Below are 71,054 nucleotides of genomic sequence, written 5' to 3' on the forward strand. Positions count from 1 at the left end.
TATGGGCCTTATAGCCTATAAGCTACAGAGCAAAATCCAATGCACAAGGCATTTTCTAAGACCAATAAACATAACCCAGGCCCACTCATGGGATGTCCATTTAATTAAGCTCAAGCACAATCTAAGAAAGAAGAAACATTATCTTTTTTCCTTCTATAGAATGAGTGATTTGGACTGTAACCTTGGTAAGTCCTAGAATTAAATAAAAAAGGAATGGATTTTTTCAATCAAATTCCAAAAACTGTTTGGCTTGGAGAATCTGAACCCATGATTTTTTCAGTCATATTCCTGTTCTAATAGCTTCAGTTTTCCCTACAATGATAGATGGCATCACAATTGGTTTAGAGCTTACTATAATAGAGTAGCCCAGGTGCTATCTAACAATAAAGCCCAAAGCACCATTAAGATTTTCTTTGTTGAATGATGCATCAAAACCGGGGGAGGAGTCCAATCAGCCTGAAGTTTGGGATGTAAACGGATCAGCCTGATATTCCCTGGTCGAATACGGATACCTCTAAATGGATTCAGATGCGGATCGGATTCGGATTTTCGACCATCCGTTTACATCTCTGTCTTGTGTAACCTAGACCTTCCTCCCCCTAGAGGATACAATTCACTCTCAATCCATGTCTCTTAGATCATGATTCTTTTTTCATCATATTCTAGAACTTATTGAATCTTCAAAAACCCTCAAAATCATTATTTACTTAATTTTTTATTATTAAGTATTTGGATTTTTTTCGGACGCATTTTAATCGGAGTATTCGGATTTTTTTTCCGGATATCTCTAAACGAATACGGATGTCCCTAAACGGATGCGGATTCCGATTCCGATTCAAATTTCGGTTATCCATTTACATCCCTACCTGAAGTGGGGGGTCAACCTTGGAGGAGAGGATGCACAACTCTGGGTGAGGTTCTCTTGAGATCTGCATAATTCCCTAAAAAGGAATATTGATAACAAATCAATCCATTGGAATGAGTAGGTTATCTAGAATGCATTAGTGGCACGTCCCTCCAAAGGAATGCAGTACAAGTACATGATCTACTGAAAATTGCACCAACTTCAATGGCAGAAATTCAAGCTTAAGAAAAAAGACTCTTTTCTCTCTTGATTCTCTAAGAGAATATTGTGTTGACAATAATTTTATTGCAACTCTAGGGTTTGAGCCAAACTTCTCTTAAATAAAAAAACCTTCAGTGTATAGTTAGTATTGTCGGTAGACATCAACCATTGGATATGATTGCATGAAATATATACGCAATAGTATGTGCCTCTCAGGTATGGGAAAAAAGTAACTATTGAAAATTTTCCTTGCAAATATAATGGCGATAAACCAAATCGGGAATTTCAAATGGATTAATGTTCAACACAATTAAGTGCCCACATTTATATTTCCTTGCTAATCCCTATTAGGCAAATATACAATGTGACAATCCTAGAACAAAATGTCCAAATTTGTCCATAGTTGTTAACTGGAATCAGTAAAAGTGGGCATCAAAATTATCACAACAAGCACATGAATATGAACATGTATTAATTAATTTAATAAATTTAAATTAGGTTGGATGGACACATACATCAAATGCAATTAGTCCAACAAGATGGAGGTTTCTAGGATAGAGGTGGGTTATGATAGAGCAGTTTCATGACGTTCAAGGTGAGTTACTATCTCTCAATTTAAAGAATGTTGTTACACTATGGTATGAGAACTCACGAGCTTGGGCCTCCAATGTCGTTGTAACTCCACCACTGATCTCAGTTGTCGATGCCATGAATATTGGTTGCCAATAGAGTGGCTCAGCCGTCAATGCCGTTAAAGTGATTCCCTATGGTTGTTCCCTTCAACCAGCTTTAGCATTAAATGAGCCTAACTCTATTCAAGTTGTTACACATTTAAATGCTCAAGGTGCGACCATCAGTTACACTACCACATTCTTTGCTACAATGGTTAATGTTCATCAATCTCAACAGTTGACCAGTGGTTACATGCCTTTAATTTCATCAGTTTCAACATCTCCTAGCAGAAATAAATTATCATAATTTCATCTATTTCATGCACTTAAGGATCATAATGGGGCTCATCAATCCCTACAAGTAAGGAGCAGTTACACTTCCGTTACAGGTGGCATTGAGTTTTTTCAATTGATTATGAATCATAATATCCTTCAATTTCTCAATAATCAAGCAACACCAACCATAATTGCACAAATGACCAATGGTATGTCAAATGCTATAGCATTACAACGACTCTCTATGAGTAACATCCCAATAGATATGGCCATTACAACACATTTGACATCTAATTTGGAATCATGTATTTTTCGTTTTTATTTCAAAGGAGGAAAATAGCGTGGCTAACTCCCTTCTCAAGAAGGCCTAGTTCTTGACATATGGAACTGTTTGGCCCACTTTCATCCAATGGTTTCATGAAGCTTGTAATTCAAAATCCATGTGTACTACACGTTCTTATGATCTTATCGAATTTGAACCAAATTGTCGAGACTATATACAAATCGAATACAAATGAATACAAAAACAAAATAAGAACCAAATAAAACCAAATAGATTTGATTCAATTTTGGTTTTGAGGTTATGAAAATTATTCGATTTCAATTTGTACATATTGTATCGTAAGCTAAATCCAAACCAAACCAAAAAACTAAAACTAAACCAATCGACACCCTTAGAGAAACCCACCCATTCTTTTCCACAGAGAGCATTTAGGAATCTTCCTAGTGACACAATTGGGATATGTCAAAACTATTTTTGGGCTTGGTGAGCTGGCCAACATTAATTCCTACCATTTTGGCATGTCAATTAATCATAATTAGTATATATATTTGAAATAGTTGGGACAACTTCACAATTAATTAGCTTTGACCTTATTTAAACTTCTTGCAAAACTATTTAAAGGACAAGCTTGAGGTAACCAAGAACTCAGCCAGCTTTGAAACCATTACACCCAAAGCTTCATCAATAATGTCTACCAATCAATAAAGATTTTTACCACCCTATTGTTGCTTGTTAATGAAAGTTTAATTTATAATATTAGGGTAAATTACACCCCGCACTTTACATTTCTCCCTCCAACACCCCCACAAACCCTCACAGACCCCTCCTGTAGACCTCTCTCTCTCTCTCTCTCTCTCTCTCTCTCTCTCTCTCTCTAGCACCACTTCCTCCCCCTCTCTCTTTGTCTCTTTACCCCTTCCCACCCTTTGCTCCCTACCACAACCCCATATATCCTCTAATCCCTCCCCACCCCCCCCCCACCCCCCGGAAAACCCCATATTAATCTCACTTGATTAATGTGTATCAGAATTTTTTCAGTGACCTAGTCTTATAATTATTTTAACCATATATTGGTGCACATATTTTGGTTGCACTACTAATTTTCTGATGGTTGGGATTTCTACGAAACTCGCATATACGAGCGTGACGAAAACATATTTTCTCATTGCCTCCCTATCTTTAAGGAGGAGAGAGAAAAGGGACGTCTCTTTAGAAAGAGCCTTGGTTAAGTGGGTTGATTCCAAAGGATCGTTAAGATGCCAAGGGTTTTATTATATATTTGTAACGAGGGTTTTTTCTTCTTTCTGTAAGCAATTTGATAGAGGTGTGAAGTAGGTATCTTATTTCACACGTAGGCAGTCATGACAAACCACGTAAATTCTTGTATGAATGTTTACTTGTGATTTTCATTTTTTTTTGCATCATTTTAAGTTCACCTTTTTCTACACCATGGATCATCAATGGAAGGTAGGATGAAGTTTGATTCCTTCCATGCATTTGGAAGAACTGGGGCTGATGAGATCTTCAACGCAGAAGCTAAAACAATGAGAGGCCACCATTTTACCCATTTTATTTATTTATTTATTTATTTATTTATGTCACTTTTTAGATATTTTACCATTTTGTATGCCTCATAAAAAACTGGAAATGCAAGAAAGATTTTTGGCTCCCCACAAGACAAGGAGAAATTATGGCAATAGAGTCAATGAGGAGAAAAGGCCCCACTTTCAACTTTCAACAGGTTTTTTCTTACTCCTTTCAATACCACTAGTGGGCCTAAGCCCATCCAGACTTTGTATGGGCCTTATATCCTATAAGCCACACAGCAAAATCCGACCCAGAAGGCACTTTCCAAGACCAATAAACATAACCAAGGCCCACTCATGGGATGCCCATTTAAGCTCAAGAACAAGCTAAGAAAGAAGAAACATTATCATTTTTCCTTCTATAGATTGAGAAATTTGGACTATGATCTTGGTAAGTCCAAGAACTAAATAAAAAAGGAATGGATTTTGTCAGTCAAATTCCAATTACTGTTTGGCTAAATTGGAAATATTCATGCCTAAGAAATCTTTTATCAGATTATGATGAATCCGTATCCTCGTCGGTTTCATAATCTTTCGTATTTTGTCGATATGTAAAAAAAGGCTGTGGTTTTTTACATTAATTTGTTCCAAAATTTATCCAAAAGAAAGAAATGATCAATTGAAAGATTATGTTCATTGTACCCTTTGCCAACCTAAGGCCAACTGGCACCATGTGTATCTCGGTGGATCCTTTTCAAGCGTGTTTATCACCGATTTCTCAACCAACCGTAAATGCACAGTAGAGGCGGAACCAGCTCCCCTCAGTATATAATCGTATTTGCGGCTGCAAGCATTGGCATCGATCGGTGTTGAGGAGTTTCTTCTCAAGTGTGCTGAAAAGGAGATAGAGGTATACAAAACTTCCCTTCAACTCCCATTCTTGTTGCTTATGGTACAACACAATTTTAGCATCTTTGTTCCATAGCTTTTAGTGCTTAAGATCTAATCATATTATTCCTTATAAGAATTTTGCGCCTTTTTTTTCTTCCCGTTGATGGGTACATATATGAATATTTGTATTACCGCATTATTATGGGATTCATCTCGTTGATTAATGGTTTATTGAGAATTTTTTTTTAACTCAAATCAAGATTTGCTTTGCTCAATTTCTTTGTTCTATTGTAGAGGGTTTTCTCCCCTTTGAGATTAGTCTCTTTGGCATGATTTTGTACCACTTAACCAATATGTAGAATGATCTGGGCCTCGGCGGCCATTGTTGGCCTGCCTTCGAATGGGTTGAGCTCCCTTGTGAGTCTGTGGGATATGGATCTTGGATTTCCATTTGAGGCTTGAGAATAGATGTGCCAAAACTGGGCTTTAACTACTAATGTCAAAAACAAATGGTCTAGTTCAACAAATTTAGTCTTGACCATGGCTTTTGGCAAGTCCCACCTGGCCCAGCCCATATGCACTCCCCATGAATTTGTCCTAAGAAACCTTGTTTGTTAACTAGTCTTTTTCCATTCTAATTCCTAGCATGAGTTTGCTTATACAATTTCTTCTCAGTGTTAAGTAAATCAAGGTCGTCGAGCCAGAAGAAGAAATGAAAAGGCCATTGGGGATCAATGAGCCCACCCCAAGGAACTCAAAGCATGCAGCGAACAAGAATGCTTCAAAATCGAATGCGTCAACCTCACAAAATGTTACCAAAAACGAACTTGCAAAGTTTCTCCCGAAGAACGGGTTGAGTGCATTAGTAGTAGATGATGCCTACATCGGCCGAATTTATCACAAGATACTTCTCACCAATCTTGGAGTCGAATGCCGGGATGTAAGCAATGGCCAAGATGCTGTGGCTCTGTGTCGTGAAGGGGCTTTTTTCCATCTTATCCTCATGGATATGGAGATGCCCATTATGAGTGGGCTGGAGGTAAACTTTATTCAAAACCCATGGCCCATTTTCTTTAATCCTCTCTATCCATCTGTCTATGGATCGAGTTTGGTCTATTTATATAATGGGCCTGGCCTACCTTGACATTGCTAACAAGGCCAGGCCCAATGAGAAAAATTTTACTTAGTGTATGACTATGAGATTGGGATTTAGATCCTCCACTGCCGAGCTGCCTGGCAGGACCGTGCTGCCCAGACATTGTGAGGCGCGCAATGACCGCCTTGCCCCCCACTCGGGCAAGGCGTTCGGGCAGGGGTAAGGCGGTCATTGCACACCTCGCCATGTCTAGGCAACACGATCCTACCGAGCAGCTCAGCATTAGAGGATCCAAATTGATGAGATTGGTTTGGTGTTGATGATGATAGGCAACGAGGATGCTGCGTGAGATCGGCATTCGTAGCATGATCATAGGGGTCACTGCCCACAATAAGGAATGGCAAGTTCGAGAATTTATAGATGTTGGTTTGGATGGCTATGAGGAGAAGCCATTGAGTTATGAGAAGCTTATCGATATCCTCCGTGATCTTGATGCCAGTCAATCTACCTAAAATGTTTTAATGACCTTGGGTGATTAGAAACTTATTAATGTTTTTAGTTGTTTCTTATCTTGGTTGCTTTCTTTCTTTGTGTTGCTCTTTCTTCACCATCATCATCATCTTCTTCTTCTTCTTATTCTTTTGGAAGTCCTTAGTATGTCATTGTCATAGTACCTTCATAAATAAAGCAATGTTTTTCTAGTGAAGTATATCCCTTATTGTTTCTCTAGGACATGAGGGTGTGCATAGCTAAGGCTAAAGGGTTGGTAATTTGCGATAACATGAAAGGGAAACTATGTTTTTGCAGCTAGGGCGTCGTTACTTTCTATTTTTGGATGTTGTAGGATGTGGTATGAGTGTTCATTTATATATGAGGAGGTAGTTTATCCTCCCACGGTCATTTTCACACCAAACTTGAATAAATGTTGCTAGTTCAATTAGCTTAGCCAACGAGAAGAACGACAAGTACAACTACACTAATAGATCCGCACGGTGATCTTTTTGTCATATTTTCATACAGTAGAAAAGATGGTATGATCCCTTGTACGAGAACTTGTATAAAGAAGGATTTCCTGCGGTGCAGCAGTTCTTCCATACCAACTTAGCTACTTGGCGCTGCTATTGGCATAACAATAGATACATCATAGGTTGGCTCAACCTAGTCCTCTCGTACGAGGGTTGACTCCTCGCAGTTCTCCCTTTAACACCAACGGTAGATAGGAACCAAATTGTCTCACGACACAATGAATATTGAATTAATTTCAGCCAAAACAAGATCAAACGTTCCAAATAAGGGTTTGAAGTGTCTATCTCAATTCGACCAAAGTTTTTCTCACTTAAATCATGTTTAATCCAATAAAAATCTTTCTTAAAATGAATTTAACAATTTTGGATTGAAATACGAACTCAAAGAAATAAATTCGAAATCAATCGAAACTCTAAAACTTATAAAAAGGTAAAAATGTGAAGAACACACGGATTCACAACCCCCCTCTCAGCGTCGGCTTGGAATATCATAATTGAGTGTTTGAGACCTTGAGTGCCTAGAACCATTAAAGAAGAACGGGAATCAAACCATCCATTATTAAATGAAACCGAATCCTACTTTCTAGATTCGTACATGTGACTACTTGATCATAATGGAGCAACATTATCGTTGCACCAAGGCCCACCCTCCCTAGACCTCGTTGTGGCAGGAGCCTCATGCACTAGATACACTCTTTTTTATTTTGGGATTGACTTCCATGGGATCGAAATCGATAAGAAACCGTCCGAATTACCTAGAAGGCTAGAACCCTTCCATTTGACTTATACATTAGCCTTCTTATCAAGGGTTAAGGTCCAGAGGAAGCCCACAAGCCCAATTCTAATTTTAAAGGCTCATAGCCCGTCTTCCCGTTACCGAAAGTGGGAGCTAACGAGATCTTAATTCTTAATAAGATGCTCAACCAATTGAAAGTCTAGAAACAAAAACCCTAAACCCTAGCATAAGGAGCTGCTTCTAGAGTCTTCGTCTCTCTCTCTAGAGGCAACCCTGCTCAGCCTCCGCAGCCCCAACTCTCTCTATTTACATCCCTCGTTACCAATCTTGTGGAACGCTCTCTCCCCTGTCTGCTAAACGAAAATTGTTAGCATTTGCTGCTCCTTTGTTCTTCTGCAGCATTAACAACAATGTATCGTGTGGCGGCTAACCTCGCTTCAAAAGCCAGGTCAGTGTTCGTTTCGTATCATTCTTGTTTATGGGTTCTGTTCATTTCTTCACCCGTTATTAAACTTATTCTGTTTTTGCTTTTTGGGTCTACAGGATCGCTAGGAACAGTAGCCAACAGGTGAGAATTTGTGCATCTCTTATTCGTTTTAGTGTTTAATGGATTGATTTCTTCTGATTGAATTTTTATTCGTATCGGGGTAATTTATTTGATGTTTTGGAGTTGTTTGGATTTTTTTTTTTATTTTTTATCTTCGTTTCTTAAATTGGTTTCTGGTCGTCGCTTGTCAGATTGGTAGCAGGTTGAATTGGAACAGAAACTATGCGGCTAAGGATATTAAATTTGGAGTCGAAGCTCGTGCTTTGATGCTTAAAGGTGTTGAAGACCTTGCTGATGCTGTTAGAGTAACCATGGGCCCCAAGGTAAAGGACATTATCATTCGCCGCTGTGTAGTTTATTGTGTAGATATTGGTGGTGGTTTACCGAGATGTCTGCTATGGCCATTCTTTTCGTGATGGATTAGATTTCTCACATTTTTGTTATTTTAAGTTTTAAACTGAAAACGGTGGCAGAAGGGGAGAGCTGTAGTGCTTTACTAGTAAGCATTAAATTCCCTGGAGCTTTTACTGGATACATAGAACGAAATTAAAGGTCTAAAGAGTAGGCAAACCTGGTTTGAACAATTGGACTACATGGGTAAATTAAATGAAACTCGTTCAGAAAATTACAAGTCATTTAAAACTAACATTCTGCGTTGTTGATCCATAAAACAACATTTCTGTTATTGCTTGGCATATGATGTAGTCTTGTTAAAGTGTTTATTTTCTTGAGTCGCGCTATTAATTGCTTAATGTGAAACAGTGATAAGGTTTGACACTGTTTTTGAATTTTTCTGAGCAAAATGTTCGAAGTGTTAGGGTATATTCTGCTTCGTCCTGGTATCGCCCCACCTTGCTTAGTTGACCTTTTTTGACTTTGGACTTTTTTCTCTCCCCCCACCCCCCTTGTTTAAGCAAGGGATCAGTATCCAACGATGGATATTGTGGTTCTGTACTCCTCAGAATTTTCCTTTTCTTTGTCTTTTTTTTTTTCTCCCATTTTTGCATCTAATTATTTGAAATGGATAGTTACTTTGATTTATTGGGATAAGGCTGAGTGTTGTTGTTGTTGTTTGAAAGTTACTTTGGTTTGCTACTGCTTGTATATCTTTATTTCTTTTAAGCCTTTGGTTTTTTATCACTTGGCTTAGATGGCTGATGCATCTTGTGTTTTACCTTTTTAAAGGGACGCAATGTTGTAATTGAACAAAGCTTTGGTGCCCCCAAAGTGACAAAAGATGGTGTTACCGTAGCAAAGAGCATTGAGTTCAAGGATAGAGTTAAAAATATGGGTGCAAGCCTTGTGAAGCAGGTTGCCAATGCAACAAATGATGTGGCAGGCGATGGTATGATTCTAAACTCTACATTACTAGTCCGCTTCACTGAAAGTATAACCGAGGTAGCAAACACTTGTTTTTCTTAGAATGTAGCCTTTTTAGTTGGGATTTTTGATGTAGATACACTACGTCACTACCTTGGACCAACCCAAACCCAGTTGGGTATCGTATCCATACGAAGATGAATAGGGTCCAGTTTGAGTTTTTAGATCTCCTATGATTTTAGGAATTTATGTTATATCGGGAAATAATGTCTTTTAGTTTATTTTATTCTGTTTATTTTAGAAGTTAGCTACGTAGGATATTTGGTTTCCCAATCGTTCTTAGTTTCCTTATTTCAATTAGTTTCCTAGTTTGAGAGTTAGTCTTTATTTTTAGGAGTCTTTTATTTATCATTATATATGATGTAATTCCCCATCGATGGAAACAGATTGAACAGAATGGAATAGTTGATTATGGTCTGTTTAGCCTGCGGGCTGTGCGAGAGCTTTCTCCCCCCCCCCCCCCCTTTTCTTCTCTCCCCTGCAACTCTGATTTCTTCAGGTGTCCCTCTCCTTTCCTACCGGCCCTCCACCAATTTGGTACTAGAGACGAAGAACTTTCTTTCCCGTCAGTTATTCTCTTTCCTTGCCTTTTGTCTCCCCTGTTCTTTTCTCTATCATTCATTATTTTTATTTCTTTCCTCCTGTTACTGTCTGCCCAAAGGTACCAGCAGTAACTTTACTGTGCTGTTCCCTCACCTATTGCTTAAAAAAAAAATGTCTCTGTTGCAAGACAGAGAAGTCAAATTAAAAAAAAAAAAACTACGTCGTCTCTGTTTCCTTTCCCCTCTTTCTTCCCCAACCCACTGTGCTCACTCTAACTCCAATTCCTTTCCTACCTATTCCCTTAACAAAAACCCTCACCCCTTCCCTATGATTTCGATTCTTCCCCATACATTAGAGTTCTGCCAGCAACATCTACAAAAAAAAAAAAAAGAAGAGCGAGAGAAGAAGAAGAGACGCATACCTGGTCTTGAAGTTCCTGCAGTGAGTCATCCTCCTTCTGTCGAAGTCGTTAAGCATCATCCCACTCCTTATCAAAGTCGTTCAGCCATTTTTTCTCTGCAGTAGTCGCGTGAGGAAGAACCCTTCTGCGCAGCCAAACCCATCTTGTTCTCCCTGTCCAAGTCGAACATGATAACCCACATGCCCTAGTCACGAGTCCCCATTTGTGTTGTTACTTTTTTTCTTTAATTTCCTAAACTACCCTCCCCTTTAAGTCTAATTCTGGCTCACCCATTATTCTCAATTTGTCCCAAGTTAGCCCTTAGCCTTTCATTCTCATTACTCTTCATATCCCTTCTTTAGGTTGCCTTAGTAACCCTTCCAGATTCCTTTAATTACAATTCTGCCATCACCTTGTTTACTTCTGTTTATTTACCCATAAGCCCACTACATCATGGAAGTTGATCGATGCGATTTACTCCTTTTGATTCGCGATGGGTTCCATAAATTCCAAACAGAACTTTCTAATTTGACGACAGGTTTTTGGGAGCTTGCCAGTATTAAGAACAATTTCTATGATAAGATGTCAAGCATGATACAATGGAAGAAAATGTGGACAATGAAAGCAACGATCAAACCAAAGTATACGGTCTGATCAAGATTGCAATTGAAGAATTGATCAACAGTTGCAAGATCCCACGATCAGATTCCCATTGAAGAGACATCGTTTGCTAATGACGATCAGATGATCATGACATTTTTCATGAGATGAGCTGGATCATCGGCCCATCAAAGTAGATGTTTGTGGATACTGATCAAGCGGTACTGATTCTCTCATTTTACAAAACTCGTGGATGAGTTTTTCTCAACACCGGGGAATTGATGCAAATACACTACCTACCTTGGACCTACCCAAACCCAGTTGGGTATCGTATCCAGAGAAAGATGAACGGGGTCCAGTTTGAGTTTTTGGATCTCCTAGGATTTTAGGAGTTTATGTTATTTGGGGAAATAGTGTCTTTTAGTTTATTTTATTTTGTTTATTTTGGAAGTTAGCTATGTAGGATATGAGGTTTCCCAATTGTTTTTAGTTTCCTAGTCCGCTTCACTGTAAGTATAAGCGAGGTAGCAAACACTTGTTTCTCTTAGAATGTGGCCTTTTTAGTTGGGAGTTTTGCATACTGTAGAATCAATTTTTTTATTGAAACTTACTGATTTTCTTTTCATGAAAAGGACCAAGGGCATGAACTCCTTGGAAGATTTTTTTTTTTATTTTTAAAACTGTGACTAATGCATTGAACCTGTCATTTATGCAGGAACTACCTGTGCTACAGTCCTCACCCGTGCTATATTTGCTGAGGGCTGCAAATCAGTTGCAGCTGGGATGAATGCAATGGACCTGCGCCGTGGAATAACAATGGCAGTTGATGCTGTTGTTACAAACCTGAAGAGCAGAGCAAGAATGATTAGCACATCTGAAGAAATTGCACAGGTTTATTTCTCTCCCATTATCTTTGTTGCAATTGTTAGGGGTGAAGGGTTTTAATGAACCAGTAAGGGCTTCAACTATGGTAGTAGAATTTTTTTTTTTTTTAAAATTAGGCAGCTGATTTAATTCTGTTGGAGAAAAGGTTGGAACAATTTCTGCAAATGGAGAAAGAGAGATTGGTGAGCTCATAGCGAAAGCTATGGAGAAAGTTGGCAAAGAGGGAGTCATCACCATATCTGTAAGATGCTTAATGCTCGTCTTCTTTTTTTAATGTTACATTTTTCTATGCTGCTGTTAAACCATTTTCATAGATGGAGTGTATTGAATGAATCTGTTTCTACATTGGTGCATTTCAGGGGATTTGGTCTGTATTCTTTTCTCCTAACCTGTTCATTTATTTCGATCCTTCTTATTTTAATTTTTTTTGGGAAGGTTGCTTTGGCAATTTGAAACTCTGTTCATGTTTTTCGATCCTTATTTTAATATTTTGGGTTGGTTCCTTTGGCAATTGGAAAATTTTGACAGTTTGGCTTTCTCTTTCTCTTAATTTATTTTTTCCTCCTTCCTTTCTTTTCCTTGTTTTCATTCTCTTTCTCATGGTTTTCTATGCCTGATCCCTCATTTTTGTTCTCGTTGTTTCTATTACTGAAAAGTTTGGAGAGGGGGTGGGGGAGAAGCAAAAAAGGCAGACAAATGGTATTGTGTGATGTTTTGCTATCTTGCTGATGCCACTTTTCTTCCTATGGTGTTTCTTTTCTTTATAAGGGTGTAAGCAGAGTGTTGCTTTTCTTTGTGTGTGTATAGGCTTGATATCAGCTAATATATTCCCCATTTCCATGGTTATAGTTTTGACTTACTATCAAACTTTTGCAGGATGGCAAGACACTATATAATGAATTGGAAGTTGTTGAGGGAATGAAATTGGACAGGGGTTATATATCTCCATATTTCATCACCAACCCGAAGACCCAAAAATGCGTGAGTCTCTTGTCATCTGATTGTTGGAGCCTCCAATTTGCTCCACTAGAATGGAGCATCCATGAGTTTTCTGTGGCTAATTAAGTTTCTTGCTTAAGAAATCAACTACCCTGGTTGTGTTTATTGGAAACCACCTTGTTTCACTGAAGCGAGACTTGTTTTAATCTGCTAACAGGAATTAGAAGATCCTCTTATCTTAGTCCACGAGAAGAAAATTTCAAGCATAAATGCTGTCGTTAAAGTATTAGAGTTGGCTCTAAAGGTTAGCACAGTTTCATTGGCTTTGATTGCCTTCAATGCGGTTTACTCTTATCTTACACTGTCTGCACAATGTGTTATCTATTTATTTGACAATATTTTCTTTGGAGTTTCAGAGGCAAAGGCCTTTGTTGATTGTTGCTGAAGACATTGAAAGTGATGCATTGGCCACTCTCATTTTAAATAAGCTCCGTGCTGGAATTAAGGTATGGCTCTTATTAATAAGAACATGTTATAGTTGGTTGTTGCTTTTGTGGACATAGTATTCGTTAATTAATCTGATTTGGTGGTCACATATCTTTTGTAGGTCTGTGCCATTAAAGCTCCTGGTTTTGGAGAAAACAGGAAGGCCAACATGCAAGATCTTGCCACTCTCACTGGGGGTGAAGTATGTGGACTAAACTTATGGTGACTTTTTAGTTTTCCAGTTTTATGTAAAGAACTCTGTATTGATTCGCCTTTCCTTTCGTAGATCATAACGGAAGAGCTTGGCATGAACCTTGAAAAGGTAGACTTGGATATGCTTGGCACATGCAAAAAGGTGAGTTGGTCATCCAGCTAACATATGGAAATAATTCAATTGTAGTATTTTGTTATATGCATTTTAATTTGTTGTTAATATTTGTCGACTTTGGGTAATAAAGTTTAGATGCTGTTGATAACATATACAATGGGGAAGCAACGACAAATTAGCAATTCAGCCTTTGCCCCCTTTTTTTATTTTTCCTTGATGTTGTAAGCTAATCTTTGAACTAAAAGACGATGAAGGTGCCGACTAGCATAACTGGTAAGGGCAGGGGCTGTTTGTCGCCACGCCCTGGGATCGAATCTTGCGTTCACCTGGGGAGTTGGGTTTGGGAAGTTGGTGTGTTGTTATAGAGGGGGAAAACAAAGAAGAAAGAGGCTCTTGGTGGAAAATCTTGTTCTTGTTTCCATCTGCTGATATAGTTTTTTGGTTATTTGCTTCTGTTTTGCTTTATTGCTGACTCGCAAGTGATTTTGTAGGTGACAATATCAAAGGATGACACTGTAATTCTGGATGGGGCCGGTGACAAGAAAGCCATTGAGGAAAGATGTGACCAGGTTTATTTCTTTCTTAATTTGGCTGATTGATTTTCTTGGTGAGTGAAGAAAATGGAAGATTTTCTCAAATCCCACTTTGATTGATGTTCTTTTATTTTGACAGCTGAGGTCTGGAATTGAATTGAGCACTTCTGACTATGATAAGGAGAAGTTGCAAGAAAGATTGGCAAAGCTTTCTGGTGGTGTTGCAGTTTTGAAGGTCTAGTTCCTCTCTCCTTGGTTGTGCTTCAGTTGTATTGTTGATGTGACTTTATTCTCGGGTTGAGTTTTCTGACAGAACCTTAATGTGTTATTATTTGCAGGTAGGAGGTGCTAGCGAAGCTGAAGTTGGTGAGAAAAAGGATAGATTTACTGACGCACTAAATGCCACCAAGGCTGCAGTGGAGGAGGGAATTGTACCAGGTATTCTTTTTTGTTTTTATTGAAATGTTCTGTTTAATCAGCCATTATGTGGTTATTTTATTAAACGTCGTCTTGGCCATCCACAGGTGGTGGTGTTGCACTTCTTTATGCATCTAAGGAACTAGAGACGTTGCAAACTGCTAACTTTGACCAGAAGATTGGTGTTCAGATTATTCAGAATGCCCTCAAGGTAATGAATCTTTGTAAAGCAATAAGCTGAAACTACTAGAGAAGTAACTGTTATTTCACCATTCATGTTAAACTAAATGAGAGCAGTTAGTTAAATTATCCATTCATTAACCAGATCTAATCACTTAGTGGAATAGGGTGCTCTGGAATTTTTGTACGAGTCTTTTCTTTTGGGGGGGGGGGGGGGTGTTAAGTATAATTACTAGAACACCCCCAGATGCTTTTTTCTGCTCTGGGATTTGATTGGGTAAGTCACCTAAGGATGAGGCGACTACTGTTTTCTAGGTTGATTATATCGTCGACCTTGGGGGCTTCATTGAGTCTAGTGATGGCTTAATTAATAGTTTAGTTGCTTGGAGCCCAAGGGCCTTGGAATGCGTTGAATTTTTTTTTTTTTGTATCTGCCTTACGCTTTTGCTAGACTTCACTTGTATTTATACAATTCAGTTTTATCCGGGTATTGTCTAATAATGTATGGGGTCTTAACTTTGGAAACCAGACACCTGTTCACACAATTGCTGCCAATGCTGGGGTTGAAGGGGCTGTGGTTGTCGGCAAGCTATTGGAGCAGGATAACCCTGATCTTGGATATGATGCGGCTAAAGGTTTGAAAACATTTTCCAAGCCACTTAGGTTTCTAATATATGCTTTGGAAGAAAAATTGTGATCTGTGTTCATATTTATCACATTTGTTTGAAGAGTTTCTCCATTTCTCTCATTTGAACAACTAGGTGAATATGTGGACATGGTAAAAGCTGGAATCATTGATCCCTTGAAAGTTATAAGAACAGCATTGGTCGATGCTGCCAGGTATGATCATCATTCAAAACCACTAAGGACACATGGTTGAATGACATGTCTTTTATTTCCTTTGCTTCGTTTCTGTAGTGATATGTTGCATTGTTTTCTGCAGTGTCTCTTCATTGATGACTACCACTGAGGCTGTAGTGGTTGAACTTCCAAAGGATGAGAAGGAGGTTCCTGCTATGGGTGGTGGCATGGGTGGCATGGATTATTAACATCCTTTGACACACGTTGTTTGGTGATGATACATTCTTGTTCAATGCCATAAAATTTGGGGAAAAAACATTAATGGTGGGTTCACTCTTCTCGGCATTGGGCTGTTTCTCTCTGCACTTAACCCCAACTTGTGTTTGCTAGATTTTTCTTTTTAGAGGCACAAACCTCATGTAATCATAGCGAGAGGGAGGTCAAATTGTAGGAAGTTTTGGAATGAGGATCTTTTTTTATATTGTAACAACACCTCTCGATTTATTCACAAAAATGTCAGAATTTTAAAATGGGGGGAGGGGAATAAAAGATAAGATTCAGGTTTCAGAAGTCATGGATGCATGAGTTGTAGCTTTCGTTTATTGGTTAAATTTTTTTCCCCTGGTTTTGTGAAGTAAGATATCTCAACTAGGAATTCTCTCTCTAAATGAAATGTGAAGTTTACCAAGATGAACCCTGTGATGAGTGGTTTGCGTGAATTGCTAATATTACTAGTTCATAGGTTCCACTGCTGGTGGGCGATTGTCTCCAGGGAGGCGTGTGCCCAGGGTGCTGCCAGGGGGCATCCAGCGGGTGAGCTGTTCCGCAAACATCTAGGCGTATGCCTAGGGATGTGTGTAATACAAACCAACAGTTAGCAGCACCTTGGGTGTGTTGGGCTCCGTGGAGACTAGCTAAATTCATCGGTGTAAGACTGGTATTGACAATTTGGGTCCTTTTAGGCAGTGAAGTATTATGCTTCATTGTTTGCCACCTAGTAGGACTTGGCTTTGTTTTGGAAGTAATACATGGGTTATTACATATGACAGAGGATTCCAAAAACATCTCAATGGTTAAATTTTAGTTCAAATCAAGGAAAGTTGTTCAAAACTAATTCAAAGTTTTAGTAAAATTATCAAAATGACATCAATAACATCTTTTATGATTTTAACTATTTTTTCTGCTCATTTTAAGCTGAAATTGTAACGAGATGGTTGTTTGGTCTTCTATCACATTAACTGATTGATGTATTGGCATGTTATAGTGATGGGGAAGAAAACAATAGCAATTTTCATAAAATTATGTACTTTTAACCTCCAAAAAATGATTCCTAAGATCTAAAGTGTCCTTTGCTATAATGCGAGAGGCCCAATCCAAGAGTACAAGAAGAATTACTTCCCAAATATAAACTTAAGGGAACAGGAAAAAATTGAAACCTAACCTGCAAAAAATGATTCTTAAGATCTAAAATGTCCTTCGCTATAAGGCTGAGAGGCCCAATCCACAGTACATGAAGAAGAATTCAGAAAAGAAATCAAAGAAAACGAGTTCGAGAAAAACAGTACATCCCAAATTTAATCTTTGACCCAACAGAAGAGCATCGCTCACAACCTCAGGCTCTAGCCTTTGCTATCACAAAGCAAAATGGAAATAGGGGGACTTGCCTTGGCCTTATCCCTATCCCTCCAAGCCTTTAGACCTTAATCAACAGATGTATCAGGAGTCACCTACGACCCTTGAGTTCCAAAGTTTTAAGTCCACAGAATGGCTGTTAAATCCTTGTTATTGATGGAAGCTTAGAAAAAGGAAACAAATGTCTCTGGTTGGGCATCAATCTTATCAAAAGGCTAATGGAAATTATGTCTTTTCATTTAATTATGGCTATGTAGAATCTGCAGATGAAGCAGAAAGAAAAGCTATTGAACAAGGATTACGGAAGCAACCAGACAAGGCATCAAGTACATAGAAGTATGGATTGATTCAGCTTAACTGGTGTTATGGCTAAAGGAGAATTTAAATATGTGGCTGGGAAGATGTTCTACCGATTATATAATAGGGAGAGGCCCTGGAGAGGCCCTGAAAGGTAGCGTGGCCCTGTGCCCAGACATAGAGGGGCGTGAAATGATCTCCTCGCCCCATGAAAGGCATAAATCCCACCCCTATTGATGCTTCCGTATGCTCCCGTGTGGGGGCCACACTACCTTTTTAGATTCTTTTTCCCTATATAATTTTAGGGAAGTGATTCTTCCCCCACCCTAGAGTAGTTAGATGGGGAAGTAAAATTAATCATTGTTCATACATGGGCTTCAATGGTATGACAAACCAATTCAAATAGGTTCTGCTCTGGCCCAGAATACCGTTAATCCGGCATGGACTATGTGAGCCCCGAGTAATTTACCAGACAAATTGATAAGTTGGGCATTTCCAGCCCACCAAGCGAAACAGATAGTTTCTTGGTCCCGGCCTGCTAAAGTTGAAAGTTTCATTAAAAAGTTTTTCAATGTGGTAGAACCTCCCCAGGGAATATAAAGGTTTTCATGAGGCTAATCCTGAGCCACCATCCAAGCACTAATGCCTTTGTTTACAAGAATATTTTTTGTGTAGAAAGTCTCAAATTCAGGATCTCCGCTGCACGGATTTCTTGGGAAACAAAGTCTTAGGCACATAGGTTCAAAGCCAAAGCGACTACTCTAGGAGCGTGGCCTAGGCCAGCGCTCCTTGTGTATTTTTACATGGGGAAAAGAGAGAGACACATGGGAGTACTAGCATAGGCTTAGCTCCCAAATAGAGAACCACTTCCCTAACATTGTACCATGTTTTGTTCTTTTTGTTGATGTATGTATCCTTATAGTTGATAGAAAATCTCAGACATATATTAGCTAACAGGTCTAGAATTACTAAATCAGTAAGTAAACTTAATAGAACAAACACTAATTTTTCTTTATCTTTGTTAGTTTTTAGGGAAAGAGAACGCCATCCGATCGTGCAGCGAACATCGCCCTTGTGCCTAGACACAGGGGTGTGTGAAATGACTACCTCACCCCTGGTCATTTCTATCTTTCCATGGGGGTGTACCGGTGTGGGGGTCATTACGTGCTCCCCTGTGTCTAGGTGCAACAGGAGCGTGCGTTGTGTGACTGATGGCATTCTTTATCCCTAGTTTTTAATAGAACAAACATTGATTTCTGTTGTTATTTAAAAATAATAAAAAAAAGGAGAAAAAATGCCACCAGGTCGCGTTGTGGCATGTACCTGTGCCCAAACAAAGCCAAGCGTGAAATGACCACCACACCCTTGCTTTTCCATGGGGGTGGGATGGTCATTTTGCACTTGATTGTGTCTGGACGTAGGTACACGACACAATGCACGGTGTTCCTTTTCCCAAAAAAAAACTAAACAATGTCTCAAAATATTAAAAGGATTGATGTACATCCCAGGAGCACATTGGTGCGGATTACGCCCAGACACATGGGACGAGATGCGACGATCATTTCAACCATTCAGGGGGATAGGCCAGACATTTTGCCTACCCCCATGAGTCTGGGCGCATCCTGCGCTCCCAATGCGGATAACATTTTCCCATATTAAAAATTGGTAAGAGGGTTTTTGAGCCGATTGGACATGGTACACTAGCACCTAATCTCTCTCTCTCTCTCACATATGTTTAAGTCAAAATTTTACTCAATTTAATTCAAAAATCTCTCTCTCTGGTAGTTCTCTAGTGTTTGATAAACCCTCATACCAAAAAAAAAATAAAAATGAAAGTGTTTGATAAACCCCTCGTCACTCTATATTTTTCAATCTTATCCATTTTACATCCTTCGCGGCACTCGGGGATGAGAAGAGATAAATGGCAGGCTTCTTAAGCTATGCATCTCTCCCCCTAAAATTCACCTCCGGAGAAGCTGAAGCTCACTCCTCCTCCTCCTCCTCCTCCTCTTCAATATATTCTCTTAGTTCTCGGAATGTCGTCATTGTCTCTGCCGTTGCTGCTCCCAAGAAGAAGACCAGGAAAAAGAAGTCGTCCAAGAGCGACGATTCTTCTTCTTCCTTATCTTCATCTTCTACTTCAATTTCGACTGCCGAGAAAGGTCTGAGATTCGTTTTCATGGAGGAGCTGATGGAGCGTGCTCGCAGTCGTGATGTCGCCGGCGTTTCTGAAGTCATTTACGACATGATTGCTGCTGGACTCACCCCCGGTCCTCGATCCTTCCATGGCTTGCTTGTCTCCCATGCTCTTAAAGGCGATGCCGAGGGGGCGGTATCTATCTGCATCCATCCTTTCTCATTCCTTCTGCAAATTACCAAAAAAAAATAAATAAATAAAAAAATTGTTCTTATACTGGTGATTGTACTCAAAATACAGATGCAGGCACTTCGAAGGGAGTTGAGTGCTGGCATTCGTCCTTTACACGAAACGTTTCTTGCACTTATTCGATTATTTGGTTCTAAAGGTCATGCTACCAGAGGTTTAGAAATTCTTGCGGCAATGGAAAAGTTAAAATTTGACATCCGACAAGCTTGGCTAGTTCTTGTTGGTATGAACTACTAAAATTGTCAACCTATTGTCTTTTAAGCTCCAACAATGTTTTGAAAGGCTGTTCTAAGTTGACCAAGTTGTTGAACCAGAGGAGCTTATCAGAAACAATCATCTGGATGATGCCAATAAAGTTTTCCTGCGAGGTGCTGAAGGTGGACTTCGAGCCACTGATGAATTATATGATCTTCTAATTGAGGTTGATTGTAAAGCTGGAGATCATTCTAATGCTTTAACCATTGCCTATGAAATGGAGGCTGCTGGCCGAATGGCAACCACATTTCATTTCAATTGTCTTCTCAGTGTGCAGGTAAGTCAAATACCACTTTCTGACTGAAAATTCCAGAATTCTGTAGTTTCAATGTTAGCATGTGGTCTGCTTCAGCTATCTTTACTGGACTGTCTGAGATGCTGGTTGATGCTGCCTACATGAGCACTTGCTAATTGCTAATAATAGTTTTATTTCTGGTGAATGAAATTTATCTTCCATATTATTTAGTTGTTGGAATTTGACAAAGGTGTCATCATAGAAAAATGGATAAAAGCCAGATTGAGTCAAGTAGATCACAAGCATGCCTTAAAACGACTGTTTGTTCCTTCCAGAAGGCTTCTACAGGGTCAGAAAATTTACCTAGCATAAAACTAGCCTAGGGAAGCTGATTGGAGTGGATCGCTATGCAAAGGGTGATCTTGTTCGATGTGGAGTATCCAGAATGGAACAAAACAAAATGAACAAATCATCACGGAAATGCAGATCATATTAGAAGTATAAAAATAAAAATAAATACGAAGACTGAAGGAAACAAGGATAGTTTTGTTATAGTATTTAGGAATTTTGGGTAGGTTTCTGGTCCCTGGAGTGATCATAACATACTGGAAATGATACTACTATGAACAAATGGTGTTGTCAACTGTTATGATTCCTTACACCCCAAAAAAAAAAAAACTGTTATGTTACCCTCATCTCACTCATTTCACCAAGTGACCACAACCAAACATGTCAACCACAAAATATGCAGATATTAGAGGTAAAAGCCACTATATACAAATCCACACTTCATAAAAAAGTTCTACAAAACATTGACTTCTGAAACTGAATCTTGTATATTTCTTTGTTATTAGCTTTGTGAAAGCTTGAGCCTTGATTCATGAAACTCATCTTGTAATATTGGAACATATCAAATGTAAGGAAGCTTGACGGGAAAACTATTGTGATTACTAAGCTTCATATCCCATAGAGACCTAACAATACTTTGCTGGTGCTCAGTATTTTCTCCTCCCCAACCCTCCCCCAAAACCAGTGCAACCAAGGTTCTGACTTTAGTAGTTAGTGTCTTAACCAAGTTTGAGCTGTTTTATCTGAAGACTTCTGTATGAACTTGAAACTAAGTATAAAAAAGTCAACACCTCTCCATTTACAGACATTTTTTAAGGTAATAAATAGCTGGATGGAAGCATCCACATGGATTGTTAAAACTGACGTTTCATAGAATAAATCCTAATTAGAATCAAGCTAGAATAGGAAGCTAATGCAAGAGTCGACCTCGAACTGGGGAGAAACCAGTGAGAGATCGATTGTAGCCAGGATCACCATGATAAGGAACAAATTAAATAACTAAAACTCTTGTTTTTTTATTGTTGTTTTTCTATTACATATGAATGGAGGACATAAAGGAGAAGAAGATAAAGGGGGTAGGGGATGGGCTATCTCAGTCCTGGGTCTCTCACCCACAGCTATCCCATCTGTTGAACAGGGAATGTTCTCCCATAACCGATGACAAGCATGGCCTCAAAATTCTATTATTCAATTCTGATTCAAGTACAACTGATGGGGCCTATATATAGCTTGGCCTATCCTTCACAAAATAGAAAGTTGAAAATTAGAAAGTAACAAAAAAGGAAACTACTATAAGCCTCTTACAAGAGAATATTGAGGCTTGTACGCCAAGTAATCTGATACTTGACTAAGTAAGACTTAACTAAGTAAACTGAAATAAAATTAGCAAGTAAACAAAAATAGAACTTAAGTAAATAGTAACTAACTAAATCAGCAATAAAATCCGCCTTCTCTTGCTGTCTTCAGTGGGGCCCACAGAATCTCAAATATTTGCTTGGATTTCCTTCCCATACAAGGCTTATGAACCCACAAGACTGTTCACGTGAACAGTAGTTCGGGTACTGTTCATGTGAACAGTAAACTTTTTTTGTTTTTTGTTTTTTTGAAGTCTTTTTGTCTTGTTCGTCATGTTTCTCTCTGGGCTGGGGCTGCCTTAGGTGATGCTCCAGTAAACCAATAAAAACTTGCCACATCATCAGACCAGGCTGCCTCTCACAGCAGTCGAATCCACAACCTTGCTGGGCTGGTTTTGGGGCTTGTTGCTGCGGGTACATATGGACTTGAGATCTACATTAGAAGCAGTTCCACTTTCTTATCAGTGAAGTTTTGGGGTGTTATTTCCTCTTGTTGTCCAAAATTTATTGACGTCTTGTTTGATACCATGTTATCAAAACCAGAATTTGGTGAATGCTTGAATGATCGATTGTGATCAGCCAAGCCCCTTTATTTATAACTCTTAATAACATAATTACATGACAAAAATAACCCTGCCATAGCCGACATAGCTAGGCAGTACACAAAACAACTTAAATCATAAATTAAAACACCCAAAAGACCAGAATACCCCCCACGGTATTCTGGTTTACATTATTCAACAGTTTTCAAATTCTCTTACTATATGTGGTAATAAAAAGTTTCTTAAAGCCTTGCATCAATTTTCATTTACAGTTGTAAGTGGGTTATTCCAGGCTTTTAGTTGCAAAGTTAAGCTAGTTTTCACATATAGCACCATCTAAATCATACCATATTCTTTCTTTCATGTAGGCTACTTGTGGAATACCAGAGATAGCTTTTGCAACATTTGAGAACATGGAATATGGAGAAGGTTTACTATTTCCTTTCAAACTTTTGCGCATAAGATCTACTAGTGTTTTTGAACTTTGTTTTCAGTTGTAGAGAGTTAAAGAAAAATTCCTTTCGCCTGTTTCTGTATTGAAAGCTTTCGCAGTCCATGAAATACAGAAGTATGTGAAAAAGGCATTCAGGTTTTCTATATGCCCTCAGTCAGTTGGTATACAAATAATGGGGTTATGCGATAACATGTAAAGAACGTTTATAAATAGTCTTCCATGTACCTTGAAAACTTTTCACAATGTAGACGTAAAGATTGAGGTTAGGCATACCATGTGCTGTGTTAGCCCAGGAAGAGTAAGGTTTTCAGGCTGTGCCTCTACGCCTTCACCTTAAATAACACTTCCATGTCAACAACTTCTCCATAAGTATCCTTGTTACAGAACATTTGAGGTATTCACTTTTATAATCCTAATTACTATTTTGTATGGCAGACTATATGAAACCTAATACAGAGACATATAATTGGGTGATTCAGGCATATACCAGGGCTGAATCATATGATCGGTAATATCTATTGCATTAACTGTTTAATACTTTTACCAGTCTGATTGATTATTTCATTGATTTTTGCTCGAAAATCTTCCTGTTGGTTTTTCTTTTTTTATGCTTGAAATGTTAAAATTTAACCCCCCCTGTTGAGTGTGTTAATGATCTTAGATTTTCAGTCTTGGTTTATCTAATTAATGTGCAAACAATTCTATGTAGATATGACTTATTGTATTTAGACTTTGAAAGTTCTCTGTGAAGCAAATGGAGTGATAGGATCATAGTACTTTAATTAGTATAGGAATTTGAACTCCAAATAGTTGTAATGATCTAGATATTCTGCTTCATTGAAGGCTATTTTGGTATCTGTTTTTTAATATCAGTATGTTGTATAATAAAAATACAAGGATATCTTATCTACTTTAATTGCACACAGAGACCAAAAGAGAAAAAAAATAAAGTGAGAAGGATAAATAAATTCTGGTTGTGGTTGCTGATATTTTACTAGTCTATTATGCCAATCAGATCCAACAGTATTCTTTATCTTATATTCAACAGTTCTTTTCTCTGTCGTAACTAATCAAGTATGTACCTAACATATATGCATGGTTGTTGTTCTACTTATGTTCTCTTTCTGTGGGTGGATATATTAATCTGATCGACGTTACCATTGCATGACCTTACATTGCCTGTACAATGACCTGGTCAACCGGTTTATAGGTACTCCTGGAATTGTTTACTAGTTTGTCAGTTAATAAATGGAATGAATGACTCATGACCTCATACATAAGCATAAGCCACTACCCCTTATTAAATGGTAAAAAATAACTAGTAAGTCAAGATCAATTCATATAAATAAACTTGTTATACAATAAAAGTTAACCTATCAAGCTGCACAACAGTGAATGAATTGATCAAATACCGTCCTCGGACTCATTAATGGAATTATATTGATGGCTTTGAACTCTCTAAACTGGAGGATTGTTGATCGTGATTCAATGATTTAGTTTTACCGTCCCTCAATGGATCCCTGGAACAGGGTTTCTCTATTCTGGAAATGGACACTTGAGTTTGTCCTCATGCCTGGATGGAAATTTATATGACTGTTGTCTAACATTCTATTTTAAGGTCTTTTACCTTTTATATGTAACTTATTTCTCTGAAGAGTAACTTATTTAGCAGAACCACTGACCTTCACTGCACTGGAGCCTTTTTTTTGGCTCCCATCGAAGTTCTGTTTGAATTATCTTTAAACTCTTATGTACCTTCATCAATATCCTAATAATAGGTATATAAACAAATCTAGAGATTGGCCAACTTTACTTTTTATCAGTGCTATTCTTCAACCAAAGAACAAAAGCCTTTTCTACCACTTGATCAACTTTATACTCTTGATCATGTGTGTAATAAATCCAGAACTTAAGAAACCAGAATCTAAAGAAGAAGATGGGAGAAGGGGCTGTGCAATAGAATGGAATAGTCTATCGCACCAGCCAAACTTAATTTATATTCACTAAAAAGGATTACATAATGAAATAAAATTCTTAAGTTAGATAGGCCTAAAGCCTAATCACAATAGGGACCTAAATTCTAATTACAATGGGAAAGATAAGAAATAAGAAGAAACTAAACTACTTAGATAATTATTCACCCAAAAAAAAAAAATCCTATTTAGATAAGAATATAATCCCATGGTATAGAGGTCCATGGACACCCATGGACCTCCAACTGAGACATACACTAACAATCTGCTGTAGCTTAATGCAATTGAATCTTAAGCCAACAGGATACTTGCCTTCACAAAATATATAAAGCCATGGGAATTTCATTTTCTTACCAGTGCTCACACGTTTTTTGCTAAGATATGCACTTATATTTGTTTAGTAATGAGAACAAATAAGCATCATTGGCCATTCTTGGTTCAATCATATATGGTAGTTATTGGGGATTCATACTTTTACAGGTATTCTACCTGGAAAATCTTAATATCTTCATTTTGTTAATGATTTGTTCATGACTTCAGGGTTCAAGATGTAGCAGAATTACTTGGCATGATGGTTGAAGATCATAAACGTTTGCAACCCAATGTAAAAACATATGCGTAAGCACAATCCACGTCCATTGAGGATAAAATAGTTTCCTTTGTCAAAATATATTGTGGCTATTGGAAATTTTGGTACTGCATGGTAAAAAGTAAGAACCACTGTCCAAATTTAGTGATTTAGTAACATTTCCATCAAGTATGCTACATTGATTTAGTTTCATTTTCTATACGACAATGTACAAGATTAGTGTTGCTTCTGTAGCATAGATCGAAATTGGAGTTTTCAATACTCAATCTACCACCTCCTAATTTTTGTCTCTTTTTTTCTTTCAAAAAACTAACTGTTATCTTTCTGAGGTTAAAATAGTTTTTAGATGTTGTCAATAAATAGAGTTGAACTGCAAAACAGGATTCATGTAGCCAACCCATTCAGTTTCGTAAGGCTTAATGAGTTGAGTTATCTACTGCCTTACTACCTAATGAATATAATACTTTTCTAAACAGGTTGCTGGTTGAATGCTTTACCAAGTATTGCGTTGTACGAGAGGCTATCCGGCATTTTCGTGCCCTTAAGAACTTTGAAGGGGGAACAAAAGTACTACATAATGAAGGAAACTTTGATGATCCACTTTCTTTGTATCTCCGGGCTTTATGTCGGGAAGGTATGTATATTGGCTTTATTATGTTCAAAGAAATTATTTCCTCTTCTTTTTTTTTCTTTTTTTTCTTTTTTTTTTCTGTCCATCTCTTTACACACTAATCAATTAACATAAGCACCCCCTTGGCAACCAAAGAATAAGTAAAATGCTTTCCAGTCATCTAAATTTATTGAGGATATGGAGTTCTTTTGTTTTAGATGAAATTCTACATATATCACTTAAGTTTTTCTGAACTTCAAATACCCATCCGAAAAATAAAAAGGGGATGAGGGGTACAGGTTCTGTGGCTGCAGTTGACTAGAGAACTTGGTTGTAAACATGAAGGCCTGATTATATAAGTTAAGCATCACTTCCAATAATAGCAATTGTTTGATCATAGTTTGAGCCATTGAAATGTAAAATGCATCCAAGTCTATAATAACTCTGGTACAAATCAATGAAGCCTTAATATCTATAGGATTCTTTTAAATTATTTTTTTTGGGGGTGTGTTCCAGTATTTGGTAAACATCCAAGAGTTTTAGTTTTGTGACTTGAACCTCTATCATGCTCATTATTATTTTATAAACATGTCTATACAATGGTCAACTGGCAACCATCAACAGGAAGTGAAAACCTCCTTCATACTTTTTGTTAAGAAAAACAAGTTTTGTTTTTCAATCACTGATTTTGTGGTCTGTAATTTCAAGCAGAAGTAACCTAACATATGGAAAATATTTGGGAGTTGGGACCTATAATCTTCACTGCAGAATTTAGTTAATTTGGAACTTTGATTCACCATGACCTTATGATTAAGATATCATTGTGTGCCCAAAGAAATGGCAAACATTCCACATTGAATGCAATCTAAATTTTTTTCATAGTTTTCAAATGTCTCCATCACTCCAGGGAGTTTATCTCACTTTGATGTTCTATTTCTGTTTGTTATGGTATGACCCTGCCCTTTTTGAGTGGAAAAGCTTACATAGGATTCACAACCATCTACTTACAGAATTTTTGGTATCTGCAACTTCTGCAAGAAAAGAAATTTTATCAAGTACAAAAATCTGTACAGCATAATTTTAAAAAAAAATAAAAAACATTTGATTATGTAGTGGACAAAAATATATATACATATGTTTCGCGGACCTCAGCGCAATGGTAAGGTTGCTCCATTGCGACCTAGTGTATCGGGTTCGAGTCGTGACACAGCCTCTCCGTGAAGCAGGGGTAAGTACGCGCAGGGGTAAGGCTGCGTACATTATGACCCTCCCCAGAACCCGCAGTGGTGGGAGCCTCGTGCATTGGGTATGACCCTTTATGTATGTTTACGTAAAGATCATTTGTAGTGGCAGTATGTAAAGAACATTTGTACAGGCAACAGAATGACTAGTTCTCTTTATAAACAATCTGGTAGTTTAAAGCAGTTCCAATCAGGATTCTACCCACTCTGTTGGATGTCTTCTCCTCCTTTAGCACTTACATTTGATTTGTTGCTGAACTGGTCTATCTATGTTCTGAACCAGGTAGAATTGTTGAGTTGCTTGAAGCTTTAGAAGTTATGGCTAAAGATAATCAACCCATTCCATCTAGAGCCATGATATTGAGCAGAAAATACAGGACATTAGTTAGCTCATGGATTGAACCTCTGCAAGAAGAAGCTGAACTTGGACATGAGATCGATTACATTGCCAGGTTTGCCTCATTTACTCTTACTAGTTCTAGTAGATAATAATCATTCTCCAGTCTTGGTGTTCTAATGTACTTGTTAAGTTAATTAAGTCATTTACTTTGGTGCACTGAAAATTTCACGTTCTCTTGATGCTTGGGTTTCTGATTAATACAGTTTTACAGTGAGCGCAGTGTTTCTCTGTATACCAAAAACTAATGGCTAGTGTATTTGTACCATTTTTGCTCTAAGCTAGTTGCTTAACACTGGACAGTTTAGTGCAGCATAATTTTACTGCTGTATCTGTTTCATCAACTCAAGTGGTGGCACAGGAAAGCACTTTTCCTTCTTTCATTCTCCCTCTCTAATTTTTTTAGAAGGGTAAGATACTATAGATAATATCCAATTTTTGCTAAACATAAGTTATATGAACCATACAAGATTTTTAGGTGCGACTCATGTACAAAACATATATGAATGATGGAGTATGAGTTAGCAATAGCACTTCATCCCCTCCTTAGCATACAGAAAGTGATCCTGTTGAGTTATTTGACTTATAAGAGGATTGACACCCAAGAGAATGGATCTCTGTAAATCTTCCTTTGGACATTTTCCTCAGTGTGGTACATATATTCAAAATCTGCTTGTTCCTCTCCTTCCTAGCACACCAGCAGATTGCAGAGGGAACTTGGTTCCATTATGTTGCCTACTCTTGCTGAAATCATTACCTGGTCATCCCTTGGGAGGCTCTAAACACCTTAAGGAGTTCCTCACTCATCGTCAAACAGCCACAAGGAGGAATTCAACTTGCCAAAGCAGAGGGACAGTGCATGAGAAGATGGATCACATATTTCATCTCCTTCTTGCACAGGGAATAAACATATTTGTCATGATTCTCTTCGGTGCCACCAGGTGGTCCACTGTAATTTTTATTGAATAAGACTGCCCACATATATTAAAAGAGCGTCCCAGTGCACGAGGCTCCCACTACTGCAGGGTCTGGGAGGGGCAAATGTACGCAACCTTACCCTCTGCTTTGCAGGAGAGGATGTTTCCAAATTTTGAACCCACAACCAACAGGTTGCAATAGTGCAACTCAACCTTTGCGCCAAGGCTGCCACATATATTTAAAATAAAAATAGAGAACACAGTGTTTTGAGAAGATGTGAGAACCCTGGCCTAGTTGGTTGCTATACTTTTTCCTGCAGGCCTGAACCAAAGGAATGTTTCTGTGGTTCTTGATTTTCTTGTTGGCAAACTAGTGTCGCTAAGTTTTTTGTGATTGACTCTTATGCTGAAGTGAAGTCTGATTATTCCCAGGTACGTAGCAGAGGGGGGTCTTACAGGTGAGCGCAAACGGTGGGTACCACGTAGAGGGAAAACTCCTCTAGATCCTGATGCCCTTGGATTTATTTACTCAAACCCAATGGAAACCTCTTTCAAGCAGCGTTGTCTTGAGGATTGGAAGATACACCATCGCAAGCTACTGAAGACCCTTCGGAATGAAGGACCTGCAGCCCTTGGGAATGCATCTGAATTTGATTATCTCAGAGTAGAGGAGAGGTTAAAGAAGTTTATCAAGGGTCCTGAACAAAATGTTTTAAAGCCTAAGGCTGCTAGTAAGATGATTGTCTCTGAGTTGAAGGAAGAGTTAGAAGCACAAGGCTTGCCTATTGATGGAACTAGAAATGTGCTTTACCAGCGGGTGCAAAAAGCAAGAAGAATAAATCGTTCACGTGGTCGGCCTCTTTGGGTTCCTCCTGTGGAAGAGGAAGAAGAGGAGGTTAATAGCTCTGTCCCGACCATTGTGTCAATCTTGGTTCTTGTGTATTTTCACTTTTAAGTTACATATTCATAGTTTTATCTCATGAGTTAAATTTGACATTCTGTGGTGTATTCTCTTTCCTTCGTGTGCCAAAACTGAAGGTCTCTCTTTTTTTTTCGGAGTTATTTTAACGTTATTCTTCTTGCAGATTGACGAGGAGTTGGATGAATTAATTTCACGGATTAAATTGGAAGAGGGAAATACAGAGTTTTGGAAGCGTCGTTTTCTTGGAGAAGGCATCAATGGTGACCATGGCAAGCAACCTGAACCAGTGAACTTGGAACTTCAAGATATGTCAGATGATGCTGATACTTCTGATGAAGCTGATGCTTTTGATGATGCTGATGTTGTGGAGGATGTCGCCAAAGAGGTTGAAGACGAAGAGGCCGATGAAGAGGAAGAGGAAGTTGAGCAGACTGAGAACCAAGTGGGGGACAGGGTTAAGGACAAGGAAGTAGAAGCTGCTAAGCCTCCTCAAATGATTGGTGTCCAGTTGCTGAAAGATTCTGATGAAACAACTGCCACATCAAGCAAATCAAAAAAGAAAGTTTCCCGAAATCGAATGCAGGTCTGAAATTGGATTATCCACCCTTTAATACTTTTTTATGTAATTTTTCGTTGGAATATAGAAGCTTTAAGAAATATTTTCCACTGCATCATGTTTTTATTTTGCTTTAGGTAATATCATAGGTTAAAATTTTCGTTTTTATGTGCAAGCATCCAGCATCCAAGCAGACTTGAGAGGTTTAAGAGTCAGACACTTTCAAAACGCTTTGCTTCACAGTCAAATGGTTGTAAGATCTAAATGTGTAATGTAGTCCTAGGTTTGAATAGTCAGAATAGGAGCCAAATAACCAGGATCTGCTAAGAACAGGGTAGTTCGGCTAGGTCAAAATAGGAGTTTGTGGTCAAATTAGGGTTAGGGTTAGGTCAAGTTGATGTAGGGGATTCTTCCAGTGAAGTTTACGTTAAGTTTTAATGGAGGGAAGTGTGCTGGAATGAATCGGCAGCAAGGTTAGGGTTAGGGTTTGGGTTTTTGAAAGAGAAGATGGATTTCTAGGATGTAGGATGATCAATTTGGAATGGGACTTGGATCGATTTTTCCTTAATATGAGAGGAGAATTCGATCAAGTTATGATGTGATTTGGATGGCTCTGTAGCCTGGTTTGGTCTTGGGAAAATTGAAAACAAAAGGGGGGCGGGAATCTAGGGTTTGGGTGTATGGAAGGTAAGAAGAAGAATGGTAGGGGGTTGGGGATGTTCCAACTTACTGTTGTTGCAGAGTTTATTGGACGGCAGTTTGAGTGAATGAGAATCCCTGCATAAAAATCAGAATCTGAACGAAGAATGAGCCAAGAGAACAATCACGAACCACCTGGACTTCACACCGCAAGGTGTCGATTGGATCAAACACCAATCCCACCAACCTTGATCAAACACAAGACAAAAATCTTCAATGGAGAAGAAGAGCAGAAAAAAGCTTTTCATTAATCAAAATTCGTGTTCAATGCTTGCCCCCCTTACAACCTTGTATAAAAGACTCAAACATAAACTCCTACACTTAAAAGGAAAGGCCTAACCCAATCCTTAACCTATTGGGTAACTTAAACTGACTAAATAACAAAGGAAATAGACTCAAAATATGGCTGGACTTATAAAGTCCTAATTCAGCCCAACTTACATTACAATTAAATAGTCACATGACCACTTAACCAAGTCACATGATCACTTAAGTGATCACATGACCACTTAACCAAGTCAGGATCGCTTAAGTGATCGCATGACCACTAATTACATAAAAATAAAACTAAGGAATTAAAACAGCTAATCCCGTATGCGACCCTATTACTCATACTTTAGGTCCATAAAAATGACCTATTACATTGGAAACCCATGGGATCAAAGGCCCAACATGTATATAACCCAACCCTAGACTTATTCCTAATAAAACAAGCTTATTTTCGTGATGAATCTGCATCAATGTGATTCCGATTGAACAACGAAATAACTTTGATTTTCATGCTGTAGCCTGTAAGTTTTTGTAAAAACAAGGAAAAAGATCAAAGAAAAAATAGCAGAAGAGAGGTAGGGAAAATAATAGCTGGGTATCCACCTAGTTCTCCATCTCCATTACAAATCCATTCAGCTTAAATGAAGTGAATTAGTTGCTGTAAAGTCATCAATTCATTGAGAAAAAAATAACTTGGTACAGCCCTATACATTGATGTAAACATACTCTAACCGAAAGTAGGGGATCATATAGTTTAGGATAAATATACCTCAAAGTAGCTGTTGAAAGCTGAAATATAGATTGACTTGTTTGGCATTGGTTCTGACAGAATTTGCTCATATAAATCTGGGTCTTTTCTTGAGGTGGAGGTCTTCCCTTGTTCCTGGGGCCTTCTGGTTTGGTTGTTAATTTTTAATATAGCCCATGCAATCAGGTCAGGTATGCTAGTGCCGTCAAAAGAAATTACATGTCAGACCAATGTCTCATTTTGCAATTGGAATTCCCATTATATGAAATTGAACCTCACTTTTTTCCCCCTAAGTCATTGTCTGAATGACTGATTAAGCACTGATTAAATAACATCAACCTCTAGTATAGAAATAGACTGGTTTTTCTCCTACAAGGTTTCTTCAAAACCTAAGCTCTCACATTATACAGGATGATGATGATGACGATGACTGGTTTCCTGAAGACTTACATGAGGCATTTAAGGTGATGAGAGAGAGAAGAATTTTTGATGTTTCAGACATGTATACCATAGCTGATGCATGGGGTTGGACGTGGGAGAGAGAACTGAAGAACAGGCCTCCTCAGAAATGGTCACAAGAATGGGAAGTTGAGTTGGCTATCAAAGTAATGCAGAAGGCATGTACTTTTCTTTTCTTTTTTCTTACTGCTTTCTTGTATCAAAATTATGTTTTCACTGCTGCATAATTTTCATAATATTTCGTATCTCGTCTTCTATTGTCACTGTTCTTTTATTTATTTATTTTAGTTGTTTTTGCTTTAAATCAATAACTAAAGCAAACTAAGCTCAAAGCATATCTGAGCTGTACTTGAGGATAGCAGCATTCAAGAACAAGATCAAAAGATATCCCCAATGCAATAACCACACTCAAAGCTCCATATCAAAACAACATTGAAAGCCCAGTCAATTCAAACAGAAAAGATGCCCACCAAGCAATTCTAGCATTCACCTTGTATTCATTCTCAAAACTAGGTGATCCAACTAGGGAGTTGATACACTCGGGATCAGTCAGATTTATGGTCGGGTTGCCCATTTGACTTGTTGGCGATGATTTGGTTTTGACTAATAATTACTCGGATAAGTCATTTCTTAACTCAGGGATTCAAATCATGAGTCAGATGATATTCACTTTTTAACTCAGTGATTCAGTTCAATGGGTCAGATAATATACTCATTTCTTGCATGTTAATAACTGTTTTTTCACTTCACATTATTTCATGAGTTAATTCGCCTCAATAACCAGGTCCACACAAATTGGTAGGTGCTTGAGTGGATCTTATCTTTCATGTTGTAAATACTGATTAGATGTTTACAACCTTTCCTTTTTATACTTCAGTCTTGAACCTCTCTTTCATTGACTTGTTTACTTTGTTCATAGTGGTTCATGTCTAACTATGAGCTAATAAATAAAGCTTCTTTATCTTTACCGATCAAGCTTCTTTAAGTCCTAGATGTTTAATTTCATCATTGCACAAAGAGAAGCATTGACTTTAAAGATTAGTTATCAATATCATTTAGGCCTGGGAAATTTTGGTTTAATTGGTGGACCGATGTGCTGGGATACTATTTCATTTCATTTTAGATTTTCTAAGTTTTCAGTATCTTTTGGCCTTCTTCGAATTTTTTGGATTTTATTTTAGTCCTGATTTCGATCATGATCCAAGGCTTCCTTTTTTTTTGGGGGGGGGTGGTTTGGGGGGAGGTTAGAGCTGAGCCCAACTGAGCCTACTTTGTTTGACTCAGGTTACAAACACGACCAATTTCTAATAGTTTTCTGCTAACTTGGGCTCAATACTTAAATATTAAGTGGTGATTTCTTTTAGAATGAACTATGTTGGAAGTAAGCTATCTATGTGCATCTATGTCTGCACATATTCATTGTATATAAACACCGAAATTTCCAAACATTCATTATGTCCCCAAACTGAAATGCCAGCCGAATTGAAATTTACAATGTACTCTTAGTATGAGTTACAAACTTATGGAGATACATTATGGTATGTCAGGTGATTGAATTGGGTGGAACACCAACTATTGGGGATTGTGCCATGATACTGCGTGCAGCCATTAGAGCTCCACTCCCTTCAGCTTTATTGAAAATCTTGCAAACGACACACAGTCTGGGTTATGTTTTTGGGAGGTAAGATCAGCTTTCTTAGAGATGCCTTAAATCAATCATAAGCTGCCTCATCCTTCAAATTGAAATACCAATATCTTTCTATTTCTTTGTTTGGCTGCAGCCCTTTGTATGATGAAATCATCTTGTTATGTCTTGATCTTGGTGAACTCGATGCAGCCATAGCAATTGTTGCAGACATGGAGACCTCTGGAATCACAGTCCCTGACCAAACCCTGGACAGGGTGCTTTCTGCTAAGCAGGGTACTGATGCTGCTGTCGATGGTGAATCATTGTAGTTGGGATATCGCAACACCCATCAATTCTAGTTTTGTCTGATATGTCACTTGGTCCTGAGTTGCATATCTCCATGCAGTATGTCAATTTGGTAGTTTTAAGTGAAATTCATATAGATTTACCAGTCATTCCCAAATATTTAGCCTTCTCTTATCATTTTGTTTTGGAAAATGATCAGCCATGGGATGATGGAACTTTCATCCTTCCACATATATGGAGCCAGGGATAACCCATTACAGTAGTCTGTCCAAAATTGAGTTTGTCAAATTGCTAAGGTCATGTTTGGTGATTTTTTTTTGTACAGAAAAATAATTCTGATGCAATTACCTTTTGTAAATTATTTCTTCGCAAAGCTCTGATATGGAGGATATCATTTGGAGTATGCTAGTAAAGCGTTTCTTTTCTTTTCATTTAAAAAAAAAAAAAAAAAAAAAATCTTAGGGTTACTAGCATTTCTTTGGACAATTCATAATTGGTTGCATATTTACCTAACACTGTTGCTTGAACTACTAAAGATTTAGTTTAAGGTTGCTAGTTCAGATTGAAACGTGAAGGGAAACAGAGGTGGAGCCTCGATTTGAACTAAACTTGCAACCCTAGGGTTTGAGAATTTTGGACAATCATAAACTTCTAAAGTTGGCGACCTTGGAGTCCTAATTTCCACTGATGAAGTTGCAGTTGAGGTGTTGCAACTTTTTTTGCTAAAATTGCACCAAGCTGTGACTTTGACCGATTCAAAGATTAAAAGAAATTTTGTCTGTGCATTATTTAGGGTACTTTTAGGCACTTGCGGTGAGGGAGAGTTCTACTTCAGATTCAGGCAAGAAACTGCTGCCGGGTCGTGTGGCTCCTGCACCAGCACAAGGGCTAGTGAGAGCGTGCACATAAACATTGACATGGAACAGATTTTTGATTTCACAGGGGATGGGATAGTAATTTTGCACATTCCTATTTCTGTTCACAGGAGCCACACAACAGCTTTCTTTTACCCTAGTCATTAATACTGGGTGAATGTTTCCTTTGTGAACACTTTGTCCATGCCACCCATCTACTCATCGTTGAAGTTTTAGATTACGAGGTTGCATAATGAAGATCATAGTTTCTCTAAATCTAAACGTTTTAAGTATGTTGGAAGATAATGTAATAAAGCTGCTCATCAAGCGGCAAGGTTTGCATGAAACAAAGAAAGCACCTGGATTGAATGGACTCCACCATGCCTGAACCCAGTGCTTGCCGAAGACGGATTTGCAAGTTTATATTGAGAAACATGGACACTTTGCATCTTTCATCAAGAGCACAGATCTTGGCTAGGCAATTGTTAAAGCTGATATAGGTGTATTCTAAGATCAGTTTATCTCCCAAGTCTGTGTTTGTTATGTCCAGCCCCTTTGCTTTGGTCTAGTGATTATGCTAGACATTTCCATGTGTTATTGATCATCCTATGTGACTGTAACCTCATTATTTGTTGCAACAAAATATCCATATCCCAAAAAAAAAAAAAATAAAGAGATTAGAAATCACCATCATCAATGCTAGATTGAATTGCATCACCAACGAGATGCCAATTCTAGAGAATTTTCTTCCAAGCCCAAGATACATCATTAGGGCAAAGTGGCAGTCCAAAGTGGCCGGTCTCTGAAGGTCTGGGAGATGTAAATATACACGTAAGGGGTGTTTGTTCTTTGCCCAGGAGAGGAGGGTGCACTAGCATCTCCTACTCAGTCTTTCCTTCAGGCAAAGAGGCCATTTCATGTGAGGAGAGAGACAGACAGTTCTGTTAAATGGCCCACCACATTGACTTAACCATCAGAACCGAATGCTAAACATAGTGAACAATTTCTTGCTTTCTAAGAAAACCCTCAATACAATTAATAAAGCTGGAATTGCTTGGGGGAGGGGGGGAAGGGGACAAGGTATTACCAGTGGAATTTTGCTTGGGTAGGAGTTGGGAGACCATGGCTCTCTCTAACAGGCTCACCAACTGAAAAATTTGTGTGAATCAAATAACCATCTCATTGTGCAATCAGACAGCTACAATGAACAGTTAACCAATTATTTATTTATTTTTTTTTTCAATTTTCCCATATTGTCATAGCAGGAGTTACCATCTCATGGTGCAACTAGACAGCTACAATGACAGTTAAAAATATTTAAAGGCTAATTCATACTCTTTTCTTTTAACCACTTAGAAATTTGATATAGAAATGCAGCTTCAGGCAGCAAGGGAAGCGAGAGTGGTTTAAGGGCGTTGATGAAAGCCATTGAGAGAATCATACTAGCCAAAACCATTATGATCCAAGCCAATGAATTTATTTCAAAGCTGACCAGCGGAATAAGACCTGTGCTCAGTTTCTGTGCTTCTCCCAGCCTGTCATAAAAATCGGTCACAGTTAAGAAATTATAAAATGCAGTTATTGTGTAAAAGCACCCTGCCGGTCATGATCTTTCATGCTCTGGTTTAGTTCAAGACCTCCACTATCCACAGCAAATCCTAAGAACAAGAAAATTCCAGAATTCAATAAGCTGCAGCAAAGTTCAGACTTCTCCCAGAAGCAACTTGGAGGATACAATCTAGGAATAATAAAGCCTGCCTTCAGGAACATCACAAGATAATCCTTATGATTATTAAAGGACGCGAAGAAATTATTTCTCCATAAGTACCGAACTGACCAACCAAGCAACCACAACTTACTGGAACAAATTCTGCCGTTTATTTGCCTTTCCGACGCTTAGTACTGGCACAGTCGGGGCAATACCACTTCCCTTTGGGGGGATCTTTCAGTCCAACACAGCCATAATGGAACCACTCTATCTTGCACTGTCGGAAGGTAACACAAAATCTGAATTTTAGATTACAGAAAAATAACATCAAAGGGAAAAACCAACACACAGAAAAAAAGAAAAAAAAAAGGGATAGTCATGTATACATCTGGGTTATCACATGCAATCATCTCCCCAAAGCTGATTTGGTTGCAATAACAGTATGTTGGTTCATTTGGATCTACTGGCAAGTCTAAATCCATGCTTGGTGGATCTGCTGCCACCGTCGCCGCTGCAGCTGAGCGTGTCCTGCAGAGATAAGAGGCCAGTGAACTAATATATCTAATAAGCCCATGAAATTAAACATGCGTGAGTGAAATAAAGAGCTTTCAAATGGGTGTTATACCTGAAAGTGCAAACTAGGTTACGGGTTTCAGATAAATGGAGGAATCAAACTATTATGACACTACCAAATTGGATATGGAAATACAAGTATCATCATGTTGAGAAAATATTAGTACCACAGTACCAGTCCTAAATGTAATTGCATTTTTATCTATTCCCTGTATTTTCACATTTTTGCATTTATTTATCCCCCTAAATATTTAAACGCTTTGCATCTATATCTTGACATGAAAAAACAACCATCTATCATCACATTAAACTTCAAAGTTCCAAAATACCATCAACCCTGTGATCCACAAGCATAAAGCATAACAGATTAAACAACATTGCACAACTGTATAACTACCCTGTAATCCAAGATACAAGTCAGCAGATCCATCAGCACTACTACTGAAAATCTTCACCTGTTTGACATTTACATTTAAATTTCATGACAAACAATAGTAACTATTTTTTACTTTCAATAATATTCATAATAATCATGCCAGTAATTGCTTTGTCAAAATAAAGTAATTTCCATATAATTCTAGACCTATTACCTCCCTCAATGATTTATCAACTTCAAATTGTGAATTTAATTCAGGGGTTTGCAAAATGGCAAAATGGCTGTGGCAGTAGAACATCATCCAGCATAATGCATAAAAAACAAACTGGAAAATTGTACCTCGAAAGAAAGGATATTCGACATATAAAAAATAAATGTTTCTGTCAACAGTGACTATGCATAAATTGCATGAAACCTTTGAATGTAAACTAAATGAAAGATAGATACTTCTTACGCCCTCCTTTGCTAGTTTCACTTCCTCTTCCAGATTTTACGTTAATGTCGGAATTCAGTGCAGCAACCCCACCAGCACCAGCAAGATCTCTTTCTGTTACAAGACACAGAACCACACACATAAGGGAACAAAAAAATTCCCAGAGAAGCTACAGAAATAAGGTGGGCTGTTTGTTTTTTGTCACAGGGAGAATTTTCTTACAAAAGAAAGGGATAACATGCATCCAGGCACTAGCTACCAGCTGAATGAAGATTGAACTACCTCTTCTGAGCTCTTCATCAAGTCTCTTCATATATTGATCAAGTTGCTGAACATGCGCATCCACCTGGATCATGATACAAACCACAGTCAGCACAACAAATTAAAGGAAAAAAGTCGATAATTTTCCACTTAAATAGAAGGAATAATTCTGCAAGCAGGAAAAAAAAAGGGGCAAATGATTATGCTCAGCCAATTTCCAAATAAAATGCTACTTCAGAACCTAGAGATAGTTTTCACTTTCACAATCAGACTTCTATCAAACTCTGGAGAAGTAAACAATAGAAATTCAGTTTATAAATCCAAGAGGATCAGTTGCCTGTACAGCTGAATATGTCAAATAACCAATTTTGATACACCTACATATCACAAAATAAGCCTACAACAGAATAATGACACTGCATCCAATGCAATAGTTTGTCTTCATCTTCACATGAATAAAGGACATAATTATTCTTTGCAATATATGCAAGATAAAATCTTTTCTATTGACGAAGGAGAAAAGGGGAATGACAAATCAACAGCACATAAAATGTATAACATGGTCCAAGTCCAACAAAATGATATGGAAATTGTTCTTAGGATTGGCAAACTTAACCCATAGAATTCCTAAGAAGGATGCCTGAAAATGGATAAAACACTCGTCAGATCCACAATTTTCTCCAAGTTGCAGCTCTTATTCTCGAAATCACTCCTTGCATTAGTTCCAAGTAAAAAGATATTAAGCAAAAGGGGTTTATCTAAATTTGTAGTGGGGCTCATCTGAATTTTCTGTCCATAATGTGGAAAAGGGTTATTGTTGGAAACATGGAGTCCACATGAACCAGGTCCAAAAGGACAGTTTCCAATCCCCACAAGAAACTGAAATATATCACTCTTAAGAATCAGAATGACCCACCACGATCAGGTTAGACATAACTTTTATTTTTTTTTTGGTAAATAGGTTAGACATAACTAGGATGACCATTCCGTAGAAAAAGAAAATCTAATGCAGACCAAGTGTTGGGGGGGCAGGGAATAAAGGATTCACATTCGATACAATTACAGAGAAATGTGCACTGCTGCAGTACAAGGCCAATGAGATTGACTGAAGGTGAAATTATTGAATAAGATCATAAGAGTTGCAGTGTGATGTACCAAGTCATAAGCCTGGATCGCCAAGCCAACCTTTTCATCAGCAATCCTGATGCAGTGCTTTTGCTCGTCAAGGGCATCATCTGAGAATCGTATAAGTGAAGTATCCGGTGTGATATTACCAGACTGAACTCCTCTTTTAATATCCTCTATTTCTTGTTCACAACGTAATTCATTTTGACGCTGGCTTTCTGTTCATATTAACAGGAAAACACAGTTTGCCTGAAGAATGAAAAACCGCTCCAAAAGTAAAGGAAAGAAAATAGCAAGATATAAAAACACACAAGGCATGGATAATTCAAAGATGAAGTATCCAAACACCAAAAGAATGTACAGGTTTTAATGTCTAGCGGCCATATGCTTGTACAATTTCTGATTCACTGGATCATTTGTCCATCTGAGAGCTTTAAAATGCTAAAAAGAGATATGACTAGCCTTCGAAAATCCAAAAGGCCAAAAATTCTCAAAGGAAACACTGGTTTTTATAGTAGAAGGAACGAAATATTTGCAGATCTTCTGATTAGTGCATACTTTTCATTCCTTAACTCAGAAGAACCAATAAAATCGATAATAAAAATGGTAATAACAAAGATAAAAAAATAAAATTTTATTTTACATGATATAGAGCATACCTTGCAAACTTTTATCTAAATCACACATCAACGAATACTTTCTCTGCAATATAGTTGGCAATGATTCTAGACCTGAACAAATAACAGTTAATCTATCAAAAATTCAAGGTTAAATAACCATAAGATAAACAGATAAACCCAATTAAAAGTTTCAATCCATTTAATTAAATGAACTGGGCAATCATCTGGACAGTTAATTCGCTTCATTCTAAACATTATCGATAGATAACAAGAACTGGTCGAAAACAACTATAATTTACTATCATCTTCTTTTGTTTCTTATTCGTGGATATCGAGAAATTAGACAAAAATAGCAAAATTGAAGGAGACTTACTGGCTTGGAAGTCTTCGAGGAATGACATTGGAAGAAAAATATAGGGTTTGATCCTCTCGCTTGCAGAGAAAGCACGAGAGAGATTTGTTGATGTGTTCTGCCTTCCCGCCACAAAAGTACCTAACCCTAGAGATTGATTAATAGTGACTAATAGGGGCTAATTTTTTCTTTTTTTTAATTTATTTTATTTGTTTTGTAAAGGGTATTTACTTTCTCCATTTTACCCCTTTGATGTGATTGAGCTGATGCTCAACAGCTTTGGATGATCCTATCCTTTTCAACAAAATGCAGGCTATTTTTGGATGGCAAGAAAAGAAAAGAAATATATTTGTCATTCCACGGGCCTAAGAATTGGTTAATCTTTTGAGGTTGGTGTGGTTTGAGTGATATCATCACTATGAAAAAAAAAATTGACAGAGAGATAGACACATAAAATCATAAATCAATCATTGTATCATCATGATTTTTATCTCATTACGTTTTTTTCTTCTATTTTCTTGGTATCCAAACGTATCCTAAAGGATAGAAAAATGGAGATGAAATTTATGGTCTTAATTAGCTCTAAAACATTTTTTTTTTTTGACAATTCATCGAAAGATCTATTCGATGCAATGATAAGGTTGCTCCATTGTGACTTTGTAGTCTTAGATACAAATAAGGAAATAACCTCTCTGTGAAGCAGAGATAAAGACTTTGTACATTAGGTAAGCTCTTTTTACTTAAATATCTATTTGACCTAATTGTACCATGAATCATGATGTGATAATTCCAATTGTTGAATAAATGGGGAATGGAATGTCACTACATAATTGAAACTCAAATTTGATTATGGGACTCTCTCTCTCTCCCATGCCCCACCTTTAATAATAACAAAGGGAGTTGTGAGTGGTGTTTTCTGCCACCATAACGTGCATTCCTGGATAGGAAACACTCTCCCTTTATTATATACTCTTTCATGTATTAACAATTTTTCTTGTATTTTCAATCGTCTTTTTTTTAGGATTTTTTTATTTTATTAGTTTTTAATGCTTTTATTAGGTCTTAAAGGACTAAAATAGATTTGTCATTTTTATTGATATTTTAATAATAACAAGGGCAAGAGATCATTGTCTGGTCGTATAGCGTCTGCACTAGTGTAGGGACCAATAAGAGTTTGTGCAGGAGCATTTGATTGAATGAAAATTTTAAGTTTATTGGAGGCTGAGGTAATTATGCATGTTTCTTTGTTCTGGGCGCAAGAACCACGCGATCGATTAGCTTTAATTTTCACTAAAGACAATAATGAAATTGATATACCATTTGGAATTTGAAAGAATTGTAGATGGTCACAACACAATGGAGTCACTAGTATGTCCAAGAATTTCACAACCAATCAGGGTGCTCACTCAACAGGACATGATATACCACAACCCAGTATTTCGAGCTTCCAATCCCCTTGCTGGTTTGATCTTGAGATATCCATATCTCTAGGGTGGAGATGACCAGTCATAAAATCCAATCCTAAGTGAGATGCTAACCTCCTAATGTCCATATTCAGAATGCCCCTTGAGGTTACCTTAACAATACCAAAATTCCCCAAACATGAAATAGGAAACAAAAATATAAAACTACCTTTTAGATATAACATATCAAAACTGGTTTTCCAAAGAAAGAGAAATAGATAATAATTTTATACTAATAAATAAAAATATTTTCATGCAAAATTTAATACAAATACTTTTTTCAAACTGACAGTTTGTAGGTATGCATACACTTTCATAATCATCAAGTCAATGAAAATTAGAACATCAAGCACTAAGGTCAACACTCAATATACACGAGGTCTTTTCATGGAAGAACTTCACAGACCTTATGTGCACTAACCATTAAGAGCCTTTTCCTCATGTCTCTCATAGTCTAAGCAATTTTGACTAGAACTTCTCAAATCCATCACAGTCCAATCAATGCACACATAAGCATATAATGCATCATGATAGTTGCGATTAAACCGAGGATTACAAAGTGACATCCAGATGATAATCCGTAAAACCGCTCCACTAATCCAGCAGATCAAAAACAATAATATCAATTAACTAATTCTAAAAGCCACAAAATATACATACTACGTGCCCCCAAAATGAAAATAAAAATGTCCAATAATAATGTACAGAAATAACATAAAATAAATCTTTGTTGGGCTACACAATTCCAATACTACGTTCAGTTATCACTATGAAACTTAATATATTAGAACACTCAGTATTTTATTTTATTTTTACCTTTAAAATAATTTGTTTTGGAACAATATGATTTTAAGGATGACCAACCTATGGTGCAAGAGGACTATGAGTTATACTATCAGTCGATATTTCTACAATAAGCAGCCCAATAGGTACGATTTTTCCCATTTTCTCTTTGAATTCTCTTAATGGGCCTTTTGACTCTCTATGCTTGAGATGCGTAAATTAATAAAATTAAAAGTGTTGGAAATCTAAGGGCAAGATTATCAAATATTGCATATAAGTGATAGGCGCAAGTGGATAGAGGAAAAATTCACTCATATAAGGTCATTATTACTTCCACCCCTTATTGTACGAATTCAATAATATCCCCAATTGTTCCTTAATATCCTCTCCACGTCAATTGAGGCCCTCGATCAAGGGATTCTCCCTTGATCATGTATGGAGGAAACATCCATTTATCTAATTACTCTCATCCCTATGTATGAAGTCGCTATTACCCTTGTTGTTCTTTGACTATTTCCATGTCATCTGAGCCCTCGATTAAAGGATTCTTCTTTAATTGTGGTTAGATGATTATCTAGGGTCATTATTACTCTCATCCCTTATTGCACGAAGTCAATAATACCCCACCATTGTTTCTTTCCATGCTATTTGAGACGGCCATGGATTGAGGAAACATCCACTTGTCTAGGATTATTATTACTCTCACCCCTATTATACAAAGTTGATTATACCTCTTATTATTCCCTAATACCCTCTCATACTTCCTGAGTCGGCCCACGTTCAAGAGGTTTTTCCCTTGATCGTGGGTAGAGGAAACATACCCTTATCTAGGGTCATTATTACTCCCACCCCCTATTATACGAAGTTGATAATATCTCCACTCTTCTCTGATACCAAGGAATTCATAGGTGAAGAAAATATACATTTATCTAGGGTCATTATTATTCTCACCCCCTATTGTACGAAATTGATAATACTCCTCCTATTCCCCGATACTCTCTCCACGTCATTTGAGGCCCTCAATCAAGGGATTCTCCCTTAACTATGGGTGGAGGAACATCCACTTATATAGGATTATTATTACTCTCACCCCTATTATACAAAGTTGTTAATAGCTCCGCTATTCCCTAATGCCCTCTCCATATCATCTGAGGCCCTCGTCTCCCTTAATCATGGGTGGAGGAAATATCCACTTATCTAGAATCATTATTACTCTCACCCTATTGTACAAAGTCGATAATACCACATTGTTCCTTGATATCCCCTCTTCACGCCATCTGAGGCCCTCGGTCAAGTGATTCTCCCTTGACAATCACTTGACCGTAGGGGGAGGAAACATCCACTTATCTAAAATCATTACTACTCACACCCCTTATTGTACGAAATCGATAATACCCCCATTGTTTCCTGATACCCTCTCTACGCCATCTAAGGCCCTTGGTCAAATGATTCTCCCTTGACTGTGAGTTTAGGAATCATATATTTATCTAGGCCCTAGGGTCATCATAACTCTCACCCCCTATTATACGAAGTCGATAATACTTCATTGTTCACTGATACCCTCTCCACGTCATCTGAGGCGTGGAGGAAACTTCCACTTATCTCCCTTATCTCCCCTAACTGTGGGTGAAGGAAGCATCCATTTATCTAGGGTCATCATTACCCTCACCCCTATTACACTTAGTCGATAATACCCCTACTATTCCATGATACCATCTCCATGCCGTCTGAAACCCTTGGTCAAAAGAGGAGGATATTAGTGGAATTTTCAATCACTTTTTTTGTGTGTGTCAATTTTCCCCTGGGATTCAACATCATTTCTTGGATTTATTTAATCTCCGTTCAATATTTCTATTGGATATCATTCACTTCTAGCAAGCTTGACACTTTTTATGTCATGTAAATGGAAAACTCTAAGCTCTAGTTGAATCAAAGTGTATCAGTCAATTTATCAAATCTTTGCTTCTATCTTGAGAAGTATGAAGTAGCTTTGTGGGAGATGAGATGATTCGATTAAAACTGTTGAAGACTTATTGATCTCTCGTCGACTTAGGGTTAGTGTCAATTGTCAACACAAATCCGCGAAGAAAAATTCTGAAAATATCTTAGTCTAAGCCAAGTAGGGATGTTGGAAGATAAACATTGATGGCAATTTGGTGGAAAACCCAAGCATTGGTGGAGCAGGGGGCTTATTTCGGGATTATATTGTTGCAACCCATTACTCTTTTTTGGTTAATTTGGGTCAGTGCACAAATTATGAAGCTGAGTTCTTAACCCTTATGTATGGTTTTCCCAAAGCAAAGGAACTAGGTTTACAATCTATTTAGATTGAATGTGATGTCACATCAGTGGTGTTGGGTATTCAATCCAATTCAGTTTCATGGTTTATGAAGAAGCAGTGGATCGGTCTTCAACATTATCTTTCAACCTTGGATTGGAAGATAACTGATTGTTACCGTAAGGCGAATCTCATAACGGATTATCTTGCAAAAGAAGTTGTGGTGCGTGGATTTTCATATGAGTTGATACACTTTCCCCCATCATATTCTTTTTTTTTTTCCGATAATCCCTCGTCATATTCAAGATGAATTACAAAAGGATATTTTGGATAGGCCAAGGTTTCGTTTTACTTTTTAGGTGATTTGGGTGTCCTACTGATAGCATTGCCGAAGGTAGGATTTTCCTTTTCACTCTTTGTTTTTTCATCTGGGTACGCCTAGAAGTTAATTTTTACATCTTCTTTTTTTTTCCTCTCTTCTTAATATAATTTTTGGATCTCTTATAAAAAAAAAATGAAGGTGATGACTTATCAAAGCTAAACATTCATTTCCTCTAAATATCAATACTTATCATAAAATGAAAGTCCTAAATGGTTCTTTTTATTTGCATTTGTTCAATATCATATTGTGGATTTAGTAGAGCGTGGATCATCCCTTATATTTCTGAATCCAACATACAATTATTAATATTAATAAAATAAAAAAATACTTTTTGTTTTTTTGGAAGGGGATTCTTTGACTACTTTCCACATCTTTGCATGCAAATTTTTATCCTTATACAATGGTATTGGTTATTGATACATTTGATGCTTTATTCAATTCAAGATAAGCACAAGAAGTGGTTGAAAAGTGAGTTCATAGTTTTACAACATACAAATATTTCTTCTTTAATTTTCTTCTCTTCTTCTTTTTCCCTAAAATAAGGAGAGATATTGCATATCCCATTTGACTGAATGTTAATACATGATTTGAACGTTAACAAGAGGAAATAAATTAATCTCGTGGCAATAGCATAAGTTTATGATTTCATAAAAAAAACAAAAAAACAAAAAAAAACTAATTATATGAAGGCCAAAGAGAAGTTAATATGTTTAGAACGCAATTAATACATTCAGGTTTCCTTTCTAGAACCAAAAACATATGAAAGCAATAAGTAGAGCATGCTTGTGCAAACTTAATTTAGACTCTTCCTATATCTTAGAGAAATATAACGGGCTGGGCAAAAAAAAAGTGAAATAGCAAAAGTTTATGTAGATAGCCTAGAGGGTTTTTTCTAGACTATTTTGTTTTTTTTTTTTTTTTTTTTTCTCATATGAAATGTTGATGTGGCAATTTCAACTATATTGATGTCTAGAAAATGATTTAGATTGATCTTATGTTGAATTTCAATCTCAAATTCCACCATATACCCCCATGTATTGATATATTCCTATTTTTTAAGTTGTTTTCTTTTGAGAAAAACTTTATTTTATTATCAAAAATTTTAAAGCTTTATTTTGCTATTTGACCAACTTAGTGTTGAATGAAACTTGACATGTGAACAAGAGACTTTGAGACCTTCCTATCCACATAATTTCAACTCTATCCAATCTACCATATGAGAAATATTGGTGCAGAACTACAGAAACTCTTTAGTCTTGCGAGAATAAAAAAAAATTCTCCCAAAAGAAATATAAATGTATTAACTAATGGGAAAAGAAAACCAAGACGCCAGACTGGGAAAGAATATGCACGCCTTCTCACATAGTGATCCTTGGGTCCAACACTAATACTATCTCCTCCCAAACCAATCTCACCGGGATCAATTAGCTGGCACACATCCTCACTGCCAGCCAAAACTGTAAGGGTATTTATGTAATATCCCTTCATATATTCTAATATAATCCTATTTGTATTAATACTTAGGCTGTGAGGGGCAATCTAATAATTAGCCCATCTAACCTAAACTCTAGTTTTCCTATAAATACTAGCTGGAGGTAGCAGTCTGGGTATTCCAAAATAGATACTCAGGGTGTAATGCTTTAAGCAATCTTGTGCTTAAACCCTAACGCTAATAATCTTAAAGCATTAAGTTTTTCTTTTCCTTGCGATCAAGATCTGCTTTGGATTTCGGATTAACGTTCGACTTCAACACAATTCTGATTTTCTGATCGACTTTGGAGTTTTGCTTGATCGGCTTTTTGGTGATCAGATTCAAGGAATTAATTTCACGATCTGATCAAGTTTTTTTGTCTTCGATTTAATATTCTCCTCGCATTGACTGCAAAAACTATAAACCATATCGATTTTGAGAGATCGATTTTGAGTCTCAATCACTTTGAAGTTTCAGCCGTGGTGTTGATTGATTGATTACAAAGCAGGTTTGCTGTATTATTCAAAGCTTTAGTCAAAGTTGCCTTAACGGAGAAAGAAACAAAAGGGAATTGAGGATGACTGGTTTGACAGAATGCTTCTCACAAAGCATTAATTGTTATTGATTTTTTTTTTTTAATAAAAAAAAAAAAAACAAATCAAACCAGTTTTGGATGCTTTTTGGAAGATTACCTCTTGGCAGCAATTTTTATCCGTACCAACCTTTTGGTTGCTTGAGAAAAAAAAAAAAACAGCTTTGGCAAAAAGTTTTCTCTTCTTGGGTTTGGCCACTACCCGCGAGCAGTCAACATCGCATCAAAGTCGACACCACTGTAATTTTGCGATTCTTTCCTTCGTCGCCTAAATCCAGGGTTCTTCATCTCAGGTGTGATTGTTCTTTGAAGCATTTATTTTTATTTGAATTTTTTGCTTGGGTATATAAACAAATCACATAGCAATGGAGAAACATGCTGTTCCAATTGAGATGATCAAATTGGAAAGCTTTAGTAGCTCTGAGTTCAGTTTTTGGAAAAGGAGGACTCAGTTTGGACTGAAGTACCTCAATATTTTCTACACTGTAGTAAATAAATTTTCTGATTGTACAGACCTAACTGAAGCCCAATGGATAAGTGATGAGGACTTTTGCAAAGACTACCTATTGAACTGCCTGTCAGATAGGCTGGCAGAGACCTATAGTAAATATGAGACTACAAAAGAGATTTTGGAAAACCTAGAAGCCCAATTCAAAAAGGAGGAGGACCTATCAAAGACTCACTTGGTTGACAAGTTTATGGACTTCAAGTTTCAAGAAGACAAAGAAATACTTCCACAAGTAACAGACTTTGAGAACTTGAGAACAAAACTGAACCAAGAAAACATCCCTGTTGTTGATGCATTCTTAGTAGGTGCAATTATTTTTAAGTTACCCTCTACCTGGCATTCCTTTAAAGCTGAGATGCATAGGAAGAAGACATAAGTGGGGCTAGATGATCTCAAACGGTTCATTAGAATCGAAGATGAGAACAGAACCAGGAATAACTTGGAGATGGTGAAACAACAACAGGCATCTGCCAATTTAGTTTCACAATCCAAGAAAAATCCTAGGCAGTCTAAGCCACCTAAGAAAGAACCCCAACAGTTGGAGGCCAAAAAGATTAATTTTAAAAAGAAGGGCAAGTGCCGCAACTGTAAAAGTGGAGTTACTATGCATCTGAGTGTAAGGGTCCTAAGAAAGAGAACACTGACACACCACAAAAGGAAGTTCACATGCTGGTGGACAACACTAAGCCTACTAACTTTGTTGCCATGGTTGGCAAGGGTAAGGGGTTGGCCAGTACTTCTTCAGATTGGTGGTTAGATTCTGGAGCGACTTGTCATGTTTGCAATAACAAGGACCTACTAACTGATATTGTTCAAGTAGCAGAGGTTGTCACTGTTGCAAATGAAGACGTCGTGAAAGTGATACAATAAGGGACAGCAAACTTGGTTCTTTCATCAGGTAAAATACTTACTTTGAAAAATGTTAAAATTTTTCCTGGTTTTGAAAAGAATTTAATTTCAATTGGAATTTTGCTTGATGCTGGCATGTCTATTACTTTTAGTAGTGGTAAAGTAACATTGTCTGTTAACTCTTTTTATTTTAGATGTGCTTATAATTTGAATGGTATGTTTAGGTTGAGTTTAGCTAATGAGACAATAAACCAGGTTAATCATAATTCACTTGATCCCAAAATACTACACTATAGGTTAGGACATGTGAACTATAGGAAAATGCTCAAACTAGCTAAAACTCATAATTTACCACTAGCCACTTCAATTAGATTTAACAGATATGAAGTGTGTACTCAAACCAAAATAACTAAAAAATCTTTCAGACCGGCTTCTAGGAGCACTCAACTTCTTGAACTTATACATTCTGACATTTGTGACTTTAAAAGCTACACAACTAGAGGAGGTCGGAAGTATTTGATAACATTTATAGACGATTTTTCTAGATATTGTCATTTATACCTGTTAAAATCTAAAGATGAAGCATTTGAAAATTTGAAGATTTTCAAGAATAGAGTAAAAAATCAAATGAGCTTGAAAATTAAGAGATTTAGAAGTGATAGGGGAGGAGAATACAAATTGACAGAGTTCAAGGAATTCTGTGCCTCTGCGGGCATAATCCTTAAAACTACTGCTCCTTACTCACCTCAATCAAATGACATAGCTAAAAGAAAAAATAGGACGTTAACAGAGATGTTAAACTCCATGTTATTGATAGCTGGCATGCCCTCTTGCTATTGAGGAGAAGCAGTGTTGACTGCAAATCACATTCTAAATAGACTACCACATTCAAAACTGACTTCTACACCTTATGAACTATGGCATAACCATCCCTATAGATATGACACTCTTAAAGTTTGGGGCTGTATAGCTTATGTTAGGACACAAGACCCTAGGAGACCTAAGATGGGACCTAGAACAAACACTTGTGTATATCTAGGTTGTGCAGAAGACAGCGCTGCAGATCGATTTTTGGATCTATCAACCAATGTGGTGATAGAATCTAGGGATGCTATATTCTTTGAGGATAAATTTCTTAGAGATAAATGTCTGACCTTGCCTGGTCTGACTGAAGTGGTTATAGATTCACCTTTGGAATCTGAACCAATTGTTTCTGACACTACTCCCACAATGCTCCTTGAATCAGAATCTAGAAGAGTATCTACTAGAGATCGAGTACCCAAGAATTTTGGTAAGGATTTTGTGACCTACCATTTAGAAGCTGATCCATCCATCTATAAGGAAGCGATGAGATCTAGGGACTCACTGTTATGGAAAGAAGCCATTAATAAGGAAATGAGCTCTTTAATGCAGAATGAGACCTGGCACCTTGTTGATCTGCCTAGAGGGGCCAAGACAATAAAGTGTAAGTGGGGACTGAAGAAGAAACTTAATCCGGATGGGTCTATAACCAGGTATAAAGCACAGTTAGTAGCTAAGGGCTATAACAGGTGAGAGGGATAGATTATTTTGACATCTACTCCCCGGTCTGCCATTTGACAATGATAAGGATTCTTCTTGCCATAGCATCTATTGAGCACAATGTTGTGCATCAAATGGATGTAAAAACGACTTTCCTTAATGGAGACCTAACAGAAGAAATCTACATGAATCAAATCTGAAGGGTTTGTCATGGAAGGTTTTGAAAAAAAAGTTTGTAAATTAAACAAATCTCTCTATGGTCTTAAACAAGCACCTAAAATATGGCATGAGAAGTTTGACAAGACAGTAAAGAGCCTTGGTTTTCAAACCAGCAACTCGGATAAGTGCCTTTATTTTTTGTCTGAGTCAAACAAGGTCGTGATTATTTGCTTGTATATAGATAACATGTTGATTCTAGGTTCTGATCTCTCTGTAGTGAGTGACATTAAAGAAACCTTGTCCAAAGAATTCGACATAAAAGATCTTGGTGTGGTAGACACCATTCTTGGGATGAAAGTAAGCTTCAGTGAGCAAGGGATCACCCTTAGTCAGACTCATTACATTGAGAAGCTACTTTCTAGTTGGGGATACAGTGATTGTAAACCGATTGAGACACCCTATGATTATAACAAACGGTTGAAACCTAACATAGACGACACCGTAAATCAGTTAGAATATTCCAAACTGATTGGTAGTCTCATGTATGCAATGAGTTGCACTAGGCCAGACATAGCCTTTACGGTAGGCATGCTGAGTCGTTTCACTAGTAATCCTAGAAAAGAGCATTGGGATGCCTTGATAAGGCTGATGAGATACCTTAAGGGTACTCTTGGTTATGCTCAATGTTATATTGGACATCCTTCAACATTGGAAGGATATTCTGATGCATCTTGGTGCTTAGATTTGGGAGACAGTGGATCCATTAGTGGTTATGTATTTACAATAGGAAGAGCAACTGTAACATGAAAATCCAAGAGACAGATTGGTATTGCTCTGTCATCTATGGAATCAGAGCTTTATGCTCTAGCTTCTGCGGGAGATCAAGCAGAGTGGATAAATGATCTGATCATAGATATTCCATTGAAGAGTTTCAAATTAAGCTCTATATCTATATTCTGTGATAATCAAGCAACAAAGACGATTGTGAATAACTCACTCTTTAATGGTAAGAGGAGCCACATCAGGCTGAAACAGGCCATGCTGAATTATAGAACAGAACAAGGGATTATAACTTTGATTGATGTGAGATCGAAAGATAATATGGCAGATGCCCTTACAAAGGGATTGAACAAAGATCGAACATTCAAAACTACGGGGGAGATGGGGTTAAAGACCATTTAGTTAGGTCTTAACCTAACCAAGTATTATTTTGAATTATTCGAATCTCATCTAACCTTGGTAAGCATTCAGGACAATTTACATGTTTCAGATAACTTAGTTAGGTTACTAAGTATGGGGGTTTGTGAAATCATTCCAAATTTGATGGTGTAACAAATTTTCATGTGAAGTTTTCTTACTTTGTTATTCCATAAAGGAATATGGAAAATGTCTGATATGTTTCAATGATATTGTGCTAGTCTTTATGTCATTCCAAATTTGATGACATGTCTTTCATAGTATGATGTACCATTCCAAATTTGATGATACAACATAAATCTATGACTGATATGACGAACACAGTATTCCAAATGGAAACATGGTATGGTCCTTATGATAGAGACTATATAGGATCGAGTTCTTGTAAAGAAACTTGATGATGATGCTTATTGTTTTTTTATTTACCTTCAGCCATATATGAAATGTACTAAGTTCTTATTGTTGAATTAGATACTATTGTGCAAATGATTGAATTCATATTATCTTATGAAATTTAAATTTGACAAATTACAGAGAATGACGAAGATGGAGGAGAACGGTTGAATCTAGATCTCGATGAAGATGACTTACTTGATGAGTAAAGTCACATGGATTGCAAGGACTTTTCCTTTTGATTATTTCTTTTGGTTTAGCCACTTGCATGTGGAACTTCGGATATATTGTTGGGTTTAGTTTTTTATCTAAAACCCTAGTTTTATTTCTTGAAGTTTACTTATTACTTATTTGATTTATTGGATTATTGATATTCAATTTATATTGATTCAATTACTGATTGAATAATGGTTCTTATACATATGTAATGGATATATGTAGAACATAGGAGGAGATTGTAAGGGTATTTATGTAATATCCCTTCATATGTTCTAATATAATCCTACTTGTATTAATGCTTAGACTGTGAGGGGCAATCTAGTAACTAACCCATCTGACCTAAACCTTAGTTTTCCTATAAATACTAGCTGGAGGCAACAGTCTGGGTATTCCAAACTAGATACTCAGGGTGTAATGCTTTAAACAACCTTGTGCTTAAACCCTAACCCTAACAAAAACTTCCCTGAAAATATCTTTTTGGCATGGCTTAGACTAGTTAAAAAAATTAATATTACATAAACATATAAATACTAACCTAATTTAATGTTGGCAAAAAGTTTTATGCACAACCATGCATGTATACGATCGTGCCTTAAACCATTGAATGGTGGAGAGAGGAGGATGTGGTAAATGTGGTATTACACTTCTGTCTTGTCCCCCCACCCCCTTCCCTTCACATCCCAACCCCCATCCAACAGTTGAAAGGAACGACCATGTAGGTACACGTAATGTCGTTCTACATCCTTGCATAGAAGAGAAGAAGGTGAAAGAAATTCGCCCACTAGTTCAAGACTCAATTTTCTAATTCTTTTATGAGAAAAAAAACTCTATTCGGAAGTGTGGCCTACGCTAGCACTCCCATGAGGCTATCTCTCTCCTGCCCATTTGAAAAGACACCTCTACCCCTTGTTTTGAGGAAGAGAGAGATAGACACATGGGAGTGTTGGTAGGAAGGGCATTTCAGACTTTGTATTGTAGGGGGAGGGGAAATCACGACCCTTGATTCTCTTCACCGTGGGTGGTGAAAAACTCTTCCTGATAGAATGTCAACTTTCCAATACCGTTTCATGAGTAATACAAAAATTATAATTTTTTTTGGTGGAAGTGGTGGAGGAGATCCTAAACTAGCCGAGGAACAAGAGGGAGGTCTCAAACTCGAAACCTCTAGGGGTTGGGCTCTATTGCACTAGCCTCAAGTCAGCTACACTAACAGCTGCCCTCTATGTACACAAATTATTTGCTTTTCACAAATATATACATATAAGTATTTTTAAGAGCAAGACAGCAAATGGAAGTAAAATTCGGAGATTCCTCTCTGTACCATACATAACTTATTTTCATACAGTTTTCATAAGTAACCACAGATTATCTGCTTTATGCAAATATACACATATTTCACTTCATTTTTCAAGAGAATATGGTTGGAAACAGCCTCTCTGCGAAAAGCAGGGGTAATACTGCGTACATTATGATCCTCCCCCGACCCGACCCCGCAATTGCAGGATCATGCACTGGCTACGCCCTTCTTTTTCAAGAGAATATGGAAAGTAAAAATATAAAATCCTTGTGTGTGTAACCAGTCTTCCACAATATTCCCTGCAAGATTTCAAATAATATTGATGTTAAAAAATTATACACGACAACAAATTTCAGTCCAGAGACCTGCAGCCTCGAAAGGTAGTCTTGCAGGAACCTCTATGCTAGTTCAATTTCAATAAAATCATTATATGGTCAAGACCAAAATACTTAAAAGTTTTACTTTGACTGAAGCTTTCACAACCCACTATGAAGACTAACAATGGAGGCAGCTAAGCATTTCCAACAACAACAATCATAACCTTATCCCAACTAAATGGGGTCGGCTACATGGACCCGATAGAGGCTATGACAGTAAAAGAATGAAGAATAGAAAATAAGTAAAGGAAAAAGTCAACGCATTAGTCAAAGCAGCTAAGCATTTCCATTTAACATATTCACAAGATGGAGAAATCATTCAGGTCAAGCAAAACCTCTATTAACTGAAATTCATAGTAAGCGCTATATCTCCCTATAAATTTCTCAGTTCAGCATATTGTAGAGCAAATGCCGATAAGTTTTCCGCTCAAGCAAAAATTAAATCGATCAGAAGAATCTATGGAGCCAAATCAAAACTATTATTATTGAAATTTAATAGCATTCATTTCATTCAACAATACAGGTCGTGATTTAAAATTTAAAAGTTAAAGCATGTAAAGCATTGAAGAAACAGAATATATTCAGCAAAATTAGTTTGAGGGTTTATACCATGATCTCGCATTCGATGTACTCATCGGCAACTTCCTTGCAGTTTCCTGTCCACATGAAAAGTATTGCAAGAGACCACTGTAAAAATGGAGATGAAATGGAAACGAAACTAAAATGGATAACCATGTTTGAAATCAAAACCACACTTCACACAGGAACCACGCAACCAAAACATCCTAACATACAAGTCCCACCAACCCAACCCCCCAATCCCTACCCCCCCCCCCTTCCATGTGAAGGTGGTTTCTAGGTCTCTGCTACAACTAGCAAGCGATCTTACCAGCTGAGCTTGCTGGCACCTTCAGCGTTTATTCATTTTGAACAAGATTGATGTTTTTCTCCATGTGAAACCGTAGGTAGAACCGTGAGAATGGACTTAACACACCCTCCCCGCAAAAAAGAGAGCGAAAGAAAGTATCAAATGGTCTTTCATTTTGGTTATTCTCTACAAAGACTACAAGTGAAGAGTCAAGAATATGGTATTCTTTAGTCCTACATAGTTGGAAGCCTGAAAATTTGGCTCCATGAGCAATCTATCCAAGAGGAAGAACACTGGATAAGGAGAGTAAATGAAATAGTCTCATGACCAGAATAATGATTCATTACGACATCTAAGGCTGTATCATACCATTACCATGCTAATACCTGGTTTCTTCACTAGTTTCCCATTGTCAAACACTCTTCTCACCTTCTCTGCTTCATCCCATCTATTCACAGAGGCATACAAATTTGATAGCAATGTGTAATACCCACAGTTTTGTGGAGCCAGTCTGGAAAGCTGTTCCGCTGCGAGTGTTCCAAGTTCCATATTCATATTTTCCCTACAGGAGCTCAAGAGGGCTCCCCAGATGGCATCACAATCTGATAAGAGATTACACTGAAACCCATATTTAATCAACTGATATGCTTCTTCTAGTCTCCCAGCCCGTCCAAACATATCAATAATGCATGTCCAATGCTCTAAAGATGGCTGGATTCCATATTTTGTCATCATCAAATAAAAATAGCTGCACCCCTCCTTGACAAGGCCCGAGTGACTGCAAGAAGACAGTAAAGATATAAAAGTGATTGGATTCGGTTTAAAGCCATCTTCTTCCATTTGAAAGAGGAGTGAACAAGCCTCTTCTCCTTGTCCATTCACTCCACAACCTGCAATCATCGTGTTCCAGGAACTTTGATCTCTTGACCGACCCATCTGCTCAAACAAGGACCTTGCATTGACTATAAAACCATTCTTTGCATAAGCATCAACCAATGAATTGCCAACCATAGTGTCCGAGTCAAAGCCAATTTTCAAAGCAAAACCATGCATCATTTCAGCACCTTGACCAGCTGAAATGGTAGTAGAGGCCTGAATAATGGAGATCATTGTGACTGGGTCCACTTTAGGATGGTTTTCCAACTGCATTTGGTGAAACAATTTCAGTGCCAGGGTTGATAGACCATTCTTGACATATCCACAAAGCATTGTGTTCCATGTGATTACATTCTTTGAAGGCATAATGTTGAAAAGCACCACTGAAGTAGTTACACCCCCAAATCTCATGTACATGTCTATAATGGCATTCCCAACAGTGATATGTGAATCAAAACCTCTAGAAAGGCAATGGCAATGAAGCATACTTCCTTGTTTTAGAGATCCAAATACACCACATGATTGAAACAGCATCACCATGGTGATTGAATCTGGCAAGACCTCACTCTGAAGCATTTCAAGAAAAAGTGATAAGCCCCAGTTAGCATGCTGGCTCAGATTGTACCCTGAAATCAATGCATTCCAAGTAGCAACATTGAATTTCCGCATGGAGGCAAACAAAGAGGTAGCAGATTCAATATCTAAACACTTGCCATATGCATCAACCATTGCAGTGCCCAAAACAGTATCACTTTCCAACTCAAGACCTCTCTTGATAACAATTCCATGGACTGTACTAACGCTTCTCAGGTCTGCTAAGCTTGCATATGCAGGAATAACATTAGCAATGGTGATTGAATCAGGCTTAACATGTGTGTCTAATAGCATCTGTTCAAACAGCAACACTGCATCATAATCATACCCATTCTGTGAATACCCTGCAATCAGTGAATTCCATGAAACCAAGCTTCTTTCCGACAAGTCAACGTCAAATATGCTTCGAGCACAATCAACTCTCCCACATTTCGAATACATGTCAACAATTGAGGTTCCTAACCGAAAATCAGATAACAGGCCCATGTGGATCAACAAGCCATGTATACTCTCCCCCATATAAAGATTTCTAGCCTGCCCACAAGCTATTACCAAACCCAAGAAGGTCACTGGACTTGGAGTAAAACTTTCAACCTTCTGCATGGTTAAGAAAAGGTCAACTGCTTCAAACCAATCACCATTCCGTGCATACCCGGTGATCAACGAATTCCAAGATACTAGATCTCTCTTTTGCATTTCATAAAAAATATGACGCCCTATCTCAAGCCTACCTGCTTTAACATACATCGAAATCAATGAATTAACAATGGCAACATCCGAGTAAAAGCCTTTTTGAATCACAAAACAATGAATCAACAACCCCATTGACATGCACTTCAGTTCACCACAAGCCATGATTGCATGGGAAACAGATTCCATATTTGGTAAGAAACCCGACTTGAGTATCTGATAAAAAACCATCATCACCTCCTCATAAAACCCATTTGACCCAAAACCATTGATCATCGTATTGTATGATACTGCATCTCTCATGGGCATTTCTTCGAACACCAAGACAGCATCTTGAGTTCTTCCAATTTTCGAATACATTGACAAAAGAGAGTTGGCAATCGCTGTCTGACTTTCAAACCCACATTTTATCAGGTAACCATGAAGTCCCAAGCCCGTGCCAGGAGCAGGAAGGCCAGAGCAGGCCTTGAGAAGCGGAGGGAAGGTAAAGCAGTCGGGCTTTGAGTCGATTGTAAGGAGTAGTTTCTTGAAGATGAAAAGGGTCTGTAAGAATCGACGATCTGCAGTGAATTCTTTGATGAGGGAGTTCCATGAGAAGGACGAGAGACGACGTTTGATGAATTCTTTCGATGTTCTTTTGGATGAGATTGTGGAGGTGATTGAGAGAAGGACTCGTGCGTGGAAGTGATTGAAGTGGGTAGGACTGGGAGAAGCAATTTTGGGCAGTGGAGAGTGATAAAACAAGCTATCCGTCTTTGACTTTGATGGTTCCACTCTCTTAACTTGACCCTGAGAACTTGTCTACCCAACTAGTCTCAGGGGTTGTTCTGGAATGATATTTATTTCAAGGAAAATTTTCACATACCCCCTGAGGTTTAACGAAAGGATATTTTTAACCCCCAGGTTTGGAAAATTCTGCGTACCCCCTTGAGGTTTGCAAACGGTAACAGATAGGTCCATTCCATTAGTTCATGACTAACACTATTAAAAAATAGACTTGAACTGACGGAATTGCCTTTACATGAAAAAAAAAAACACCTGCAACTCATCGTCCCCAAATTGGGGAAGATGGGATGCAAGCATCCCTTTCTCTCCTCCTTTCTCTCTCTCTCTCTCTTGTCGGAACGAGTACTCCTAGCCAGAGATTTCAATGGCCTTCAGCTCTGGCTTCTTCACTTCTTCCTTGAGCACAGTAAGAGTGAGCATTCCATTATAGGCAACCAGAACCTGCGCAGGAACTATTATCCATGGCAGCCTTCACCTGATCTATTTCTTATTTGACTGATATCCTTCCTTTCCCTCTTCCATTTGATTTAGGTTTCTCTCAATCCTTAGATATCCTTCTTTTCTCTCTTCCAAAAAGCAGGTAGGGTTTTTTTTTTCGTTGTTTTTTGTTTTTTTTTTTCAATTAAATTCTTGGTTGTTCAGTGAGAAGGGAGATGGGCAGCGGAGACAAACAACTCTTGAACTTTCAGATGCAGTTCTAGCATCATCACCATGGGATGAAAGGATCAGAAGGTCATCCGAAAGGGTACCTTGCGACTGAGATTGAGATTCCCAAACCTGCAACTCATCTTCTCTAATAACTTTCCCTCATCTCTGTTCTTCACCGTCCCGTGTCATCAGGGTCATGAACGCTAGTCCTCTCTCGCCTCACTCTGCATCTCCTCTCTCATTTTCTCGGTTCAATTTTTGGATTATGTAACCCCCTAGCCCCCTACCCCCACCTCCTTTTCTCTTCACTTTCCATTCCTCAGATCCTCAGCTCCATTCATTTGACTGATATCGTACAAATTAAAGCCATGAGTTTGATGGCTTGCTGTGTTAAGTGAAGGCTGCCATGGATAATGGAGCTACAAGGGCAATTTCGATTGAAAGAAGATGGAGGAATTCTAGCAACAAGCCATCAAACTCGTGGTCACTATTAGATAATGGAGGAATTTCTTTGTATTCTAAAATCAAATCTCAATTCCTGATAAACATCAAATAAGAAATGGAACATGACAATGGACAACAATCGCATACCTAGATTGATCGATCGATCAGAAAGGGATTAATGGCCACCATGTGCTTTGGCGTGCTGCTGGTGTTATACCCGCACCCCAGGTCATAATTAATTATTATTTCTTCCCCGTGACGTGTGGTTATCACTGCCACGTGCTGGTGAGCTGTTCTCACTGATGGTCAAACCCAGTTACAAATTATTGACCATGATACGGGCTTACCATTGACAAACCATGACAAGGAAATAGTAAGTTCTAGCCCTTAAGTTTATTTATTTACCCTTTCTCTCGATGCCCTCGAAGTGCGGGTCAAGATTGGAACCGCCCGGGCTATTTTAGTTGAGTTGGGAATATTCCATTTGTGGGTCCCACTTATTTAAGGGAGCGTGTGATGGGCTTATAATCCCATGGTGGATGGACCCATCCCCAAGTGGGTTCTTTTTTTAAAACCAATGGGTCAACCCATTTAGCTATTGACCCATTTAACTTAAAGGACCCAAGGCCCATTTTCTATAAATAAGACAAAGGGGGGGGAGAAGGATTCATTTTCATTTCTTCTCCCATCTAGCCTAAATCGTGGAAGAGAGAAAGAGGAGAGAAAGGAGAAAGAAGAAAGAAGGAAGGAGAAAAGGAGGAAGAAGGGTGGAGAATCTTGGTTGGAGGTTTGAAGATCACTTCTTGGAGCCTCAACATGGAGCCTTCTACCTTGGGGTGGGTAAGCCATTCAATCCCATCTCTTTTCTTCTATTTTGGGTTTTGGGGGTTTGGGAAATGGGAGAAATTCGACCTAGGGTTCTCTTGGAACCCAAGGAATCGATGGAACCTCTAAACCTAGACTATGGTGGAGTTATTTCACTCCATTACAAGCCCTAAGCCTAAGTAATCTCTTTCCATTTAAGAAATTTAAGGTTTCTACCATATTATGTCCTAATTTAGGTTCTCTTTGTTTTCTCTTAAATCCATGGGAATACATGGACCTAATGAGGTCTTAGAACCCTCGGGGACCTAGGAGAAAGCTTTCTTGAAGCCTCCCTACCTTTAAACCCCTTGGAAAATGAATCCTAGTGAGAAACCCTTCAATTTTCGGTTGCAGGTATGTGGTTTTACACTCGGATTCGATTCGAAACCACACCGCAACCGACCTTGACTAAAACTATCCTAAGCCCCTGGTTAGCTAGGATTTACATGTGGTTTAGCACTGCAAGAAACCACCACAAATTACCTCCCTGAAAAGGCCCCTGTGAAGCTCGGATTTACACTCGGATTGTTTCAAAACCACATCCGCATCCGACCTTGACTAAAAATCGTCCTGGGCCCCTGGTTTCCTAGGATTTACACTCGGATTCAGTTTTTCAAACCACATCCGCATCCGACCTTGACTAAAGCTCCCGGCCCGGGTTTCCTAGGATTTACATGTGGTTGCGAATTTGGGCATGAAACCACACCGCAACCACTTCACTCGAAACCTTATACTTAAATGATTAATGGGAGACCTTTTGGGGATCCGTCCCTTTACTTAATTAATCCTGTTTGCACTCTTTATTTAGGTTTAAAGTTTTCATCTTGTGTCGTGTTACTTGATTGCGACGACAACTCATAACATCGGGACATAACACAAATTGTGAGTGGGTTTGGTTGTTTGGGCTTGATATTATTATTGCATTGTATATTATGTCATCATTATAAATTATTAAGCATGCTTGCGATATTGCATATTTTTATATATGAATGTTATGATGTTGATTGGTAATGTTGTACCTTGATGGGTCTCGGTCCGGTGGGTATCGATGTGGAACCCGAACACTATATACATTTATGAAGAAATTATGTTGAATGTCATGTTGAATCGTATGCGCGTGCCGTCTTGTGTAAGGGCACTAAACCGGATGAAAAGTTGATGCGCCGGATTACCTCTCGGGACGATAGGACTTGCATGTAGCGTGGCTAGGATTTTACACCCTTATGCTACGACCCTTACCAACGGGGTTTAGGTGTTGGGTAATTAGTACACCGGATTCTGTGGAGGTGGGAGAGGCCATCATGGTAGTATTGGTTATCGGGGTGCCACCGAGTGGTCTTGGAGGCTTCGATCGGGCGTAGGTCCCAGGTGACAATTGAGGTTTCATTGTGGCGATAAGTTAAGTGACCCACAGTGTCTCCCGAGTTGTCACATGAGCATATGCCATTGACTTAGTTGTGATGTTAGGTGGAAAATTTACTTAACATATGCATGCATCATTGGACTATGTGAATTGTGTGTTTGTGCATCCCCATCCCCTCAGTTCGGTGGAGAGCTAACCCCTCGTGTACATAATTTTTAGATTATGATGCGAGTGCGAGGAGGCCGGAAGTCGTGTTAGAGGAACATGGCAGCGGGTGTCCTTGTGACAATTGTGCCTACGGGCCGTGAGAATTCTAGGACTTGTTCCCTTTTGTTTATTTTAGGGCGTAGGCCCATGTATAAATATTTCTTGTTATACCCTTGTTGATCATTATTAGATGGTAATGAAAAATGGATTAACTACGTATTTATCATCTAGGCTTTGATCATCTTGTAACTATTGATTTTATACGCTTCCGCAAAACTATCGATCATTTGGAATGTAATATTTCCCTTTCCGCACTCGATATTATATTGTTTTAATATTAGTTATGATCATGCGTTGGGACACCGTGTCGATGATCTGGCCTTAGTAGGATGACAAGCGTTGTCCTAGTCACCCCTTATAATGTATTTTATCCCTTGTTGGGATGGGGCGTGACAGAGTGGTATCGAGCAATGATGCTCTGCACCGACCACGCCTCGTGGACTCTTGATTTACTCTCCACAATTAGGTTCTAAACTAAAAATCTTCAAGAACATAAATGATTGTGTGCGGGCATAGGAGAAGACGGTTGTGGTGAAACAAAAACTTAGAAGATAATAGGCAACATGGCACTTAGGACTTGAACCATAGGCTGTAAAGCTCCAACTATATAATTGCTTGGTTGAGCCTTAAGTAGGTCATAAATGGGTAACTATATGTTATAATTCATAAACAATAATGAACCAATTATAACCAAGCATAATTATCAATAATGATTTAAACAAGAAAGAAATAAGCAAATACATAGAGATACATATAAGATTAATTACAAATATTCAATCGTTCCAAATCTTCTTGGGAGGCGATCATATCCTTCCCATTTCAACATTCATGATTTCATCTATTCCAACAAAGACATATGATTCTATCCTGCTCAATCAAAAGATACTAATCTAACACCATGATTGTTCAGATTCTCCGCTTCGGCATAATTGTGTCTTTCCCAACTCAAAATGCAAGATCTCATCTGTTCCAACTCAAAACATTTGATTCTGTTCATCTCAGATTAAATATACAAGTCTACCATTTCTAAAAGTTCCCGATTGTTCATCCTAAGACAAGAACTATAAGAACTGATCAGGGATAACTTTAATTGTTGAGAGAAAGTGAGCTAGACATTGCACCACCGCCACCATCGCGACCAAGAAAGCATGTCGATGTCATCTACCCTCTCTCGATACCTCTAGCGCCAAGTCCGGTTGGAGAGTTGCTTCGTGACCTCATCGAAGCCATCCACCACTCGTAGGTTCACGCCTTTATGGTCGTCAGGAATGTCAATACCTCCCACTTGATTAAGGTATAGGGATTCCTTCTAAGTGAACAATAGGTCCTTGCTCCTCCAATGGACACGTTGATAACGCTGGCCAACTGTGCCGCAATGAAGGCTATAGGAACCCCTTTGACACATGAAACAACCCGATAATTCAGTATGCCGGGTTGTCGGTGTCCAGATTTGTATAGAATGGCAAATGAGTTGTAGGCAGTATGGTTCAGGAAGGTTGAGAATGTTGGTCCACCCCAATGCCTTGAATCTCTGCCCCACCATGGAAGCTTTGAGATCATCCAACACTACATCCCGCCCTTCCACTATATTTTTTTAAAGCGAAAGTAGTCTGGGTAAAGCTCTGGGTCCTCTATCTTTTGAAACCATAGTGGATCTAGGACAGATTGGTGCAACTTGTTCAACACATGCACGCTGTGTTCTTGGAGCCATTGATTATTTTAACCTGCAGCTAAAAGCCAAGATTGATAGCAAATTTGTACCTTGAATGCTAAGGCCTAAGTAGATGATCAATGTAAGGTTGTGAAGTTCAAAACCTAGTCCTTGATTTTCCTTCCAAAGCAAATTAAATTTCAGCAGGATTCTTAGGCTAGAAAATTTTGTTTTTATCCAATTGTGATCTAAGAAGTTAGGGAAAAAAGAAAAGGCATGACCATTATGTGAATGACATGATAAATAATGAAGATTCATGGTCATAATATGCCTAGAAAGTAATGCTTTATGCAAAACAGTGAGTTCAAGCAAAATATGGACTTATTTGATCTTGAAACATGCTATAAACTTTAAAGAAAATTTTTAGATTTTGTGATTGGAAGTTTGAATCTTGAGAAACAAGTAAAGTTGGCTTGTGACCACTCAAAGGATGTAAACTAAGCCCTATCTAGTAAGACCGATTCATACATGGCAAAAGAGAAGAGGAAAATTCGAGTAGGTTTTGGTTTTTCCAAAATCCAACCTAAATCCTTGAGTTAGATGCCAAGATCGTATGCAAGCCCTTGTATAGGTTGCTTATGATGAGAAAATGGTTAAGATTAGATTGTGAACAATCTACTGAGCAAAAGAAAGCAAAACCCCCAAGTTTCCAAAACCTAAATTGTGTTTTGGGGTTTCTCCTTGAGAGAACTCGATGGGAGAGAGAAAGATCTTACCTGAATGCGATTGGATGTTGTTGAGGAGTAATTTGGAGCACTAAAATTGTTATACCCGCACCCCGGGAGTATAATTAATTATTAATTCTTCCCTGTGACGTGTAGTTATCACTGCCACGTATGCCGGTGAGTTGTTCTCACCGGTGGTCAAACCCACTATATTGACCATAGTACGAGGTTGCTGTGGAAACTAGTCGGGACCACGGAGGTTGCACCTTGACGTGTCGGGGTAAGTAGTTGACCAAATTTTGTTGTGTGCTTCGCCCTCTCAAAGCCCTCGAAGTGTGGTCCAAAGGCCCCGACCTCTTATGGTGGGAACCACCTTCCTACTCGCATCGGAGGCAAGGTTACTAGCGCCTCCGACCGCATCCAATGCTAACAAGGACCCTTGTGGGTGAGACCGTGGCTAAGGTGCTATTGGTGCCCGCCATGTTTGACCCTACCCAAATAGACCCTAGGTTACACTTATGAGGCCTTATCCAAATAGGCCAATAAATGTGAAGTCTATATGAGAGAGAGGGGTAAGACTATTCCTTAGTCTTTCTTTTTTCTTTCTCTTTCCTAACCTAATCGTGAAAGGAGAGGAGAGCTTTGAAGAGAGGAGGAGAAGAAGGAGAAGGAAGGGAAGAAGAAGAAGGAAATGGCTACTGGGTTTGGAGCTTTAAAGAGGGCACATCTTGTGTATCTCAGACCAGGTAAGCCAAGTGCCCTTTTCCCCCCTTTTTCTCTCTTCCCCCTTGCTCGTTTGAGCTTGGGTGGTTCGTTGGCTGCAGCCCCAAGATGGGGATTTCTTTTTGAAACCCAAAGGGTTAGCTCGAGTCATGTGTAGTTTCCCCTTGTAGGATGCTTTCCTATTTTCATTACAATCCTATAAAAACCTCTATTTTGACCTCTTGCTGAATCTATTTGATTCTAAAGCTTCAACCACCAAAGAAAACCCCAAATCTGGATTTTTGAGCTTTTGATCCTTTAAACCCCCTTAAATCTTTGAATGTTGGGTGTTTCTAAGACCCAAATAGACTCCAAGACACCCCTCCCTTGTCCCTTGAGGCTTAGAGAACCAAATGGGACAACCCGGGCTTTTAAAGACCTTGAAATCACACTTAGGTTGCATCGGAGGCAAGCGCGTGAGTCCGATGTTTGCCTCCGATGTGTCCCGAGCTCGCAGGAAGGTCGGAGGCAGCCTGCTGAGTCCGACGTTGCCTCCGATGCAGTTTTAAGGCTTATAACTTATGTAAACGGTGGGGTTTCTCTATGAGGCCTCCCCTACACTCTCTCACACTCTTATTCACTTCCATAGGCGCCAACATATGTGCAATGGGGTGATTTTGAGCGGAATCGTTGCGCTTATACAAACTCCATTTGAAGTAATTGGTGAGTGGGTTTGGGTGATTGTTTGAGCTTGTTTACAATTGCTTATTCATGCATTTATGAATTATATTGTGACATTATCATTCAAGCATGATTGCATATTTGCATTTATTCTTATTCGATGATGATGATTTGGATGATATGGATTTGTGTTGGGTTACGGTCGGAAATCGCGCAGGAACCCCAATTACGTGGAATTGTATATTGCATCTCATTCTTGTCTCAGTATGCGCCGTGTTGTCTTGGTACCGGGTGTTAGATGGAATGGGACGTTGACACACCCGGATGTACCTCTCAACACGATAGGATTCATGTAGTATATCCGTGGTTAGGCTGGTTCCTATGCTACGACCCTTACCAACAGGGGTTTAGGTGTTGGGTAGCAGCACCCGCCTTGTGGAGAGTTAGAGAGGCCAGGCCAGGGGGTAGTAATGGTTATCGGGTCCGCCTGCGGGTGGTGATGACTACGACGGCGCGGGCTCCATAGTAATAATTGAGGTTGCATTGTGGTGAGAATGGAAGGATCCACAATGTCTTCCCGAGTTATTGCGTAGCATATACCCATTGACTTAGCATTGTGTGTTAGGTGGTAAATGAATTAATAATAGCATGCACCATGGACTATTTGTGATTGTGTGATTGTGCATCCCCTTTTCTCTCTCACTAGCTCGGTGGAGCTAACCCCGTGTACACATTCTTTTTAGATTTTGATGCAGATGATTCTTGTAGAGCCGAGACCGTGATCGAGGATCATGGCGATGGTTGCCCATGATGATTGTGCCTACGGCTGTATTGATACTTGGGACTTGTTCCTTCTTTTTTTTTTTTTGGGGCCACGTGCCTTGTATAAATATTTATTATTATACTTGTTTTGGGGTAGTTATGCTATGGTCATTCGGGATATCCATCCAAACTATTTATGTATCACTTAGCCGTGTGAACATGAGGTAACTCACTGTAAACGCTTCCGCTTATTTTATGATCGTTGAAAATGTAATATTCCTTTATCTTTCGCACTGATATTATTGTATTGTAATATTGGTTTATGACTGTGAGTTGGCCACTGCATCGAGATCCTGGCGGTGAGGTGGGATGACGCGTGTCACCCCAATCATACCCTGATATTGTATTTTATCCCTTGTCGGGATAGGGGTGTGACAAAAATCCACCGAGGGAAGAGAGAGCAAGAACGATCACGGCTTTTGGTTCTTCAAATGTATTAGAGTTGTGTTTTGAAGGAGGGAAATAAACCTCTAAGTCGTGGGTTTTAAAATTTTAATTTTTGGGCCACGCGGTTTCATCCGTGGATTCAATTTTGTGAAACCGATGAGAATCCGTGAATTTACGATAACAAAATTTGGTTCGTGAAAGCTCGGATTTACTGTGGTTGCAACTTACTCGAAACCACACCTAAAACCGCCCAAGCCGGAAAGGGTTTTCTTGCCTTGTCTTGATGAACCAACCTATGTTAGGCTTTTATTACCTCTATTTGATGTTTCCTCGCCTCTCTTGTGGCATATCTTACCCAGTAACTTAAGCTTTATCTTGGCAAATAAAAGTATAGAAGTGAAATGCCTACAAGATGTGAAAATTGTATTGTGACAAGAGCATGTAAGGGAAATGAGACATGATAACCATAGGAAGATGTTTGGAGTGAAGAGAAATGAATAAGATCAATGCACATGTAAAATCCATGTGAGATTCCTAATGCGTGGATGTGAATAATGAGATCAATGTGAACAACATATACTTTTGGCGACTTTACATCCCAACCAATATCAAACAAGCAAGTTATTGGATGAAAATACCCCAACAAGAGACAAGAATTATTTATTTGAGGAAAAGAGGAAAGATTCTAAGGATTTTTATCAACAATCATGTATACAAGAGAATATGCTTGAAGATCAGACAATGTGATCATTTTCTACGAGATTTTACGGCATGTAAAAGAATTAGATTTGAACTTGGTGAGTTTTCCCAAAATACTGTGAATTGAGGACTTTACTACAACCAAAACCTGGGCATAATCCAAGTAAAATTCAACTAGACATGACAGCATAGTGATAATCTCTAAAATGCTTGCAAAGACTTGAAAGTTTATAAAAGATGCAATAATCAAACAAGGATCCAACAACTTAGTGCCATCGATCAAATAGGACTCGATTTACACCCAAAAACCCTAGTTCCAATCGGTTTGGCATGGATTTGGTGTACATGGTCATGGTATTACAAGCAAAGTCAAGACATGATCACAACTTGAAATGATTCATCCCAAATCCAAGAAAAGAGAAATGTAGGAATGGGAAGAAAGCCATATCTTGAACAAGTGAGAGTTAAACCTTGAGGCTTAAGATTACAAGAAAACCACCCGAGGAAGCTTGAACGGAAGTCCTCTGTAGAGCTTTTTCTCCCCGGTTATGTTCCTTTCTTTGGAGCCAAAAGTGAGTTTTAAAACTCGCGGCTCTGTTATGTTAAATTTCTGCAAATGAACGAACGAGCGAATCCACTTATCGTGAATCCGCTCCACATAAAACTTGAAATTTTCATTATAAATGCTGTGCGGATCAACGAACGGATCCACACTCATGCATCCGTCCGTAAATCCGTTTGACTTAAACCTCTCGGCCATTGAGACTTTTGAGATTGGACAAACGAACGGATTCGCATTCCACATCAGCCCGTTAGTCCACTCTCCCTATTTTGCGGAGGGGCCATGAATGCACCGGAGTGCTTGACGTCGCTCGTGAGTCCACCCGATTTCTTTTAGGATTTTTAGCTTGTTTTGGAGACCTTTGATTACACTTATATGTGATGATTATGTGCCTATACCCTAGATCGGACACCCCGTTGTGTGACCCATTTGTGGGAACCACCTAAGTCTAGTCAATACCTTGAATTGAAAGAGGTTAGGACTTGTACCCGATGGGCCAGCTAATAAAAAGTAGCAGCATTGGTAATCACTGTGACTCCTCTCTTACATAAAGGAAGAAGAGTTACCTTTGAGGATAAAGACCTTCGATCCTATGAATTTAAAGACCCGAACCTTATGGATAGAGAAACCTAAACCTATACGGGTAGAGACCCTCAATGGGGTGCGTAGAACGGAAAGTAATAGACGGTTTATTTGAGTAAGCCATGAAGGTCACGTGTATTTGGAAGTCATTCATAACACCTCAAGCTAGTGACGACTCTATTTGAACTTTACTTGGTCCATCCAAACCTTGTTTAGACTCATAGAGAAAGTCCTACACCGTGATTTGACTTTCCAAAAAAAAAAAAAAAAAAAAAAAAAAAGAGAGACTTAGTGAACCGTGCACTGAGAACTTCTTGTTCGGTGGATTGACCTAGATGACAAATATGTCCATAGGGATTTGAATGTAATTATTGAATCTATGCCTACATATTGGTGTGATAAATATATATAGATATCCCTTAGAACCTTGGACTTGTGTGACTAGAGTGATTCTCTGGTACTACAAGTATGACCTTACATCGACCTTGCTGTGTAACTAGTTGGTGCCCTGACCTTGGTTGACCAAACCTTAGGGTAATGAAGAATGAATTTAATGACCGGATAGGTTAAATTATGGAGACTGCTTAAAGAGTTGACTTGGACAAAAGCTAGTAAAGGTTGTTGGTTCTCGAAAGAGGACTGATGTGGACTCTTTCCTGTGGGATAATTGTGTTATAGGTTTAAAGGTTGTGAAAGCTAAACGAAGGATGTAACAAAACCTTCTCCAACGCGAGATATGAATGGGGTAATGGATCACCAAATGCGTTCCCTCCTGCGGGAGTGAACAATAGGAGATTCCATCAATATTTCAAATCATTCTAAAGTTGGGTTAGGTAATGAGACAACCGGATGTGAAAGCCTTTGAATGTGAACCCTATGTTGGGACATGGACAAGTTAAATCCCGTAACCCAAGACGACCAGGAGTAGTGAAGGCTAGAATGGTATCACCGATCTGGAAGATTTAGGGAACTCGTTCCTTGAGACTTAACTTAGTAGTTGGAACCCTGTTTTTCTAGGGTTATTGTGAACCACACCCCGTGATAATGTGACCTGTAAGGAAAAGAGAATTGTGGAACGACTTGTCGTGCCACGAGGCACCGCCTCATCTTGACCCGACCTTTGACTTAGTTCAAGATGTGGGTGACTTGGGATGTTGTTATCCAACAGTCCTTATCACTTGAGACCCTATCGCCTCAAATTTCGGGGACGAAATTTCTTGTAAGGTGGGGAGGATGTTATACCCGCACCCGGTCATAATTAATTATTATTTCTTCCCGTGACGTGTGGTTATCACTGCCACGTGCTGGTGAGCTGTTCTCACTGATGGTCAAACCCAGTTACAAATTATTGACCATGATACGGGCTTACCATTGACAAACCATGGCAAGGAAATAGTAAGTTCTAGCCCTTAAGTTTATTTATTTACCCTTTCTCTCGATGCCCTCGAAGTGCGGGTCAAGATTGGGACCGCCCGGGCTATTTTAGTTGAGTTGGAAATATTCCATTTGTGGGTCCCACTTATTTAAGGGAGCGTGTGATGGGCTTATAATCCCATGGTGGATGGACCCATCCCCAAGTGGGTTCTTTTTTTAAAACCAATGGGTCAACCCATTTAGCTATTGACCCATTTAACTTAAAGGACCCAAGGCCCATTTTCTATAAATAAGACAAAGGGGGGGGAGAAGGATTCATTTTCATTTCTTCTCCCATCTAGCCTAAATCGTGGAAGAGAGAAAGAGGAGAGAAAGGAGAAAGAAGAAAGAAGGAAGGAGAAAAGGAGGAAGAAGGGTGGAGAATCTTGGTTGGAGGTTTGAAGATCACTTCTTGGAGCCTCAACATGGAGCCTTCTACCTTGGGGTGGGTAAGCCATTCAATCCCATCTCTTTTCTTCTATTTTGGGTTTTGGGGTTTGGGAAATGGGAGAAATTCGACCTAGGGTTCTCTTGGAACCCAAGGAATCGATGGAACCTCTAAACCTAGACTATGGTGGAGTTATTTCACTCCATTACAAGCCCTAAGCCTAAGTAATCTCTTTCCATTTAAGAAATTTAAGGTTTCTACCATATTATGTCCTAATTTAGGTTCTCTTTGTTTTCTCTTAAATCCATGGGATTACATGGACCTAATGAGGTCTTAGAACCCTAATGGACCTAGGAGGAAGCTTTCTTGAAGCCTCCCTACCTTTAAACCCCTTGGAAAATGAATCCCTAGTGAGAAACCCTTCAATTTTCGGTTCGCAGGTATGTGGTTTTACACTCGGATTCAGTTTTCAAACCACACCGCAACCGACCTTGACTAAAACTATCCTAAGCCCCTGTTAGCTAGGATTTACATGTGGTTTCAGACTGCAAGAAACCACCCCGAAATTACCTCCCGAAAAGGCCCCCGTGAAGCTCGGATTTACACTCTGATTCGATTTCGAAACCACATCGCATCCGACCTTGACTAAAACTGTCCCGGGCCCCTGGTTTCTAGGATTTACACTCGGATTCAGTTTTCGAAACCACATCTGCATCCGACCTTGACTAAAACTGTCCGGGCCCCGGGTTTCCTAGGATTTACATGTGGTTGCGAGAATTTGGGCATGAAACCACACCTGCAACCACTTCACTTCTGAAACCTTA

At 38.4% G+C, this 71,054-nt stretch overlaps 5 protein-coding genes across 13 annotated transcripts; 3 read left to right on the forward strand and 2 right to left on the reverse strand.

The window, feature by feature from the left end:
- Positions 1 to 5,425: 5,425 nt before the first annotated feature.
- Positions 5,426 to 6,321, forward strand: LOC122655459 (two-component response regulator 24-like). The gene is made up of 2 exons (XM_043849654.1): positions 5,426 to 5,752; positions 6,139 to 6,321. The coding sequence occupies exons 1-2, from the start codon at positions 5,426 to 5,428 to the stop codon at positions 6,319 to 6,321; spliced, it is 510 nt and encodes a 169-aa protein (XP_043705589.1).
- Positions 6,322 to 7,928: 1,607 nt separating this feature from the next.
- Positions 7,929 to 16,119, forward strand: LOC122656811 (chaperonin CPN60-2, mitochondrial). The gene is made up of 18 exons (XM_043851475.1): positions 7,929 to 8,018; positions 8,114 to 8,138; positions 8,309 to 8,440; positions 9,303 to 9,462; positions 11,756 to 11,931; positions 12,071 to 12,166; positions 12,802 to 12,906; positions 13,082 to 13,168; positions 13,281 to 13,370; positions 13,472 to 13,552; positions 13,637 to 13,705; positions 14,170 to 14,247; positions 14,351 to 14,446; positions 14,550 to 14,649; positions 14,736 to 14,839; positions 15,338 to 15,443; positions 15,570 to 15,648; positions 15,752 to 16,119. The coding sequence occupies exons 1-18, from the start codon at positions 7,981 to 7,983 to the stop codon at positions 15,855 to 15,857; spliced, it is 1,728 nt and encodes a 575-aa protein (XP_043707410.1). The 5' UTR covers positions 7,929 to 7,980; the 3' UTR covers positions 15,858 to 16,119.
- A 3,312-nt stretch (positions 16,120 to 19,431) lies between these two features.
- On the forward strand, positions 19,432 to 34,508 carry LOC122656810. Of its 2 annotated transcripts, XM_043851473.1 has the most exons (14): positions 19,432 to 19,870; positions 19,976 to 20,147; positions 20,239 to 20,456; positions 23,028 to 23,088; positions 23,549 to 23,621; positions 25,627 to 25,704; positions 26,152 to 26,309; positions 27,810 to 27,978; positions 29,273 to 29,735; positions 29,926 to 30,345; positions 30,838 to 30,840; positions 32,446 to 32,652; positions 34,042 to 34,175; positions 34,276 to 34,508. In XM_043851473.1, the coding sequence occupies exons 1-14, from the start codon at positions 19,460 to 19,462 to the stop codon at positions 34,448 to 34,450; spliced, it is 2,742 nt and encodes a 913-aa protein (XP_043707408.1). In that variant the 5' UTR covers positions 19,432 to 19,459; the 3' UTR covers positions 34,451 to 34,508. The 2 variants fall into 2 exon arrangements, with proteins under 2 accessions (XP_043707408.1, XP_043707409.1); XM_043851474.1 differs by lacking the exon at positions 30,838 to 30,840 and having other exon boundaries at positions 19,433 to 19,870.
- Positions 34,509 to 36,846: 2,338 nt separating this feature from the next.
- Positions 36,847 to 40,885, reverse strand: LOC122653553 (PHD finger protein ING1). Of its 8 annotated transcripts, XR_006331831.1 has the most exons (9): positions 40,751 to 40,885; positions 40,417 to 40,488; positions 39,788 to 39,975; positions 38,654 to 38,717; positions 38,386 to 38,485; positions 37,376 to 37,517; positions 37,131 to 37,266; positions 37,040 to 37,073; positions 36,847 to 36,939 (listed from the first exon to the last, which is right to left on the reverse strand). XR_006331831.1 is itself a non-coding variant. In XM_043847417.1 (8 exons), the coding sequence occupies exons 1-7, from the start codon at positions 40,776 to 40,778 to the stop codon at positions 37,159 to 37,161; spliced, it is 702 nt and encodes a 233-aa protein (XP_043703352.1). In that variant the 5' UTR covers positions 40,779 to 40,885; the 3' UTR covers positions 36,847 to 36,939; positions 37,141 to 37,158. The 8 variants fall into 8 exon arrangements, 7 of the variants coding, with proteins under 7 accessions (XP_043703352.1, XP_043703354.1, XP_043703355.1 ...); XM_043847417.1 differs by lacking the exon at positions 37,040 to 37,073 and having other exon boundaries at positions 37,141 to 37,266; XM_043847419.1 differs by lacking the exon at positions 37,040 to 37,073 and having other exon boundaries at positions 36,847 to 37,019; positions 37,141 to 37,266.
- Positions 40,886 to 55,281: 14,396 nt separating this feature from the next.
- On the reverse strand, positions 55,282 to 57,606 carry LOC122655460 (pentatricopeptide repeat-containing protein DOT4, chloroplastic-like). The gene is made up of 2 exons (XM_043849655.1): positions 55,473 to 57,606; positions 55,282 to 55,379 (listed from the first exon to the last, which is right to left on the reverse strand). Exons 1-2 carry the CDS (start codon positions 57,604 to 57,606, stop codon positions 55,282 to 55,284), a joined length of 2,232 nt encoding a protein of 743 aa, XP_043705590.1.
- Between the last annotated feature and the right edge of the window lie 13,448 nt (positions 57,607 to 71,054).

This window comes from Telopea speciosissima, chromosome 3, assembly GCF_018873765.1.
Source record: "Telopea speciosissima isolate NSW1024214 ecotype Mountain lineage chromosome 3, Tspe_v1, whole genome shotgun sequence".
NCBI classification, from domain to species: domain Eukaryota; kingdom Viridiplantae; phylum Streptophyta; class Magnoliopsida; order Proteales; family Proteaceae; genus Telopea; species Telopea speciosissima.

Excerpts from the sequence above, each read along its gene's own strand:
- LOC122656810 (XM_043851473.1), top strand. The coding sequence starts at position 19,460 with ATGGCAGGCTTCTTAAGCTATGCATCTCTCCCCCTAAAATTCACCTCC. Across the intron at positions 19,871-19,975 it reads AAGGCGATGCCGAGGGGGCG|ATGCAGGCACTTCGAAGGGA; the intron begins GTATCTATCTGC and ends CTCAAAATACAG. Across the intron at positions 23,089-23,548 it reads GAACATGGAATATGGAGAAG|ACTATATGAAACCTAATACA; the intron begins GTTTACTATTTC and ends TTTGTATGGCAG.
- LOC122653553 (XM_043847417.1), bottom strand. The coding sequence starts at position 40,778 with ATGTCATTCCTCGAAGACTTCCAAGCCA. Across the intron at positions 40,489-40,750 it reads CCTCGAAGACTTCCAAGCCA|GTCTAGAATCATTGCCAACT; the intron begins GTAAGTCTCCTT and ends TTATTTGTTCAG. Across the intron at positions 38,718-39,787 it reads CGATCCAGGCTTATGACTTG|GTGGATGCGCATGTTCAGCA; the intron begins GTACATCACACT and ends ATCATGATCCAG.
- LOC122655459 (XM_043849654.1), top strand. The coding sequence starts at position 5,426 with ATGAAAAGGCCATTGGGGATCAATGAGCCCACCCCAAGGAACTCAAAG. Across the intron at positions 5,753-6,138 it reads CCATTATGAGTGGGCTGGAG|GCAACGAGGATGCTGCGTGA; the intron begins GTAAACTTTATT and ends TGATGATGATAG.
- LOC122655460 (XM_043849655.1), bottom strand. The coding sequence starts at position 57,606 with ATGTATTCGAAAATTGGAAGAACTCAAGATGCTGTCTTGGTGTTCGAA. Across the intron at positions 55,380-55,472 it reads GAAACTAGTGAAGAAACCAG|TGTTCTTCCTCTTGGATAGA; the intron begins GTATTAGCATGG and ends CTCCTTATCCAG.
- LOC122656811 (XM_043851475.1), top strand. The coding sequence starts at position 7,981 with ATGTATCGTGTGGCGGCTAACCTCGCTTCAAAAGCCAG. Across the intron at positions 12,907-13,081 it reads ACCCGAAGACCCAAAAATGC|GAATTAGAAGATCCTCTTAT; the intron begins GTGAGTCTCTTG and ends ATCTGCTAACAG. Across the intron at positions 13,371-13,471 it reads AGCTCCGTGCTGGAATTAAG|GTCTGTGCCATTAAAGCTCC; the intron begins GTATGGCTCTTA and ends TATCTTTTGTAG.